Source organism: Rhipicephalus microplus, chromosome 5 (assembly GCF_043290135.1).
Source record: "Rhipicephalus microplus isolate Deutch F79 chromosome 5, USDA_Rmic, whole genome shotgun sequence".
Lineage (NCBI taxonomy): Eukaryota > Metazoa > Arthropoda > Arachnida > Ixodida > Ixodidae > Rhipicephalus > Rhipicephalus microplus.
The window spans coordinates 115290565-115362653 of record NC_134704.1 but is presented as its reverse complement, the minus strand read 5'-3'; the positions used below and the strand labels follow the sequence as shown (position 1 = coordinate 115362653).

The 72089-nt window shown below is 44.8% G+C and overlaps 2 protein-coding genes across 3 annotated transcripts in view; one reads left to right on the top strand and one right to left on the bottom strand.

The window, feature by feature from the left end:
- LOC119174282 (uncharacterized) overlaps positions 1-12849 on the top strand; it is an 18286-nt gene extending 5437 nt beyond the window's left edge. Inside the window, exons 3-5 of one of the 2 annotated variants that reach the window (XM_037425122.2) lie at positions 8594-8661; positions 10063-10146; positions 11457-12849. In XM_037425122.2, the coding sequence (XP_037281019.2) occupies positions 8594-8661; positions 10063-10146; positions 11457-11593 (289 nt within the window). In that variant the 3' untranslated portion in view covers positions 11594-12849. The remainder of the gene's footprint in view (positions 1-8593; positions 8662-10062; positions 10147-11456) is intronic. The other variant, XM_037425123.2, reaches the window with a different exon arrangement.
- An 18763-nt stretch (positions 12850-31612) lies between these two features.
- LOC119174281 (ATP-binding cassette sub-family C member 3) lies at positions 31613-58088 on the bottom strand. Its single transcript, XM_037425121.2, has 7 exons — positions 57761-58088; positions 54788-54892; positions 52209-52400; positions 47178-47336; positions 44641-44807; positions 34713-34907; positions 31613-31801 (listed from the first exon to the last, which is right to left on the bottom strand). Exons 1-7 carry the CDS (start codon positions 58034-58036, stop codon positions 31684-31686), a joined length of 1212 nt encoding a protein of 403 aa, XP_037281018.2. The 5' UTR covers positions 58037-58088; the 3' UTR covers positions 31613-31683.
- Between the last annotated feature and the right edge of the window lie 14001 nt (positions 58089-72089).

Below are 72089 nucleotides of genomic sequence, written 5' to 3'. Positions count from 1 at the left end.
AAAGATTGTGTCTTCCTGCCTTACGCCATTCTTTATTGGGATTCTGTAGCTTCGTTTATGGATAACTATGGTGACTGTGGGTCTGCTGTACATTTCTTTATTATGTTTACATAGGGTTCGTTGACGCCCTGATTCTGTAGTGCCCGCATTATTGCTGATGTCTCGACCACGATGTAAGAGACACCCTGGTCTCTACTGAGTCAAATGCGTTCTAGTGATCTATGAAGGTTATGTATATGGATTGGTTGTATTCCATGCATACCACTAACGCCTGATTGATAGTGTGCTTATGCTCTATTGTACAGTATACTGTGTGAAATCCTGCTTGGTGATTTGGTTAATTAAACTGTCATCTCGCTATATTTTTGCAAATACTTCGTAGAGAACGGCGGACAGTAGGTTGATCGGCTTGTAATTTTCAGTGCTCGACGTTTTATTTCTTATAATAAAGTTGATATTTGCGTTATCACAAGCTTATGGTACATTTCTCGTCAAGAGACACTTTTTATATGAAACGGCCTGTTTACTAACACAATATTTCCGCCATTTTAGGCAGGTCCGTATTTACCCTATCCTCACCGGCGGCTTTGCCTCTTTGCATTCCTTCTAGAGCTTTCATTACTTCCCTCTTCGTGACGGGTAGGATGTGAAATTTGTGTGTGCTAATACTGCTTCATACCATATCATCCTGTTTCTTTGGGCTTCTGTACCGCTCTTTGTAGAACTCCTCCACCACCTCGACTATCGTATCGAAGTTGGTTATGACATTGCCTTTTTTTGTTCCCTAACGCATACATTCTGTTTTTGCCTTTGCACAAATTTGCATTAACAGCTTTTAGGCTTCTGCCGCTCTTTACGGCCTGCTCGATTCTGTTCAAGCTATACCTCATGACGTCGGCTACCTTACGCCTATTGATAAACTTCGAAAGCTCCACTATCTGTATTTTGTCGGTTGCAATTCAAACTTGCATGTTGTGTCGCCTCTTAACGCATCTTTCCTTCTTCTAAGACAGTTTACGAGTGTCCTGTCTAGTGACTGCCCTCAAAATTCTATAGCCCACTCTTTCATGATACTACTAAGATTATCGTTCATTGTGTCCTTGCTAACAACGTTTACAGCTGCGAATATACTCTGAAGCCATACTTTATTTCCTCTACGTTCACTCTCTTCACTAGCTCAATAATTGACTTCTTGCGTATCGGTTTATGCATTTGTTGTTCTAAATCTATGTGAATTCTGGCTTTCATCATTCTATAGTCACTGCATCAGATCTCGCCGACTGTTTCTACATCCTGTACAATGCCTGGCTGTGCACACAGAATGAAGTCTATTGCATTTTTAGTTTCGCCATCAGGACTCCACCACGTCCGCTTAGGGCTAGCCTGTGTTCTGTTGAATGTATTCAAGATTCGTAAATGATTACGTTCTGCGAGCTCTGTTAATAGCTCCCACCCGGAATTTCTCGATCTGAGGCCATATTTTCCCACTGCACAGTCCCCGGCTGGTTTCTTGCCTACTTAAGCATCAACGTCCCCCATCGGAATAGTAATTTGTGTCTTTACTTTATCAACTGTGGACTCTACGTCTTCATAGAAGCGTTTAACCAAATGATCCTCATGGCTCTATGTAGGTGCGTAGGATTGTACCACCTTCGTTTTCTTTCTTTTTTTTAACCCTTTACTGCACCTTGTTGCATTTACACAACATGCCACTCCATACGCAACTTGCCACCCCTTAAGTGATGCTATTGCAGTCCTCTATGTTGCTTACGATATTCTTGTGTATAAGAAACCCTACACCTATATAGTTTTCTTTTTTCAACTAATCAACGATAGCATAGGATGTGTCCGTTATTAAGTGCAGTATATGCTTCGCGTATACTTTAACTTCACTGAGCCCTATTGTATCTCATTAAACCCCCTTATTTCTCGAATAGCACAGCCAGATCACTCTCACTAGATAAAGTTCTAGCATTAAACGTAGGCCAAGTTTAAATTCGATTTGTGACTTGTTCGGACACATAGATACTTAGCGTCCCCCACTGCGTCACAGATCTGACCACAGCCCTGGACAGTTGCTTCACAGCCGCTGGGGAATGAGGGCTGAGGGTTAATTTGTGCGTTCATACTACAGTCAAGTATTGAAGGGTGGTCAATCCTGCTTCAGTGAAAGAATGCATTACTGGCAGTATGTAGGCCTTACCACCAATATTTTTCTTTTGTTATTTTGCTCAACAACTCCCCAATCTCGCGTTTTAAGTAAATATACAATTGAAAATGCTCCGGAATTGACATTAAAATCATATATATATATATATATATATATATTGTTACGAACAAGGAGGACCAGGACGTATACGGCTGAAGGGGGCCGTTTATTTTGCTCGCAAAGAGAAGCGCCGGAGCGGCCCACAGGTTGATGATCGCAGTCTCGTCGTCTTCTTTCTTCCTTCAGCTTGGGGCAGCCAGCATGTTCACCCATCTTCGTTTTCTTCCAAGGCATTCGTAACATTCCTCCCCTCGCAGACGAAGCCCGCCGGGCGAGGTAACCCATTCACCTTGGTGTGTACAACTTTAGTCGAGCGACATGGACTGCTTGGGTTTTAGGGGCTCTTCTACCACTTCTCGTGAGGCGAGCTATTGTGTATATGACTTCCGTGATTTTGTCGAGAACGACAAACGGTCCGTCGTATGTGGCCAAGAACTTTTGGCATAACCCGCGTCTTCGTACCGGAGTCCACAGCCACACTAAGTCGCCTGGGTGGTAAGTTACAGGCCGGTGGCGGACGTCATAGCGTACCTTCGATTTTTCCTGTGATGCCAAAGTGCGTAGACGAGCAATACGACGCGCTTCTTCTGCAAGGCAGAGGATTTCGGTGACTGAGAAGTTCTCGTGCGCCGAGAATGGCAAAACTGTGTCGAGTGTGTGCCGTGGCGGTCGTGCGTACATCAAGAAAAAGGGGCTATAGCCTGTTGTCTCGTGCTTAGCGGTGTTGAACGCGTACGTTATAAATGGTAGCACGTCATCCCAGTTCTTGTGGTCGGATGCCACATACATAGAGATCATATTTACAATTGTTCGGTTGGTGCGCTCCGTGAGCCCATTTGTTTGCGGATGGTATGGCGACGAGTGACGAAGGCGGGACTCACTCAATCGAAGCAGCTCTTCTACTATGTCTGCCGTAAATTGTCGCCCACGATCACTGATGATCACCTGAGGTGGGCCATGTCGGAGGATAACGTGCTGCAGCAGGAACACAGAGACGTCGCTGGCAGTTGCGGTTGGTATGGCCGCCGTCTCGCAGTAGCGCGTGAGGTAATCGACACATACAATTATCCAGCTATTGCCCTTAGCTGACTTTGGAAAAGGGCCCATGAGGTCAATTCCCACCTGTTGGAAAGGTGTGCTTGGAGCTGGCAAGGGCTGTAGAAGACCAGCCGGAGCAGTAGACGGGCGTTTGTGGCGTTGACACTGTGTGCAGCTGGCCACATACGCCTCGACTGACTATCGCATTCCTGGCCAATAAAAGCGTTCCTTAGCACGGTAAAGCGTCCGGGCAGAACCTAAATGTCCGGACGTAGGATCGTCGTGCATCACACCTAAAATCGCTGTCTGAAGGGTTTCTGGCACTACCAGGAGGAAACGTGCGCCAGTGCTGGAAAAGTTCTTCTTATATAGGAGTCCGTTGCGTACACAGAAATGGCATGCCGTTGGAGCTGTGCAAAGCGATGATAGCCTGGTGTCCTTTCGCTGTTCATCTTTGAAAGTACTGAGGTCGGGAAACTTTGGTGACACAGAAGCTACGAGGTGATCGAGGTCATCGGCGTCACACTCTGTAGTGCTCAGTGGCATGCGCGAAAGGCAATCTGCGTCGGCGTGTCGTCGACCACTTTTGTACGAGACTATGAAGTTATACTCTTGGAGCCGAAGTGCCCAGCGCGCTAGACGGCCGCAAGGATCCCGAAGGTTGACGAGCCAACACAATGAGTGGTGGTCGGTGACGACTGTAAAAGGGCGTCCGTATAAGTAAGACCGAAACCGTTGAATCGCAAATACTACCGCGAGGCATTCTTGTTCTGTTACAGTGTAATTCTGCTCGGGCCTACTCAAGGAGCGACTTGCGTATGCAATCACGTGCTCGCGGTTACCATAGCGTTGAACTAGGACGGCACCAATTCCTATGCCGCTGGCATCTGTGTGCAGTTCGGTTGGAGCTGATGGGTTGAAGTGTTGAAGAATAGGCCGCGACGTCAGGAGGAACTTCAGTTGGCGAAAAGAGGAGTCGCACTCCGGAGTCCACTCGAAGGGAGTATTCTTCCGTAGCAAACATGTCAGCGGATACGCGAAATCGGCAAATTTAGGTATAAAGCGGCGAAAATAGAAGCAAAGCCCCAAAAAACTGCGGAGCTCCTTCACAGAGCGCGGCACATTGAATGCTTCAACGGCTGCTGTCTTCTGGGGATCTGGACGGATGCCCTCCTGATCGACTAGGTGCCCGAGAACAAGGGTTTGTCGGTCTCCGAAGTGGCATTTCTTTGAGTTAAGAACAAGGCCAGCTTTTTTTATGCAAGTCAGTACAGTATCCAGACGTGAATTATGTTCGCTGAAGGTGCGGCCAAAGATGACGACGTCGTCGAGATAGCACATGCAAATGCTCCACTTCAAGCCACGAAGAACAGTGTCCATAAATCGCTAGAACGTCGCCGGCGCGTTGCACAGTCCAAATGGCATCACGTTGAATTCAAAAAGGCCGTAAGGTGTTACAAAGGTTGTCTTTTCTTTATCTTCAGGTTGCATGGGAATTTGCCAGTAGCCCGATCTTAAGTCTACAGAGGAAAAGTAAGAGGCCGAATGCAGACAGTCTATGGCATCATCAATACGTGGAAGTGGGTACACGTCTTTTTTTGTTACAGCATTCAATCGGCGATAATCGACGCAAAAATCTCCAGGATCCGTCTTTCTTTTTAACGAGAATTACTGGAGCTGCCCATGGACTTACCGACTCTTGAATGATACCGTTTTCAATCATTTCGTTCACCTGCTCATTAATAATCCGCCGCTTGGATGGCGAAAAACGGTATGGCTTTTGTCTAATCGGATTGGCCAAACCCGTGTTGATAGTGTGACATGTCCGAGAAGCAGAAATTAGGGGCGCTTTGTCTTTCTGCGCAAAGTTGAATGCAGAGACGTGCTTCGAAAGTACATTGACCAATGTTAGGCGTTCATTTGTGCTCAGCGACTCATTCACCATTGACAGAAGAGCCGTTTCAAAAGTGTGACTACGATGCTCTTCCGGCGCATCTCTAAGCTCGGTCACCAGTAAGGCCTCGTGTTGTCCACTCACGACGGCTAATTTTAGACCATCTGGTAACATCACGGGTTCTGTAGGGCAATTGACAGTCCATAAACCAGCGCGTCCACGTCTGATCGACACCACACAATGTGGGATCAACACATTCTTTTTCATGCAGTTGGTGTACACTGGTTCTACGTTGGCATCAAAGTTGGCGGAATAGCTGTCGCTGTAACCAACAGGTACACGAACGGTTGATAACGGTGGTATGATAGTGTCGCCACAGACACACAATGCCGTCTTACCATTCACAGGGTTTTCCAAGAGTGCTGGCGGAACGTGATCACTCAAGACTATTGTCCCTGTGCGGCAGTCGACAGTCGCACCACACTCTCTCAAAAAAACCATACCCAAAATAACATCATGTGTCGCCTGCGGAATAATCACGAACTCCGTTGGGATAACGCGGCCTCCGAGAAATACGTTAGCTTGACACACACCAACTGGATGCAGTGCCTCACCACTCACTCCGCAAAACTTCGCAGCTTGATTCCACCTAAATAATACCTTCCGCCCCAAGGTATCTTTAAAGCACGCACTCATGACCGAAATGGTTGCCCTCGTATACACCAAAGCCATCACAGGCACACCGTCAACAAAAACACGTACTTTGTTCTTGAGCATCAACACAGGAGGTATTTCTGATATTAGCACGTCTCCGGCGACCTCACCTCCATCGGCCGCGCTTGCTAGTTTTCCTGTGGCAAAGGAGACGTGTTGCGGCGCCGTGGTGAAGGAGAACGGGGAACACGAGGCGGTGGAGGCGTCAAGCTCCTGTCAGATGTAGGGGAGTGGTTCCGGAAGCTGTGTGTCCAGTAGTCGTCGCGAGGCAGCAGGTGTGTTGCATTAGGGTCGTCGTACGGTCGATCAGACGATCGTGTGAAGTGTTGTGGTGGGCCATAGTACGTTGCTCGCGGGTCATCGCGAAGTCGTTCGGAAGGCCGTGCAAAGTGTGGTGGGTAGCCATACCGTGGGGCTACACGTCGACGGTTGCAAAATCGCGAAATATGTCCTGGTACACCACAGGAGTAGCAAACTGTGAGAGGTCGAAACTCACTTCGTTCGTCGATGAATCTAACATCGTCTTCTCTGGCGGAGTGGGTTGGTTCGTTCCGTATATCATAGGGATAGACCGGGCGTCGCGAAGAAGGCGGACGCTGGGGGCGTCGGTCATGGCGAGGAGCTGGCAACCGTGGTGCTCTCCTTGGCTGTGGGGGTGCGCTGTACTCAACAGCTGCTGCACTAACCATCGATTGCCAAGGGGTCGTAGAAGGCGGTGGTGCAGTAACAGCCTCACGTGGCACATATACCGAATGTTGGTCGTTTACAGAGTGGTGATCAACTGCTGAATGAGTCTGTTCTCTATAGCGAAAAAGTTCTTCGCGAACAATCTCTCGAATCGTCGAGGACAGGTCTGGGCAGGTGCTCGTGTCGATGCTGGCGACCGTTGTAACATTTGTGAGCCGGCCGAACTTTGGAGCAATCCTGCGCATTTTCAGCTGTTCGAAAGTTTGGCAGTGCCGAATCACGTCGGACACCGAGCTCAGGTGCTCTTTTCCGATTAGAAAATTATATACATCTTCGGCTATGCCTTTCAGCAAATGCCCTACTTTGTCGTCTTCTGACATCTGATCATTGACCACCTTGCTGAGCTTCAGCACATCCTCTATATACGTGGTACATGTCTCACCTGGAAGCTTCGCGCGTTGAGACAATGTCTGCTCTGCCCGCTTCCTTTTGACGCTCGAGTCGCCGAAACACGCTTTCAGCTCTGCAACAAAAACGTCCCACGTCGTCAGTGTGTCCTCGTGGTTTTCGTACCACACGAGCGCAGTATCCGTAAGGCAAAAGACCGCATTGCTGAGCTGAGCGGCGGCATCCCAGCCGTTGGACTTGCTGACTCGCTTGTACTGGACGAGCCACGCGTCGACATCCTCTCCAGATTTTCCTCCAAAGGTTGGCGGGACTCGGTAGTAGGGCACGGAACCCATTGGAGTTGGCCTTGAAGCGTTAGATGGCTGATCTTGGGCCATTACGATCGGCGCAGGCGGGAGTCCGGCAAGGCGGCGGCTGCGGCGTAGTCCAGGTAGTGAAGCTCCCGTCGTTGGGCTTGTCTTACCCAGCAGCCTTCCACCAATCTGTTACGCACAAGGAGGACCAGGACGTATACGGCTGAAGGGGGCCGTTTATTTTGGTCGCAAAGAGAAGCGCCGGAGCGGCCCACAGGTTGATGATCGCAGTCTCGTCGTCTTCTTTCTTCCTTCAGCTTGGGGCAGCCAGCATGTTCACCCATCTTTGTTTTCTTCCAAGGCATGCGTAACAATATATATATATATATATATATATATATTATTGCTTCCTATGCTAATGTGCTATGTCTAAGTAGGGGGTTCTGCTTCCCCTTTTAGCACTGTAGAATACTACCTGACCACCTATCAGCTCTCAACTCCACATTACTCGTAGCTCGCCTGGCCTTCTCCTAACTGCTTAAAACTCCTTATGTGTTTAATAAAAAAAACAGAGTGCGGTCTTGAACTTCTGACTTCGCAGGCTTAGGCAAGCTTTTTGCTCTGGTTTATCCTCCATCTCGTGCATTTATTCTGCCATAATTTATTTCTGTCTTGCTCACTTCTGATATTGCTGGCGTTAAAATTTTAATACCGTCAAAACGCTGCTGATATGAGTTGTATCATTCCCACTGTGACATTTTTTGCACTCTGACGGGTTGTGTGCTCCTTTCTCGCGCAGTAATCAGCTACTTGTCTGTGATTGTTGCGTTGAGTGTTACCTCGAGGGCGGTTCGAGTGCGTGAAAAATAATCGCAAAAGTTTTACACTGCAATAGAATCGACCGGTGCTCCCTTAACGATGTATCATACTGCATTGGCGTTTTGCAGTTGTATTTAAAGCTTAGGTAAGCAGATATAGTAGTCGACAATGATCCTCAGTCGGGAGTCAGATTTACTTACTAGTAATTACATCTACGGCTGGCTAATGAAATAGAAGGGTGAATGAAAAGGAAAGGACAAAATTATTTGTAGTTCTAGAGAGCGTCTAAAGAGAAAAAAAAACTTCATACAAAAGTAACGATGTGTTTGCATCACTCACCGCATAGCGGCAGCTTGAATTGATAGACCCCCGACACCTGCCTTTTTATGCCAAGCAAATCACTATCACATCAAAAAACATACACAACGATAAGTACAAGCGACAATATGGGCAACTTCACTTTTGTTCCAGAAAAAATGTTGCTCTGCATTTATCTGCTGGAGATGCACCGGACAGGGCTGTCTTCACCTTGGACGATGGTGAGTTGAGACACGTACCTGTAGCTAATATTGTCTTAAGCACTACTCTTCTATTAAACTATTGCAGATATGGAAACTTTTGTGACATTGTGAGTTATCGTTGACGGAGATACGTCAGCAATAGCATTACATCACATCAAATCATGCTGTGCTTGGCTCTGAATTTTGTGGAGCAATAAAAAAGCACTGCTATGTGGCTACACGTCTGGCTGATATTCGAGCCTATTCAGTGTTTTCAAACATTTCAAAATTAAATATGACATTCAGGCGAGGTAGCGCAGAAGCGTTTAAAAACGGCCTGAACAGATGCCTTAGAAAGCCTTCCAAATCGAATTTTGGGTATCCCAAAGTTGAAGCATGCGTAAAAAAATTCGGCAGATCCTTCGTACCTGGTGATCAACCTTATGCGAAGCATGCGCAAAGAAGGTAACCGTGTTGCAATTTTTTTATTCAGCGACGCGTAATGAAATGACGCCAAATATATGTACAAATGTTGCAAGCACAGACATTAGTTGAAGAGTTGCAGATGTTCATATAACCAGTTGTTTGAACTTGCACAACGATGCCAAACTGTAACACGCGTATTAGCGACGCCAGAAACTGATATGAAGCGCTGATGCTTGCGAGGACGCTGGCCCTGGATGCTGCCACATAAATCACCTTCAGCGCATGACAACTAACCACAATTGACGTTAACCTGACATGACGGCTCTATCAAAAGGGTACATATGTAATATTTATTAAGTTGGGTAGGCAGCACTGCAACTACCATTGACGTTTCACAAAGATTATCGTCTACTAGAAAAGCAGTCCCGATACTTGGCGTAGCTCAGTGGTACAATGCTTCGATGCCACGCAAAATGCTTGAGTTCGACTTCAGCTGGGACCCTGATATTTATTCTGTGGATTCGTTGGGTCGACGCTACCGATGTCGGGTATTGCTTAACGCTCGCGCGTTAAAATTGCCCATGTGTGTTGTCGTCATTCTTGGGTAGATACTAAGTGGCAATCACCTGTGACAGATACCTGCATACTAGCTTCACATACCCGACCATGGGTATGTGCCACTGTCTGGCGGGAAGTGTATGACGACGTACGCGATGGGATAGTGAAATTATTCATGTCTCAATCAGCCTCCACATTCGTCAAACAATCTCACACTCCCATGCTTATTTTGGTTCACGCCACGTTAAGGGGCCGACCACGAGAGCACCCAAACGTAAGCGGCTAGATAGATAGATAGATAGATAGATAGATAGATAGATAGATAGATAGATAGATATGATCAGAGTCGCCGAAGTTTGCTAAGAAATGCTTTGCATTTAAAATTAAGTTCTACAATATGACACTCTAGTCATTTAACGTAACAAGATTATTCATGCTTCAATGCGTGTTTTGCAGACACCAAAAATACCAAGGTTGCCCACTTTGTGTACACGGACTATAAAGACTGCATCATTGTGGAGATTCCCTACGACGGAGATCGTAAGAGATATTGCATCGCACTTTGACAACCATACAATGTTATCTAACAGGTTTTCTTTCTTAGTACGGGTGTTTTATACTAAATGCGTGACAGTTAATCTGATGCTCTCGTCTGTTACCCCGTGATAGGGAGAGGTATTGAGCTGAATAACATCTAGAAAGATGTGCTAATAGCGAGAATATCTGTAACATATGCAATGTGCTTTTCAGGATGCGTCTATGTGTTGGTGCAATTGCATGGATAGGAAAAATTGTTGCTTCAGACAGACGTCCTCATTGAAAATGCTGAGAGTACCCATGTGACCTGAGTGTCATGACTTGGTGCATGCTGTGGACCATGCTCGCATAAGTGCTAAAGAAATTCGCGACAGTGATTCACCAGAACCACTCCGCGCTATCATGAGTGCTACCGCCAATTTTGGCCTGGGTAGGAGATTAAATCACACCTTATATAGGCTCATGCGCGTCAAAGATAACTGTTGGAAGGAATGCAGCGATAGGCTAAAAGCTGCTGCTTCAACGTGGCACAAAAGAGGCCATCGATGAACGGTGCCCATCGAGCTCTGGTTGGCTGATTTCGATTCTGGTTTCTTCGGCACTGAAGCCCGATTACTTTGGCAATGAATTATAAAATATTTATTGGCACATACTGACGCTAAAGTGGTGGTCGAAGCTTACTGAAAGAATAACAAATAAAATCAGGGGGTGTCCTGAAATAATGCGCATTAGTGTATTTTTTTTAGGCAAACGAGTAAGAAATACAGGTTTTGCGACCTACTGTGCTATACGAATCCGTGTCTATGCAACGTTCAAACTTCGTTACTGATGAGTCAGTGGTACATTGCCCAGATTTGACAATAACTAAATGTTCTTGTTATCGTGTGACAATAAGGCGTGAATAAACAAATGCCAAAACCATATCTCTAGTAAGCAGACATGACTTGACGGCATTTATTGCTGAACACCGTACATGCAAGAACTAAGTGTTTTGCTATGTACCTATGTGTAGCCTTGTGCTTGTTGCCAAATATGCGATGTTGACTTCTATGCAAAAGAACAGAAGTAGCTGGCGTCACGCATTGGTACCGAACTCTCGTTATATACATTTAATATTAAAAGAATAACGATGAAAATAAAAGTATTGGAGAAGGTAGTTTTAATTTTTAATATTGCTCTCTTTGACATCGTTCGGCCTAAAAGTTGTATCTCAAATAAATAAATGAATGACTATCAACTTGTGTTAATGGGTTTTTGTGGCTGACCAATTTATTTACTGTTTTCGCTTGTTTGTGTTGCATTCTTTTTAACAGAATGCCAGCTCTGGGTTTCTAAGGAAGTAGAAGATGACGTTCCCCAGCACTGTTTAGACCATCTCGAGGATATTTGTGACGTCACTGAGGAAGAGTACTCAAAAGAGCTCTGCCAAAATCAAGTGGATGACATCTGAAAAACAAAATCCGGAAGAAAGGCACTTATACCATGCACAGTATTGAAGTTGCTCAAATATACTCTTGATGAACTAAAGTTCGAGATATTAGTGATCGAAATGAACGTCTGTTCTTGCGAAATGGGAAAAGATTGGTGCCGAGTATTTGTTGCTTTTTTTGAAGATAACCTGTCTTTTTTGTTTTGAATTTTGCTTCTTTTGTGTATTGATACTGTCACCAATGCTTTTTTACAGAATAGGTCAAAGGCAGCTTTTCTGTAATTAATAGAAAATGTGAACAATACAACACAACATCCGATTGAACTCAATATAAAACAGAATATATGACAGAGAAATCTCTGTAGAGCAGACTTCATCCACAGAAAATTATTCTTACATGAAAAAAAGAACATCATGGTTGTTTGATATACAGAGTTGAAAAATTCCCCCCCACACACACCACACACACACACACACACGCACACACACCCGCACACACACACGCACGCACGCACGCATGCTCACACACACACACACACACACACACACACACACACACACACACACACACACACACACACACACACACACACACACACACGCACTCACGCACGCACGCACGCACGCTCACACAGGGCGCGTGCCCAACCAACGCCTCCTTTAGAAAGATGCCTTCCGCATGAGAAGAAAAACAACTGCCGCACTCTTTCTCTCCTTCATTTTGAAAATGTTCTCGGTCGCTAGCGTCACCTGTGGCAGACAGTGCAACAACGCAACACTTTGCATAGCCTCCGAAACAATGGTGCACAGTTTCAGGTCTCGAACAACTCTCGACTAACGCGCCCCTGTGGGCCGCAGATGAAAAACGCTTAGCTGGTACCTCCCGCTGCCATGATAATAGTGTCGGTCGCGAGCACCACCGCGTGGGGCTTCTTTAAAAATGAAGGCAGGCCGACTCTGCTGGGAGCGCGAGCCATTCCTCAGGCATCTTTCTAGAGTAGGCGTTGGCCCAACATGTGTGTAGTAGCGTACACGTTTCAATATAGAGCTTTCCTAATATATGCGTTCCCCATTGGTGCTTTGTCGCATTGATGTCGGTGTTCATTTCTATTTCTGATGGTTCATTGGAAAGAAACTTGCGAAGATTGGTGTTTGTTTTTGGGTGTTAGAATGACCTTGTTTGATTTTTCGTAATATTTTACCTTGTTGCACTGTTCACTAGTAACATTCACAAGTATTTAATGTGTTCAATGAAATAAAAAAAAGTCATTGGCCTAGTTGAGCAGTTGCATTCAGTTTACGTGAGAAGCTCCGAAAACAGTCTTTCAAAGACAAAATTTTACGTCAAACACTGTGCTAGAAAGAACTTTACGCTTTAGTAGTTATATCTCAAGTCTATCATTTAGCGCGGATATATAAAAACTTTCAACTATGATGCAAAATTTTAGCCCTGACTCAATGTATTGTTGCGACTGGGGTTTGCTGGCACCGGAGATCCGGCATGAAGATGCCGGGGCAGGAGGAGGTTGAACTTAGTAGAGAGGGTTTATTTACATTATTTACATGGCACGAGCTCTCTGGGCCGAAGCTCTACATTGAGAAGCTCTACATTGAAAGCCTTTTCATAGCACAAACACTTGAACAAGTACACAGCAGCCCACGAGGGTTGTTAAATAGTCTAGTTTTTCCAGATTTATACGTAAAGGATAGGTCTATACTGCACTGTCCTATAAAAGGTCCCACAACGCCCACCAGGAGCATTATTCCGACACTGCCCACAGCATACACACATACACAAACCAAACACGTGTATGGTCGCGACGATGCTGCCTTCTCCGGCGAATCTTGCTTTTAGCTAGTGGAGTGAAACCTGGTTGTCATCTCGCTGCTCGGGTCAACCACCCATGCTTTGTCGAATGCCAGTCGCGGCTAGGTGCCTCCGAGGGACCATACCTGGACATGTGGTGCTGATGTGAGCGTCGGTGGCTCATCAGTAAGACACACACAGTGTGGTGGTCCGATGTCAATCTTCGGTGAAAACTCGGCATTGTGGCTTTTCCTGGGGCACGAAGACGCCACGTGTCGCATTTATGCGCCGGCCTTAACGATAGCAGTGCTCCATCGAGTCAATAGAACCACGCACCGCCCACTACATGAAAACAGCAGGGCATCTTCCTGCTGCTATTCATCTCCACTAAGTGAGCTGGCAACGTTTTTTTTCGTTGCGGTGGCCGTGGCAGAAGGGTGGCCCACGGAATGCAACACTGTGTAGAGGTATGCAAATAAAAATTATATGTGAGACAGCATTGCACTGCATGTTGTGATATGTTTCGTATTCAAGCTAACAATATTCTGATTTCTGGCTGATTACTATTTTGTTGCTGGCATTCCTATCGCCTCACTTCAATGAATGAACAGGAATGACTGATCAGTAACCACTGTAAAAGTGTCCTTATAGTGCCTGTGAATGCCTATTTTGGCATTTATGTCTGACGGTATAAAGTCCCCGTAAATACCTGTTTTCAAACTTGGTACCTATATGAACACTATCGAGCCTCTGATATTGCTTCCTAGTTCACTGTGAGACCATTGTTCTTGTTACTGCGAAACACTGATTCTTCAGAAGTTGTCGAGTTTCAACCAAGCTCACTGCTTCCACCAACTTTCGCAAAACAGCCGCTAGAATCAGCGGGGACGCACCGACCAGCATACGCTGCCACGTTGACATGGCGCGAGTAGTTGACGAATGCGAAGCCACAAAGAGAAAAAAGCAATAGATAACCCTGAAATAAAATCGAGTATTGAAAAAGTAATTCTGCAACACAACAATAACCATTTGCGGTCTAAAACGTCTAACCACTTTCCAGCTCCACTGGCCCGAAACTACTTTGCCAGTTTCAGGCACCGTGAAGAAAAAACAAACTGTGGAAGAAATACTCACACCACGTTTGTTTTAGGGGCGAAGCTCCTTATGGCGTGGCTTGGGCGTCCCTCGTAGTACGTAACCACCAGTGGCACATACCCGAAATAGGTATAACATTTGACCTCCAAGGTGGTACCGGTGAGAGATTTCTTCTGTGCGTTCTTTAACAATAAAAAGTAGGGCTCAATGTACATGCCAATGGCTGCTAATGGGAAATGAGAGACAGGAGCATTCGGCATTTAGTCAACGCGCACGCTGCGATCCCCATTAGCAGCCATTGGCATGTACATTGAGCACTATCGGACAAGAAAGGGTTGCTACATTATACTCGCTGGGTGTAACCTCCTTTGTTTTAGAAAGGTTTGGCGAGCGTTGAGCCGCAGGGCCATGAATACAATGATCTAGTATATACCATGAATGAATTCGAGGTGGTTAAAGGGGGGAAGCAGATACGAAACGCAAGCCGTAAGAAATTAAAAGCTGAATCCTTCTGTCTCTCATTTCACATTAGCAGCCACTGGCATGTACATTGAGCACTATCTGACAGGAAAAGGTTGCTACGTTATACTCGCTGGGCGTAACCTCCTTGGTTTTAGAAAGGTTTAGCGAGCATTGAACCGCAGTGCCATGAATACAGTGAACTAGTATATATCATGAACTCAAGGTGGTTCAAGATGGGAAGTAGACCTGAAGCGCAAGCCGTAAGAAAGTGTGCGTGTGCCACCTCTCGTTTAGTCGTTGGAATGTCCACTGAATGGCGGTGCTTCTATATGGGGAATATATGATAAAAAGATGCGAGATGGTGGGACTTGGAGTGTAGAATAGATGGACGAACGGACACAGAGACAGATGAATGGATGGACGCATGAATGGACGCAGGGGCCGATGCATTAACGAACGCAGGGATGGGCGCACGAACAGACGCATGGACGGTCACGCAGACGGACGCATGGACGGACGAATGCTTTGCCCCACTCTCCATCATTCACTCCGTGGAAATGCTGCCATTTTTTTGCTCCTGCATTCCACAGGAGACTTGGGTAACCGATATTTGGGCAGCATATAGTACCGCTCAAAGTGTTCTGGGTACAGGCCAGAGTTGTTACGGCAGGTGTCTCCACCGCCTTCGTAGTCGCCTCCACCATACATCTGTGTCGAATCACTGTCATCAGTGTCAGGTGGAGACACATTCTTCTCTTCCTCGCTAAACCCATCTCCACATTCACTAAAAGTACCACCGTAAAACGCACGTGGTGAAAACGTGGCCATGATTCTCAGCGAACCGCGCGAATATGGTTATGCTCTAGGCTCCATGCTGAACATGGCGCTGCACCCTAGTGTAAAAAAAATGTAAACACCAACAAGAACTTCGGTGACTTAGAGCGTATCTATCTATCTATCTATCTATCTATCTATCTATCTATCTATCTATCTATCTATCTATCTATCTATCTATCTATCTATCTATCTATCTATCTATCTATCTATCTATCTATCTATCTATCTATCTATCTATCTATCTATCTATCTATCTATCTATCTATCTATCTATCTATCTATCTATCTATCTATCTATCTATCTATCTATCTATCTATCTATCTATCTAGCCACCTACGACTTTTAGCTCTCCTGGCCATTTGGATAATGGTATCAATACCAAACTTGGTATGGCACAACATGACTATATGCCGAGCATATTTGACTAGTCATAACGGTAATATCAAGACATGTATGTCATGAATGTCATGATTTACATTTCATGATCTTGCTGCTCTTGCGGTGGTTTCATTCACATGGCATGTTGCAAAACTGGTGTGGCATGGTATGATTGCATGACGAACCCAAGCGACAGACCCTAATATGAAAATCATGACATGCGTGTAATGTAACAACATGACTACACGCCAAGCTCATGATGCACTCACGGCTGTTCCGCTAGCGTCACATATGCCAAATTTGGTATTGCAGTACGTGAATAATTGACGAAGGTATATGGCTGGTGCAAACATGATAATCTTGAGATGCGTGTCCTGTAACCGCATGATTACATGCCACACTCATAACGCGCTCGTGGCCGTTTCACTAGCGTCACATATATAAATTTGGCATTACGTGAAGCGAATGAACGACATAGGTAAATAGGTAAACGCTCGCTAAACCTTTCTAAAACTAAGGAGGTTACACCCAGTGAGTATAACGCAGCAACCCTTTTTTGTCAAATAGTGCTCAATGTACATGCCAATGGCTGCTAATGGGAAATAAGAGACAGGAGCATTCGGCTTTTAGTAAACGCGCACGCCCCGAACTTTTTATTGTTCAACAAAGCACAGGGGAAATCTCCCACCGGCACCACCTTGAAGGTAAAAATGTAACACTGGTTACACACTACGACTACGACAACGAGGGACGAACGGGTGCCACTTTAAGGAGCTTAGCGTGAAAGTGCAAGCCCCGCGAGAGGTCAAGCGTGCTGACAAGACTTGCACCAGCTCGGACGGCACCCAAGATAGCCGCTCCGAGTTCCAGCAACCGAAGAAACCTCGACCCTCTTCTAGAGGGTCAAATTGTGCTGTGTAGTGTACGTACTTCAGTTCCCCCGGACAGAACCCCGGGGTATACCGAATCGAAAAACACGACCTGGTCAGTCACCCATCTTTTTTCAATAATGCTGACCGCCTGAAAATCTTTTCTTTATATGTTCAAGGGTTCCGTAACCCAGTAAAGCAAGCCGAGGTTATCAGCATAGCCCGCGCAGAACATTGTGATATTCTGTGTTTACAAGAAACGAATTTTTTCACCATTGGCCACGTTCGTGCATTCAAACGCGCATTTAATTTAGACTGTTATTTTTCCTTCGCGACATCTCGCTTCTCTGGAGTTGGAATTATTATTTTTAACCGCGCTCTTCTGTGCAATCATAATGTTTTCCAGGACGGGTTTGCACGGATATTGGCTTTTGACTGCGTCCTATCATCCTTCAAGCTGAGTGTTTTGTGTATTTATGGGCCAGCTCAAGCAGCGATGTCTAACAATTTTTTTCGTGACCTGGACGTGTGTTTTCTGGATGGTCGTCATGTCATACTCACTGGAGACTTTAATTGTGTATTAGACACGCGAGCTGACGTGCAAGGTCCAGGATGGGGTCACTCTGATTGGAACGCGCGAGAGCTGCGTCGCCTAGTGCAACATTTCTCTTTGATAGATACGTACAGACTAGTGCATGGACCACAGTATGCCTGGACTTGGCGGCGTAGCACGTCGTCTAGTCGTTTGGATCGTTTCTACATGCCGAGCGCGCTAGCTGCATACGTATCGCACTCTGATGTAGTAACATTACCATCATCGCCTGTTTATGTATCAGACCACCGACCAGTGACGCTCGAGGCTCACTTTCCCTTTTCATCATCAGTGAAACCTTGGCGTCTTGACATCCGCATTCTGCAAGACGCGCGTACACGCTCCAGTTTATCTAGAAGCTTGCGTGCCTCTCTTTTGGGATGCGGTCCGGAGGTGTGGGACGCGCTCAAGACACAGTGGCGTTTACACTGCTCAGTACCAGGGTGGGCCCTTAGACGCCGTACGTCCGACGAACTAGCGGACACTGCCACAAAGTTGCGTATTGCTCTTCGGATTAATCGGCTAACTCCCTTGATGCGCGCATGGCAGCGAGAGATAAGGGGTCGTTTTCAACGCTTCATTGCAGCTTCGCCATTGACGGCGGCTGCTTTGCGTGGCAGACGTAATCCATGTGCTCACCCTGAGGTTCTACGCTTTGCGAAAAGCTCGCTTCTCAACCCGTCGAGTCGACTAGGAACTCCGGCGGCCAGATTCTTACACACTGCGTTGCCGCCGACACGTGATCAATCAGTTTTCCTAGCTCACTTTGCCAACATGGCTCGTACGACAATGTCATCACATCGCGCTACCACCGAGACAGCCACAATGTTAAGTAGGCTACCTCAAATTTTATCTGTAGTAGCTGAAAAACTGTGCACAAGTCCGTCAGCTGACGAAGTGAAAGAGGCGCTGTCTTCCATGAAGCGTGGCTCGGCCCCCGGGCCGGATGGGTTGCCTGTTGAGTTTTATTTAACGTTTTGGGACGACATTGGTGCTCTTTTCACCTCTGTAATTTGCCGCTGTTTCGAGAACTTTGATTTTTCTGATAGCTTTCGCGATGGTCGAATTGTTTTAATATTTAAACATGACCCATCGTCAGTTCGCCCAGAGGAGTGGCGACCAATAACGCTCCTCAACGTTGATTATAAAACTTTCGCGGCAGTTATCACTCGGCGTTTGAGAAGCCTGATGCCCTATAGGTCATCATCAGGCGTGGTCTATTCCTGGAAGAGAAATCCACAGTCGTTTCTTTGTTACGCGCGATATAGTTGCGTACACGTTAACAAGATCAGCTCGGGGACTCTCGGTTTCACTTGACCAGGAAAAGGCATTCGATCGCCTCGAACATAGATTTATATTTAGCGTAATGGCAGCATTTGGCTTCTCACAAAACTTCGTTGAGCTTCTCAGAAACGCATACCGAAATATACGCAGCACGTTGTTTCTTGATGGTTTAGAGAGTGCGCCATTTCCGGTTACCCGTGGTGTTCTCCAGGGGTGTCCTTTATCCCCTGCACTTTTTGTACTCAGCCTCGAACCATTCCTTCAATCGCTAATCGCTGATCCTTACGTTAAAGGCCTTCCTCTTCCAGGTAGTGGTACCGTGACAGTGACAGCATTTGCTGATGACATCACGTTGTATTTGAAGAATGAGGACAGTTTATCCCGTAGGCTACGACTTTTTACAACGTATGACACGATTTCAAGTGCTGCGTTAAATTTTTCCAAATGTCGATATTTATTCATTGATTCTCCAGACGCATGTCTAAGTTCCTTTTTCGGTCTTCAAAAAAGTGACTCTATTCGCATTCTGGGGCTTGATTATACTTGCTATGGCATATCAGCCTCCTTGTGGAATTCAGTAGTCGAAGATGTAAAACGGCACGTCCGGGAAGCACAAGAGTATGATTTACCGATGCTCGAAAGAAGGTATTTAGCACAGACGGTGTTTTGCGGCCGTGCATGGTACACATCTCATGTCTTACAGCCCCCATTACGAATCACCAGGTCGTTGCAATACCTCATTGACTCCTTTTTCTGGTCGGGTGGAACACAGCTGGTTTGTCGAGCAGCTCTTGGGCAACCGAGAAACTGCGGTGGATTCGCATTCCCATCCGTCTCTGTTCGATGCCAGCTGCTTGCCCTACGATTCTTACTTCGGTTGTTGCATGGTGATCAGTGCCCCGCGCGTGATCTTGCCTGTTATTTCTTAGGCACCAAGTTATGCTATTTACTACCAGATGCACGGCTTAATTCTGCACCACAAACACTTAACGTGCCTGCATTTTACTCAACGGCAGTAGCATTTTATCGACACGCGCAGCAGGTTTGTCCCGATGTGGATATCCTTGAAAGCCGCATTGTAAATACAACAGCGGCTCTTCTGCTTCCTCTGGTTCCTCCAGCCCGTCTAGCACGATTGAGACATGTCTCGTGGAGCGCGATAATGGCATTGTTTATGCCTGGTCACCTCCGTGACTTTATGTGGCGTCTTGGATGGGGAGTACTCCCAACACGGGACAGACTGGAGAGGTGGGGCATGGTCCCATCTTCCACTTGTCCTAAGTGCCCGTTACAGGAGTCTAACCAGCATATGCTGCAGCAATGTGTCATTGCAAAGGTGTTTTGGAAGTCAGTTAACACTAGTTTTCGTGGCCTAGGTGTTAATCGCTTTGTAACATCTGGTCGCTGCTCGCGTAGTCGCTTTGCACGCCTTCTAATAGCTGCGGGAGCTTTTTGTTTATGGCGTAATAGGTGCGAAGCTGTTGCGGCAGGTCATCATCGTCGTGCTCTTTTTCTGATTCTGGAACGCCTCAACTCTGAACTCTTATCGTTTCTGTCGGAGGAATTGTTCTTCCTTGGGGAGGAAGAATTTCTGCGACAATGGTCGTGCCACTTTCTTTCCGTAGTTGACAGACGCGTTCGATTAGTCTTCCACCTGGCCTGGTTCCTATAGCCAGGTCACCTGTCAATGTCTGATTGGTGCATGTAATCAGTATGTGTTTACTATTTTTATGTGTTTGTGTATGTCCCATATGGGTGTGAGCTCTTCTATATATGCACTTCATTCTAACGCTGTAAGTTATGTAACCTTTATGAATATTGATACCTGTTGTACATATTTTCTAACATCTTCACCAAGTCTTGTAAATTCTGCACATATATCATCATGTACATTGTCCATATTGTGATTAGTGCATTTATGTAGTGTATGTATATAGTTATTAGTACAATGGACTATGGACATCCTACGGACTTGGACACTTTTGTTTAAATGTGTAATGAATGTTGTGCTTTGTCTTTGTTTGTTTGTTATTGTGCCTGTTATACAGACGCTTGTCCCTTAGCTTTGTTTCGTCCCATGAGAGAATAAACTTTTTCTAAACATAAAAACTACCAAATTAAAACTACGAACACCGTAGTCGGGTGGGGTCCGACAATAGAACGCTACGGCCGTGTTGGTTGTCGGGCACTGCCTGGCAACGGACCGCCAGGGGATTAGCGTCATCAGACTTGCTCGCATTTTCTTTCTTGAAAATCCAACGCTAGCCGATTTCCTGTCGGGAATGTTACGTCACACTGATAACGCGCGTTCCGTTTACGACCAGGAATCACCGGAACCATGCTGATAGCTTGAAGAAAGTACTCGAAGTATGGTCGATTATTGTTGAGTAAAAGAAACGCTCTTTAAATATTCATTTTTTTGTGAAGCATGCTTTGCACCTTACTTGTGTTTACTTTGAAATTTCTGTTTTAAGATGTTTACCGATATGTAAGAAACTGTGCTTCATGCCGGCCATACGCAGCGTCAATCAATTATCAGATTGAGCAGTGTGGCTATTTTTTCTTATACACGCTGCAGTGAAGTTAGTGTCAGTCTCTCCTTTTTTTCTTCTTTTCCTTCTCTTCATTTTTTTCATCTTTCTTGTCCGCTTCCCTAATCCCCCAGTGTAGGGTAGCCAACCGAATGTCTGTCTGGTTAACCTTCCAGCTGCCCTCTCCCTTTTGTTGCTTCCTTCCTTGCTACACTTGATTGGCCCTTGGAAGCCATGCCTAAAAGAATGAGAAAAAATACTTGTGTTCAATAGTTGGGGGACACTTGACCCACCACTAGGGCTGCACGAATATTGGAATATATCTAATAAAGAGTCCAGTAGAGTTCGAAAAAATTATTACGCAATAGAAATGCCGGCTATTTTCGAGTACTTTTTAGTAACAAGTGACGAAGAGAAAACAAGCAAAAAAAGCAGAGCAACGCTTCAAAAGAGATGGTTAATGTTGCCTACTTCTACTTATGAAATTAGCAACTTGCATGCAGCCCAACGTCTTGCAGGAGTGTGAAAGCCATAGGTCACAGGATTAAGACGTTTTTTATAATAACTTTCAGCGTCACAGAAGTGATAGAGTTATCACTCGAGTAGATTCATCATGATAATAAAGGTGAGCTTGACTTTGTTTAATACCTGTGTACTATTTTCACTTAGAAGCTGTTCACAAACTTCTGCAATGAGTAGAAATGTCACCCCTATATATTGACTTACGCTTACAAGTTATTTTTAAGGAGTTAGTTGCTCCTGTATACCAGATTGGCTCCGTATACAAAACTGACAGTGGTGTTTTGTTCTTTTCAGACAGGAGTAATTGGATGTTTATTAATTCACGTGAGATAATTGTTTTGTTGTTCTTGGACTGTTGCGAAAATGTTTGCAATACCGTTCCAAAGCTGCCTTGTGATCAGTCACCACACTATTCGAGAACTATTTGTATATTGTTTGTTTTGTGTTCGAACTGGTATGATCGATATTCGACTCGCATTCGAATATGTTCTGAAGTTAGCGATTCGCGCTGTTCATTCACCGAGGTACAAGATAAAACTAGCAGATCCCATGTACATGGGGAATCGATGATATGTGAAGCAACAACAATAAAGGTTGATATGTCACCTTAAAATCAGCACAACGTTACGAGGTGGAGGTAAATGATGCCGTACATGACTTCCCTGTCATGATTTTTATGTTTGGATGTGAGGTTTACCTTCGTCTTCTATTCGCGTCACGTGATACCAATTGTATATGTGGAGCTAGCAAAACGGCCACGAGCACGCTATTAGCGTGGTATGTTGTCATGTTCATATATGACACACGTGTCAGGATTATCGTTTTTGCACAAGTCATATATTTAGTCATCCTTTTACGTCACGTAACACCAAATTTGGTATATGTGGAGCAAGCAAAACGGCCGCAAGCGCATTATGAAGGGCCCAATACACTCCAATGTAGCGTTGACGCGCGCGCACGCTAGGCACAGCGATGCTACGTTAGTAAAACGCGAGCACTCTATAGTCTGGTGCCAGGTGCGACTAGCGTTCGTCGGCGCGGCCCAACGGCAATCAGCGCGAAGTTCGGACCAATGAGTTACCCACACCATACTGCGTCTCCCTCTTTTCGTGATGGAGGGACACCGGACGCGCTGAAACACGCATGCGTCAAAGCAAAGCACCGCGGCGCACGCCTGCGATTAAAGACAAAACCAGCGCCTGGCGGTGCATTGCCGGCATGACGCGACAAAATGAACGCCGGCGAGCACGCGCACTGCGTCACGTCGAAATGTATTGTTACGAAGCACACCTCCGACGACGTTACGAAGGGCGTCTCGAAATCTCACCGCTGCAACCACTGTTTCGAAAGACGGCGACGCCAACACGGTCCCGAAGGCGCCACTGCTTCGAACTCCGCCGGGAAGGTCACCAGCCGTTTGGTAGCGTAGGTTTGTCAGCTAGCGACTGCTTCTGCGCAGAGCTGATAGACGAGCGGACGAGACGACGGTGAGTTAAACAAGGTTTATGTACAGCATATATACAGAGGCGTTACAAATTCGGCACTGGGGCCGACAGAGATGCGAAGAGCCGAGCTCTTCTCTCAAATGGGTCTGCTGTCAAAGGGGTCTGCTAACACATAGCTTAACTCTCTATCACATAGCTCTCTTCTCTGACACACAGCTCAACTCTCTAACACATAGCTCTCTTCTCTGACACACAGCTCAACTGCGACACACATGTCGGCTCTCCAACACGTCTGCTCTGACACACATGTCTGCTCTCCAACAGGTCTGCTGCTCCCGACGCGCCGCAGGGCTTCTTTTATATGCACCGAGTCCAACCCAAATGTCCAACCAGAAACGCCACTGGTCGTGAGGCCAGAATGCCCCAATGGGGTCGCCGCTGGGCCGCGTCATTTTTCTCATCGAATCTGGAGAGGCTGCGCTGCAGGTGGCGGCACCCAAGGACGAGCGACGTCGCAAGCATTGCGTCAGACCCACCAGACCGGAAGACGCCGGTTGTTTACTCGACGGGCTCGCGGGCGGAGGTGACTCACTGCACGTGTGCGCCAGAAAGGCGCCGTCGCGTGATGACGCCATTGAGTTGTTGATCGCGTCAGGTGGGCGCGCGTGCTGCCCTTGACACAGATTGCCTTTTTCAGAGGCACGGACGTTCGCTGTGGACTCGCAGGCATAACAGCACCCCCACCGCCAGACAATGTGCCGGAAAGACGAGCTGCTTCCACGTGGCTCGGATGTCAGGCGCGCTCGTTCGCCAGGTCCCTCCAGGTTTGCCTCCAGGGCCTTAGGGAAAATGCAGCTCCAGACTCACTTCCGGGAACACACCCCATTCTTGAGGACGGATCCCAGCTCCACTGGCTTGTCGCCACAACTTGTCGACCAGCTTCGTTCGTCTCTTCTGACGATTCTTGGTTTCAGCACTGGTCGATGGTTCTGCAACCTGTCTAGAACGGATCGACAACAGACAACACACGACACAAGCAAGTGCCCTCGGTCACCCGACAGAACACTAGACAACGTATAGTACAACATATACCTAGCTTTGTGTCTATCGGAATTTCGTTCCCTCTACATCAAGAGGCACATGTGGGACACAAGACTCTTAAAATGACAACTCAAATTTTTTTCACGTACAACAACGCAACGAATTAGAATACCACATAAAGTTGGCCTCTTGAGATCACTCTGAACGAGAGCGCTCAGCCCAGGTCGTGATGAGGACAAAATTTTGCCCCGAATCGCCAGCGAGAAACCGAAAGGTTGAGAAGGTATTAGCTAGAACGCACTGCTCAATGCACCTCCATTAGCGTTTAGCTTTCCTTTTTTTTGTAGCGAACGTCAAAGTTGAGCTGTTGGAGCATCATTCTCCATCTCAGTAACCGGCCACTTTTAGGCGACGATACCTATGCGGTATCAACATCTGCTCATACTTGCGACGTTCCATAGAAGAACAACGATACGGCTTGCTAGGGATTGGCTCCTCACAAGTTAGCTCGGTATTGTGTTCGATCACTGTCGTGTTTCCGTGACAGTTCGAAAACACGTCTTCAAACACCAAAACAATCTTTCTCAGGTCCTCCTTCTGGACTTCACTTAACCTAGGTTCTAGGTTCAACTGCTCCAAGGTTACCTCCGATCCCCTTTCGATTACATCACTAGAACTCAAAACTTCCGCTCCCTTTTCCTCTGAAGCACTTAAAAGTAAATTTACGACCGCTTGACGCTGAACGTATGGTTTCCTCAAGTTACTGTGGTAAATTTTGTTCGGCCGCCTTCCTAGTTTCACTTCATAATTCGTATCGGAAAGCTTCGATATTACTTTGGCGGGCCCTTCCCAATGAACTTCAAGCTTGTTCCTTTTGGACGGCTGCAGCAGCTCTACCTGACTTCCTACTTCAAAAGCACGCTTCTTCGCCGATTTGTCGTAGTACTCTTTCGACAGCACTTGTGAAGCGTTATTGTGGCTTTCCACTAGCGCTTTAAACGAGAGGTCCTCACGCTGCTCTTGAATGAGCGTCTCTCGATCAACCCTCGACAGCTCGCTCCAACTTTCCGCTACAGGCGAGAGCGTTGCAACCCTCTCGCTCTGACTCAATGACGCCATGTCGTCTCCCCCTACGCATACCGCGCCGGTCGCTTCGGCGACGGGCCGCTCGAGTGACTGCTCAAACGACGCCCACGGAGAATTTCGTGTTTGAGGTTCTGTTGAATCGCCACTAAGATCACACAGATATGCTGCTTTTGAACTTGTTTTACCACACAGAACAAGATCAAGCTCCCGCGAAAGCTTCCGCGCTTGCGATCGCGTGAGGGCCATGTACGCTAAGTTGGAGAAGAACGATTTACCCTGCTCTTTGAGAAGCTGCTCTGAGTTGTTAGAGAAAAGATAAGGAGAACTATCGGGAAGCACGGCAGACACGGCCGCTTCGGTGCGAAACTTACCGAACGGGCCTTCAATGACAACCGTAGCGATTGGTAAGCAAGCACTCTGCTCCTCGGCGACTTGCCTAATCCACGCGCATTCTCCTGTAAATTCATCCGGAGACACCAATGAAGGATGGACAACGTCCATGGTTGCCGCTGAGTCACGAAGTACTCGACACTTTTCCCCATTCAGACTAATTTCTTGGATACACGGCTCCAACAACCGCATGTTCTTTTCCGATTCTCGGATTGTTGCAGAAGCAAACTTTTGGTTACAGTTTTTCGCGATGTGCCCTTCCTTTTTGCAGTCGTAGCAGATTAGCAGCTTCCGTTTGTTTTCTGATTCTAGGATAGTTGCAAACTTTTGCTGACAGTTTATCGCGATGTGCCCTTCCTTTTCGCAGTTGTAGCAGATTCGCGGCTTCTGTTTGTTTTCCGATTCTCGGATACTTGCAAACTGTTGCTTACAGTTTATCGCGATGTGCCCTTCCTTTTTGCTTTCATCCTTTTCTAGGCGCGCTGCCCTGCTATGCAACTTTCGGCGAGTATAATACTCCTCAGCTAACTCTGCTGCCTTGTTTAGCTGTACTTCACCAACTTTGTCCTGCAGCCAAAGTTTAACATCCTCCTCGATGCAGCGGTAGAATTGCTCCAATGCAACGCATTACACCACTTTATCGCGGTCGTCATAAACACCTTCGCCCTTGAGCCATTCAATTAAATCGGCTTTAAGACGAAACGCGAAGCCAACGTGTGACTCATTCCCGTTTTTAGCATACCGGAACCTTTGCCTGAAAGCCTCGGGTGACAACTTAAAACGTCTCGAAGAGCACTTCCTTAACCTCGTCATAGCTCTCAAACGCTTCCCTCGACAAGCAAGTTATCGCGTCGGACACTTCACCGGGAAGAAGAGCTAACAGGTTCTGCGCCCAAAGGGACCGCTCCAAAGCATTTCGCTCACAGACGTGTTCAAACTTGACGAGATACTTCGCCATGTCCTCGCCTACTACGAACGGTAGCAATTGGTCGCGAATTCTCTGACCGCTGACCTGAACTGTCGCAGAAGCTACGCTAGGCGCCTGCGAACACTGTAGAATTGCCAATTCTATTCGTTTCAACTCGAGGCGCTCCTGCCTCTCGGCCTCCTCACGGCGTTCTCGCCTTTCAGCTTCTTCACGTTCGCGAACTTCTCGCCTTTCAGCTTCTTCACGTTCGCGAGCTTCTCGCCTTTCAGCTTCTTCATGTTCGCGAGCTTCTCGCCTTTCAGCTTCTTCACGTTCGCGAGCTTCTACTTCTCGCCTTTCAGCCTCTTCGCGGCGTGCATTGATATTCACCCAGGCCTCATCGACTTCCTCAGCCGACACTCCCTCATCCTTCATGATCTCAAGGATCGCTTGCTTTCGTTTCGCACGGCCCGAAGTAATGCCGAGTTCCTCACAAATTTCGATGAGTTCCTTCACTTTTCCGTCGTTCACACTAGCCTCTTGCTGTTTGCCCTTGTTAACAATTTACTTGCCGTACCCACTATAAGTCAACTGGCAAGACGCGCAAGCAATTTTTCACACTCCCGTGTTTACCCCCTCCGCATTAACTTTGGTTTCAAAGCACTTCGACTTTGCTTGAAACGATCCAAGCTCACTTCAATGCTTCACACAGCCCTTCACCGCACTCACCGCATCGATGTCGCTGACGCCGGCCGATCCCGCAGCTGCCAACCACTGTTGCGAAGCACACCTCCGACGAAGTTACGAAGGGCGCCTCGAAATCTCACCGCTGCAACCACTGTTTCGAAAGACGGCGACGCCAACACAGTCCCGAAGGCGCCACTGCTTCGAACTCCGCCGGGAAGGTCACCAGCCGTTTGGTAGCGTAGGTTTGTCAGCTAGCGACGGCTTCTGCACAGAGCTGATAGACGAGCGGACGAGACGACGGTGAGTTAAACAAGGTTTATGTACAGCATATATACAGAGGCGTTACAAATTCGGCACTGGGGCCGACAGAGATGCGAAGAGCCGAGCTCTTCTCTCAAATGGGTCTGCTGTCAAAGGGGTCTGCTAACACATAGCTTAACTCTCTATCACATAGCTCTCTTCTCTGACACACAGCTCAACTCTCTAACACATAGCTCTCTTCTCTGACACACAGCTCAACTGCGACACACATGTCGGCTCTCCAACACGTCTGCTCTGACACACATGTCTGCTCTACAACAGGTCTGCTGCTCGCGACGCGCCGCAGGGCTTCTTTTATATGCACCGGGTCCAACCCAAATTTCCAACGAGAAGCACCGCTGGTCGTGAGGCCAGAATCCTCCAATGGGGTCGCCGCTGGGCCGCGTCATTCTTTCTCGTCGAATCTGGAGAGGCTGCGCTGTAGGTGGCTGCACCCAAGGATGAGCGACCTCGCAAGCATTGCGTCAGACCCGCCAGACATGAAGACGCCGGTTGTTTACTCGAGGGGCTCGCGGGCTAAGGTGACTCACTGCACGTGCGCGCCAGAAAGGCGCCGTCGCGTGATGACGCCGTCGAGTTGTTGATCGCGTCAGGCAGGCTCGCGTGCTGGCCTTGACACAGATTGCCTTTTTCAGAGGCACGGACGTTCGCTGTGGACTCGCAGGCATAACAGTATTGGCGCCATGCCTGTGGCATGTAGTATATATATATATATATATGGGGACCTAATACGTTGATTTGCTGATCTTTTTTTAGTGGTGCCTAAAACGTGCTTTTTTATGGGTTGCAAATCCTGAGTTCCGTCACGCGTTGCAGCTTCGATGTCTGCGGCAGTGGCTGCGGCGTTGTAAGCAAATATTTCGGCGCGGGCAAGTGTACTGATATCTGGCTACAGAATGTGCACTGGTCACACGCACAGCGCATTTCTTCATCGTGGGCTTGTGTGCGATCAAACATTTCTGATATCGCGATCTGATGCGTTATGAGGGGACTTGTATCCCGTTGCTATACTCTAATGTTGATGGGATGCGAATCCATAGCTGAGGTCACTGTCGGTAATAACTGCAGTGTTGCGTTGGTAAACACGTAGACGAGGGGTGGAAACCCGGCATGTAGGAAGAAAACTTGAAGGTGGAGCATAGCGCAATGTGGCACAGACAAATTATAAAATAAAGAGAGAATTAGGGGTCGTGTATCCATTTGGATTGCTTAATTCACAATTTCTGTAGTCGACAAAAAAGGTAGGTCGAAAAAATATGGCAGCATATCCACGGAGTGAATGATGGAGAGTTGGGCGAAGCATTCGTCCGTCCATGCGTCCGTCTGTGTGACCGTCCATGCGTCTGTTCGTGCGCCCGTTCCTGTGTTCGTTCATGCATCCGCCCCTGCGTCCGTTCTTGCGTCCATCCATGCATCTGTCTGTGTGTCCGTTCGTCCATCTATTCAACATTCGGAGTCCCACCATCTCACATCTTTTTATTATATATTTCCCATATAGAAGCACCGCCATTCAATAGACATTCCAAGGACTAAACGAGAGGTGGCACACGCACACTTTCTTACGGCTTGCGCTTCGGGTGTACTTCCCACCTTCAACCACCTTGAGTTCATTGTATATACTAGTTCACTGTTTTCATGGCACTGCTGCCCAATGCTCGCTAAACCTTTCTAAAACAAAGGTTACGCCCAGGGAGTATAACGTAGCAACCTTGTCCTGTGAGATAGTGCTCAATGTACATGCCAGTGGCTGCTAATGTGAAATAAGAGACAAGAGGATTCAGCTTTTAATTTTTTACGACTTGCGCTTCGTATGTGCTTCCCCCCTTTAACCACCTCGAAATAATTCATGGTATATACTTGTTCATTGTATTCATGGCCCTGCGGCTCAACGCTCGCCAAACCTTTCTAAAACTAAGGAGGTTGCACCCAGCGAGTATAATGTAGCAACCCTTTCTTGTCCGATAGTGCTCAATGTACATGCCAATGGCTGCTAATGGGGATCGCAGCGTGCGCGTTGACAAAAAGCCGAATGCTCCTGTCTCTCATTCCCTATAGCAGCCATTGGCATGTACATTGAGCACTATTTTTTATTGTAAAACAACGAACAGAAGAAATCTCTCACTGGCACCACCTTGGAGGTCAAATGTTATACCTATTTCGGGTATGTGCCACTGGTGGTTACGTACTACGAGGGACGCCCAAGCCACGCTATAAGGAGCTTCGCCTCTAAAAAGATAGTCTTTCACCAGACCTAATTCGTGTAATATGGTGCATATTCAGGAGAACTCTAGGAAGTAGTGCAGCGCCTTTAGAACTACGTATGCACTTTCTAGTATAGGAACGCACCCCGTGGTGGGAAAACTGCCGGACGCCCAATGATCCCCCACTGGCATGGCTTTGCTGTGTTGGCTGGCGGCAAACTGTTCATGGGCGTTGCTGTCCCTGAACCATTATGGTTTGAGTATTCGGAAAAAAAAAACAGAAACAAAGCCCCACCGAAAGGCAGAGGCACCAAGTCTACTCACTAACATCAGCACTTAAGTATTGATGTTGTGGCTCAGATATGCGTAATAATTGCTTTTCGATCAACAATGTTCACGAGGATGAACGCAGCCACCATTTCAAGATGGGGGGGAGTTCAGCAGGTGCCAAAATTTTGACCGGGCGGCTGAATCATTTGTCAGACGGACAAAGGGGGAGACAGAACGAAATTTCTGAATTCAAGTTTGGCAAAAAAGACTGCGTGTTAAAACAACGACAAAGAGCGGTGCAAAAAAAAAAAGACAGAGACCACGGTGCCGTTGTCTGCGTCTCTTTCTTGTGCCATATTTCAGCGTCGTTTTTTGCCTAAAAAGAAATTAGTATACGTCAGCCACACATGCGCCAAGCATGGCTCTATCTCATTTTACAAGTAGAGCAAACATGACTGAACTTTTTACAGTGTCCCCCTATTATCTGGCTTGCGACAAAAATGTAGAAGATGTCTTACGAAAAGACCCACGTGGTCGCTCTTATTGTTGGTTTTCCTCATTGAGTGGCTCACTGTTGTTTACGTCACAGAACAAACGCTGCCTTTTGTCGACTTCAGGTTTTTGTAAGGAAATATGGTTAGACTTCGCGTTCCAAATGGTTGTTTCTTAATATGTGAGAGCATCAAATGTTTATAGCGCTTAAGAATTTATTTTAAATAAAACCAGATAATGAAGCCGAGAAAATTATAGGCAACTTTGACTGGCGTGATTTAGGTTTGTTGTAGTAATCGTGGTTTAGAGGTGAAGACAGCTTGCCACCAGCTGGCACCAGGCGTGCAACCTTTGGATTACGAGCCCGATGCACTTATACCAATTGAGATACCGGGGCAGTCTTTTCATCGTGCGCTTTGGGGAGTGGGGGATACTAACGTGCATACAAAAGCCTGGAAGCGTCAGTCTGACAATATCTAGACCAGGACGGGGAATGTGGAACACTATTTCTGACAGCTGGCACCACGTCACGTGATCTTTTTATGAGCAGATACCGGACCAATAAGCCCTCGCACAATGCTTGAAGGCATCAAGCATGCCGGAACGAAAATTCACTGTGAATGCTGTGAATGCTGTTTGTTTTATACCCTATAAAATTTGAGGGTCTTTTTTCGACTCAACGTTGACAAAAGCAGCAGATAATGAAGGCAAAAAAAGTGTGAAGAACGCTCACATTTCAGCCACAGTAGTGCCTGGGCGGATCAGAGGCCTTTAAAAGAAGACGTAAAAAATATCCACGACTTTGTGTAGATGATGAGCTTTAATAAAGTGATATAATACAATTATCCCAAGCACTTGGCAGTATCTGTGTCCTGTAGCGAGATGTAAAGGGCTCATTCTAGCTGTATTCCAGCGCTGAGAGCCATGCTGCGAAACGTGGAGCGTTGATCAGCCAAGAGGTCATAAACAGGCCCGTACTCCAGAACTCGGCCATCTTCCATGACGACGACTCTGTGAATAGATTGTGAAATTGTTATTTTTCTGCTACCAATACGTTAAGCGCTAGAAAGCTGATCTCAGATGTCCGTTTTTCAGCACTTCCGAAGCGAAGCACCCACCCACTGCAAGGTGTGGTGCTGAAGGTCAAGAGTACGGGCTTCATTCCTGGACATGCCGTCTACGTTTTCAAGAGGAAATTCAATAAGCAATCAAATTAATTATATTTTGCTGACCATCAACTATAACCAGAGCAAGTCCAATCTATTTATTCATCAGTCTCCACTCCGCCATGCCAGTGTGTATCATAATCATGTAGTGGTTACCTGCAACTGTGAACAAGGCTCCCGTGTTGGGAGCCGAAACGTGTTTTTATTTTTGTGTATTTTACCTTGGCCAGAGTTTTTCTTATTTTGATTTCATTTATATGTGGGGTTTAATGTTCAAAACCACCGTATGATTATGAGAGACGCCATAGGGGGGGGGGGGGAGGCTCCGGAAATGTTGACCACCTGGGGTTCTTTAACGTGCACCCAAATCAGAGCACGCGGGCCTTCATAGAGAATGCAGCCGCCGCCGGGATAGCATCCTGCGACCTGCGGGTCAGCAGCTGAGTACCTTAGCCACAAGACTATTGCGGTGGGGCGTTTTTGCTATTTTGCATCGTGTAGTGGTTGCGGCATTACAAACACCAGGAAATTTTATTAGCAATAATATTCAGAGGCATTTTTTCCTGTCAATGAAAACAGCCCAAGTTCTATGCGATTAAATACTAAGTATAATATACGGGGCGTACACGGTGCAGCGTTCGAACGCGTACCATTTCTGTGAATTTTTTTGCCGACGAGTATCAACCAAGCCCGCCTTGCTTCACTTTTTTGAGCTGTGCGCCGTATTCCGAAAGATTTCTCGTAAACGCTCGTGTGCCACCGTGTGGCATAATCGGGCTATTCATCTAGCTCTTAACTTCGTCTTTTTTAGAGGTAGAAATGATTACATCAATTTTTTGGGCATTTTTGTTGTGTAGATAGCGCAGCTGATTCTACTACTTTCGGATGGTTGGAACAGGCTCTCTCTGAAGACGCTTCTATACACGAGAACAGGCAACAACACGGTCACAATATTGTCACTATGAGAGCCGCATACCATGTTAACTCGGTTGCACTAGGAAAAAACATGCATAACTTTGCAGATATCACAGTCATATGCAGCAGCCATTGCTTGGAGTCGCTATGAAATTCCCCTGTTCGAATTCAATGTTTCTGTATTCGCAACTCCGTAAAATGGTACGTGTGTTGGCAAAGCTGGTTGAAAAATGAAAAGTAATTGCGCTTAACAGAGTCAACGCAGCACTTTCGCTTGGCGCTATGCGGAAGTTTTGTGATTGTGGCGTTGGATCACATTGCTTCTTCAGCATAAAGAATATCATTGACGAAGCGGCGAAAATATTTACATTGCGCGCGCAAAGATCGAGCCTCTTCAGTGAACGGCTTTATATTTACTTCATGTTAAAGAACCCATCTTGCAAGGCAGAGATCGAAGAAGGCAATGGCTCACGCGTAGCGGCCCTTTCTGAAAGGTGCTTGAATATTTGCGCTGCGTTGTTACACTGCGTTGACAGTTTGTTGAAGTAACTACGCTGCGATTCGTGCTGCTGATTGCATGTATCACGTTGAGCTCCGTTCTGCCGTCAAAAGCTGAATACGCACGCTGTTCACTTGGTTGTATAACGTAGCTATGATTGGGCCAGTGTATCTCGAGATAAGACAAAACGTAGTTTTGACTTTAACATGAGTGCATATTCATTTTCGTTCGCCGGTCCGTGTCTTAGGTTTCTATTGTATAAGGTTGTGTGCTTACAAACGGTTGCTCGTTTATGTATGCAGTAGTTTATGTTCTAAGCAGATCAATGCACGCACATTACGCATGATACAAATGCATGGACGTGATATTGTATAAACGCACCAACATACACGCACGTGCAACCTTCGCGCATTCGTTTGTGTACGTGTACACACGAGAAATTAAAAAAAAATTTGCGGAGTGAAGGATATTACATCGGCTTAGTTTGGGCACGGGTAGCATGACGACTTGCGCAGAAAAAAAGCATATGCAGAAAATACATTCACACACGTCACGCAACAAATTTTATAAAGCTCTTGCTTACATAAACGAAAGTATACTCCGCGCTTAGAAAAGCCCGCATACTGATAAGAATGCACATACGCTGACGCTCCATGAAGGCGTACTCACTGAGGATAAGTAGGTCGTCACGAGTGAATTGATTAGAAAAAAACACCATAGTGTATGCCACCTTATTTTCAATGCATTAGTTTTTCAGGTTCTTTATGTGTGCCGTTTTCAGTCGCGCGTCATCTAAATCCTTCGAGAGATAATAGGATGACACGTTCTCATCTTTCCCCCACGCTCCCACGCATCGCGACACTCTGCAATGGTCTTTGAACATCGCTTTCCTTTTTTGCGGGCTCGCGCGTGCGGCATGACGAAAATAAAGGAACTATGCGGCCGATTCTCAGCGCGCGCAACCTGGCCACACATTTCCTTTCAGAGGTTACCAGGTTAGTGCCTTTCGAGGCGCGGCCACTAGGTGGCGAGCGCTCAGTTGGAGCCACGAATAGCGAAGTGATAGCGGTATATCATAGGAAGATTTTTACAGAAAAAAATACCTTGATACTCATGTCAACCTAAGCTATTCAAGAACGATTGATGTATAAAGCTATGGCTGGCTTATATTTCTCTTATGTACTGCGGTAATTTTTCTTTCAGCTGAAATAACAACATGGCGGCGAAGTTCCTGGAGACTACTGCCCTGGTGTCAACAGGACAATGATATTTAGAGTAACGTTTCCGAGTTATTTTGAATACGTTCTGAATAGAGTTCGGAAGATAGTGCACTCCTAATTACCTGTTATAATCAAGAATGGTGTCGATGCGGTGTGCTACGGTGATCAGTGTGCAGTGCGAGAAGCTTTCACGAAGAGTCCTTTGCACACGGTGGTCTGTATCTTGGTCCATTTGTGAAGTGGCTTCGTCGAGCACCAAAATCCTTGTACCTCGAAGCAGGGCCCGTGCGAAGGACACGAGTTGCCTCTGGCCAGCACTGAAGGAGGTAAAACTCAAGAATAAATAATAAAAGATGCATAACAACATCACAATGACTATAAGAAATTAACACACAAGCATTCAAGCAAGTTGCAAAAAAATAGAGCTTCTGTGATGGCACATACGATCAGTTATAACGTCTACGTCTGTTCGCATCACTGTTGAGCCAATTGCACAACTAAATGAGTCGTAAAATAAAGACTGAGCCTTGGTTTGGTTCCCTCTTTTTAAAGTAAGCTATGTGGACTCTGAATGTTGTATTTATTTGAGGTACTAATTATAGGTCAATAGGCAGTGGTCCCTGCCTTACGGGTATCTAATCGCTTCGAACATGGAACGCCTGAGCGAATGCGAGAGGCATCGAGAGATATGTCAAACGCCGTATAATATGTCAAAGTGAGAGCCCTAAATGTCGCATCAACAGCTAAATATAACCTCCAGCGCCAAAGCATTGTAGTGTTGGGACGCGTGATGCAAAAATAAATATTACGCGACGACTGGCAATATCCCGTCAGTCTAACGTCACCGCAAAAATATGAAGACGTTCTTATGAAATCGACGTGATGTAACCCGACAAAGTTCACAAGATTACGTAATAAAGTGATGTTAAAAGGTGCTAGGACGACGAAGGCAATGCAAAACCAGGTCAAGTGCCTCCAATCTTTGATGCAATGGAAGAAACCCCGTAAGGTGGAGTAAGCGTTCGAATGGTAGCGACGCTATATCTCTGAAACGACTAAGAATAAAACAAAGTAGCTTTTGCCTTAGAGTCATGTGAAGTGAATGCATGAAGGACCTGCTTATTTTTCTGTGTTAAAATGAAAGCGTGCTTAAGAGTCTTTAAGCACAATACTCACGCATGAATATTTTGTGACGAGCGTGTTTTGAGATCCCTGACACTTGCCAGCAAGAAATTCTTGTTAGCCCACGTGGCTCAAAAACTATTTGAAACAACGGGGAATGCCAAGACCTGCTTCAATAACTGTTTGAACGATAAGCAAGAATACGACTTTGGCCTTGTGTACACAAGACAGGGATAACTTTGTTGACGGGAAAAATGAATATCACAAATTTCACATCCGCATATTGTACGGACGGTTGGCCTGTGAAGATGAAGCATTTATACCTCTGTTTATTGTCAACTTAAGACCCTAGATTCATTGATTAGTCCTAAGTTAGTCGTTGAGCCTGTCATAAACCTTAACTGCTGTTGGCCGCCCGTGTATCCCTCCTTCACATATAGTGCACTAGAAACTATAGTGGGGCCTGCATTACTCCTCAGCCTCTTACGTGCTTGGAGACTACGCACACATAAGGCGGACAATTATTTTTAGGGGCGAAGCTCCTTAAGGCGTGGGTCTGTTCATTCGTTATATGTATGTATGTATGTATGTATGTATGTATGTATGTATGTATGTATGTATGTATGTATGTATGTATGTATGTATGTATGTATGTATGTATGTACGTACGTACGTACGCAGCCACCGATGGCACATACCCGCGCTAGAACAGGTATGTGCCACAGAGGATGCGAGAGTGGAAGTGGCGCTACTTGGAGTGTTCACTAGATGGACGCACAGATGGATGGTCATACAGACTAGCAGACGAATAGACGGATGGATAGACGCGCGGACGTATGGATGGTTGGACGCACGAACAGACAGACAGACACATAGATAGACGGACTATCGGACAGACGCACGGACATACAAACGGACGCATGGATGGACGCTCGGATGGTCACGCGGGCGGACTGAATCAAGAACGAACGGATGAACGGAAGCACGGACGGGCTGAGGGACGCTTTGCCCTACTCATCATAATTCACTCCGTGGATATGCTGTGATTTTTTTTGTCTATCGCTATACTGCTTTGCTTCAAAAACGCAAATGCAAGCTCTGATTCTGACTTATTGTGGCCACCTACACAGTAAAAATTTCTACACCCAAAAGGGTGTAAAAAGGGTGCTTTTACGAGAAAGCACTCTTTGCAACACCCTCTAACACCTAGAAATGGTCGATTGAAAAAAAAAGCACCCATTTGTTTGGGTGCCTGCCTCGATAGCACCCTAAAATATGCTCTAAGGGTGCTTTTGTGCCTGAGAAGGGTGTAGGTGACGATTCATCAGATGGAATATGCAGCATAAGAAGAACACATAATTATAATATTTTCAATTTTACGTCTCTAAAACCTCGATATGACTATGAGGGTCGTCGTAGTGGAAAGCTCTAGAGATTTTGACCATTTGGTGTTCTTTAATGGGCGCTGATATCGCACAGTGCACAGGGGTCTACCTTTTCGCCTCCATCTGAATTCGACTGGCACGGCCGGCATCCAACCCGTGACCTTCAGATTGGCGGCCGAGCAGCGTGGCTACTGCATGAATATGTGGACCTTGCGTTAAATGACCGCCTAGACTTAGAATGTGTGAAGGTGCTCTCCGAATACAGCAGAATGCCAGCAGAAGCAAATCGCGTTTCATCTATAATGGCAATTAACGGCAATCCACGTTACGAAAGCTCACCTTAGCGTTGGTTATATGCTACATATTTGCTATGGATTATATACAGGAACATAATGTTCGCCCGAGTATGGGTGTGTGTGCGTGAGCCTGCGCATGTGTTCGCGTGTAAGTGTGATTGTGTGTACACCCGTGCATGTGTGTGTGCGCGTGTATGTGCGAGTCCGTGCTTCTGTTAAGCGTGCCTGTGCACATGTGTACGCCCATGCATGCGTGCGTTTACGGTCGCGCGTGTGTGTTGCCGTATGTGTGTATACGTGTTTGTGTGTGCGCCTGTGAATAAGTATGCGTGGGTATCAGCCCGTGCGCCCTCAAATTTCGTGTGTGTGTGCGGGGGGGGGGGGCACTGCTTCTTAGTGTTTAAGGTCCCACACCTGTTCAGACTGGGAGTCTATATGGGAGATGGCTTAAGAAATGCCGGTGGTCAACGCACTGTACACGGACTATTCAGTATATGGAAAACAGCTGCACATTTTCGTACCTCATCATTGCTTACGAACTTGCTGTGGTAGCTGATTAGGTCCGCTGAGGCGCTTCTACGCTCGAAAACGTGGGTTATGACCAATTCATACGAAAAGCTCTCACTGCACTTATGCACAACCATCGTTTATATTAACAACGTTTAACAAGAACGTGCCCTGCCTTTGCTACAGGTGCTTAGCTTGCTCATTGGGCAACCATATGGAATTATGTGCTGATCATGTGGTCAGCAAAAAGTTTGTTATAACAACCTCGGCACGTTTCGTGGTGCGTGACAAGCCTTCTAAACATCCGCGACTGTGGATTAATTTGTTGCAGCTTCGACTACGCATTCAGTGTTTGCGGCACTATACGCGGAATTGCCAGACACAGACAATGCGAAAAGAAATTCCTCTAGAAAAAGGTGTAGCGATGCTCTCCCGCTAATGCCACCGAGGACGAAATAATTATTGTTTCTGGCCATTCCATGGTGCACTTTGTTTTCCGCAAGTTTTGCTTCACTATTTTTCGCCCACTGCAATCACATTCCGTCAAAATACTCAAAGAACCCGAGGCTGGTAAATAACCTGCGTCGCTGTGCGACTGGCCGGAAGGAGAGTTGCCATTTACAAGGAGTCATTCCGCGTCGAATGGCCGTCCGCCTTATGCGCCATAGCGTTTGCCTTTCGGCGCCGTCTTGGCGAGTTTCCCGCTCCTCTCCCCCCCGCTCACCCCGGCCAGCGTTGCTCCCACAATGGCGGCGTAGATAAGCGAATAGTTGCGTCACCGAACACCTGCGTCGACAGCTGCGGCCGCCGCCAGTGCCTCCTCCTTCTCTCTCTCAACGTTGCTCTCTCTGTCTCATCGTCTTTCAAATGCGTTGCGTCGGTCTGGGGTCTTGGTCACTGTGCGTGTTCTAGCGAACAGGCGCATATTCAATGGTGGTCACGCATGACACCGTGTTCGAAGTGACGCTCGGATTAAGGAATATTCATGGAGTGGCGGACACGGACAACGTGGGCCTGTTAACGGTGAGTGTACTGTTTTCGTAGGTAGGAATCATACAGCGCTAGATGGGCGCCTGCAGCAGCTCTGCCGAAGTAGGCTGCCAGCCATTTACAACAGCATGCGTTCGCGGGCCTGTTGCAGATGCCCGATTAAACGAGTGACTTAACGAGTTCACACTGCTATGCGCGATGTTGTGTAAGTGCCTGCATCACTCATACAGTGAGTGATGCAGGCACTTAACAAGGGCGGGATTAGTTGCTGATCGCACATTGTCTCTACACTGCTAAAATGGATTGATAATGTTTCAAGATGTGCTTTGGGCTACATCGTAATAACATTTCTAATAATACTCAAATGTGCAACGTGCTTCTGTAGGTGTAAGCGTAAAAAAAGAAAAAAAAAGAAAAAATTATGTACAGAGGCGCACTGTACGAAATGGCTTTTTTTTGCTTAAAGACGGTATAGTTGGAGGTGCTGATATGCCGCGATGCTCCCAGCACGTGCGCCTCGGTCTTTTAAGCAATTTAGGACAAGTGTCACCAGCAACAGGGAAAGATCTAGCAGACTTCCAAAGGCGCGTTGTTGTGGTCATCGCCGTGCGTTGTTTTCCCTCGTTTCTGTTTGCTGTTTTCGTGCTTTGCCTTCATCTGCGATAACGTTCGGCGTTATAACAGAATCGAGAGAGTAAACGTGACTGTGGGAGCTATGTGCGGTAGCTCTAGCATAAGCCATGGCTGCTGCAACGTAGACGGAGTCCGCGCGCGTTGGTGTCGTTCGAGCACTCCTACGTGCTTGTGTTTAACTGAGTATTTAGGCACGGGTTACGTTTGTAAATCCCGTGGTCAATAATCGCTAATAGCGTGCCCCTGATTGCCATCAGAGGATGGGCTTGGTTGTCGAAATATGCCAGACGCTTTTTCTGAAAGCAAGCTTTGAAAAAATTTTTTCAAAGAAATACTTTCATACGTGCTAGGCAGTGCCTATTGCAGGCCCGCAACTCTTTAAAAACTGGACGAGCTATCACATCTTTTATCAAATTACAATGAATTAAGATGATTGAAATATAGATGACGAATTTCTGTGCTAGATTAGGTGCACAAAACACATGTTCGCAGCCCTACGTCTAGAAAGCAGGCAAATAGGAAGCACAGCGTCAAATTTGGATTAGATTCCATTGCATCTTGTGAGGGTAGAAAGAACGAGAAAATTGTTCATTTTTGATGCCCTTATAGAGGCAGTCAGAATTGCACTGATTGGTGACTTGTAACAATTCCTCAGATTGTTAGAGGCGTGATTAAAGTCAGTAAATCTTTTACTTTTTTTGCAGACCTCTTCGCTAGTGCCACGCCCAAGATCATTTGTTCTCATGTAAAAGAGAAAGCAGAGATGTCTTCACTGTTTGTACATGAAGAGGTAAGTTTCTTGTGCGTTTTGATTATTGCTACATGTTCTGAACGTTGTACTTTAAGAATTGTTTTTCACACTGGCTCACTACCCTAGAAGGAATTTTATTCTTAGGTGAGTTCAGGCTTTCGTAAGTGCCATTTTTGAGCTGTAGTCTTACACTTCACCTCATTTCGGGAATCGCTGTATGCTGGAAAACTCTTATCTTTATCATACGAAATTATTGGAATGTATGGGTTGTATGCTTCGAGTTCAGTGTAATGTCAATTACACGCCATTTCGAAGGATACACACTACACATTCTTTATATATGGTGCTGCCAGAACAACACGAACATCCTTTTATGAGAAGTCATATTTGCTCTTATTACAAGATGAGAGAATGCCGCTGACGTCCTGCGTAGTCTACCCCGGCCCCAGCCTAGAGCAAGCCTACTTCCTGAACCTCCACATGGATAACCGAAAAATCTTCCGTGTCAGTAATGACGAAGAAGGAGTGGCAGCACTGATGAGTTGATTTTTTTTACTTTCAATATTGTCTACGGCTGCAAAGCCTTTAACAACCACCGTGATTGAGCGGCTTTTTCTCGGCGTGAGGTTGGAGTTTATCAAAAAAGTTGTTCAGGCAGTACGACGCTGAAAATTTTAGTGTCACAATGCCTGAACAACTTTTTCTAGTGTGGTCATGGTAGATGAACAAATATTGTTCTTTTTGTAAGTTATTTTGCTTAATTATAGCTGGACCATTCCATGCCAAACGTCCCAGCCACTTTGGCGACCATTTGAATTGTATTTGAAAAAAAAATGTGCTGACTTACTGCGTTGAAAACAGTGAACTGCTAGAATATTTCAGCGAAAAAAAAAGTTTTGTTCATGTGGCTGGCTTATAGCTTCCTGGCATAATGCCGTCTGTGTGCTGTTTGTGGAAAATTACGTTTTAAAACTACCGCTTATTTTTTCTAAAGCAAATTCGGTCTACCTGTTAAGTAAATGTGCTTCTGTAAGGTATTTGAAGCTCAATAATAATAGTGCAATTTTTTTGCCACATTCGCTTCCAAGAATAAAGCAAAAATGTGTTATGTTTGCATTTTTTATTGCAATATTGCACTTTGTATGAATATCTGAGCAGTGAATGCTTACTCCGCAGAAGGTATATTTTGAGGAAAAAATATCTTTATACCTCTCAAGCTGCTGAAATATACGAGAAAATATCCCGAATTTCACAAAATCGCGATTTTCGTCCGTATTGAGATGTAATTTGCTCCATGTTGTGATACAATGAAAACTCATCATTATACCTAAACTGTAAGGAAATGAAACTCTTTCTGTAATAAAAATCTTATCGCGAAAAGGACGGGAAAGATCGCTGTCAACTGAATTTTATTGAAGGTGCTACGAGCGTTTTTATACTGAGCACAAGACCAGGGCTCATCTGCAACAACACACGTGTGACCATGACAAAATATATTTAACCGAGAAAAGAATACTCTTTTTCGGAAAAGATAACTGAAGGTGTACTGATGCATTGATCCTTGGCCTTCCTGATAAAGAGTTCTAAAATCTCTCATTTTTCTGCTTGCTTTTTTTTCAAAAACCGTGTTATATGAAACCTAGGACTACACTTACATTCTTTACGGTGTCCAGCCATGAGACTACTATAACCCTTCTTAACATTTAAAGCATGCTGTCTTGCTTGATCATTGAAGCATTGCCCAGTTTGTCCTATGTTTACTTTTCCACGTGTTAGCGGTATCTCATACACATTAGATTGGCATTCAGTAAACCTATTCTAGTGACGAATGGTGCAAGATTGACTATTCCTGTTGCTGTAAGTACATGCTCTTTTGAAAGCTTGCAAGGGGAGGAAAACAACAATGTCATATCTGCTGGCTCTTTTCCTAAAATTGTGAGACACCTTATGCACGTAGTACCGTGTGACATGCAAAGGTGATTGTTCATTCTATTTTTCTTTTGGTCCTGTTTCCTTTAACTTTACTTTCTGCAGGAGGGTTTCGCAAACAAGTGTGATGATGCTGTTGGGGTATTGGCTGGTGCTATCAGCCCAGGAGTGCTAAGAATGCTCTGCCTTTTGATAGTGGGCATTCAAAATTAGTAGAAAGAGGAATCGATACCACATGTATTCAGGCCACCCTTCAGAAGGCATGTTAGCACAAGGGTGAGGTCAGGCTTAAAAACCAGATTAAAAGACTAAAAGAGGCTGGGTATCCCAACAGAATCATCACACCTGTTTTCAAAACCCTTCAGCAGAAAGTAAAGTTAAAGAAGACAGGACCAACAAAAAACAATGACCAAAACCTTTGCATGTTATACCACATCACATGTCTCACAATTAAAAAAATAGTCAGCAGATATATTAGCGTGTTGTTTTCCACCCCTTGCAAGCTTTCAAAAGAGTGTGTACTAAACAGCAACAGGAATAGTCAATCTTGCCCCATTCGTCACGAGAATAGGTTTACTTAATGCCAATTTAACGTTTGTAGAAGTATTTTTTATCAGGTAAATCAATGATCAGTGCATCACTACACGTTCACTTATCCTTTCCGAGAGGGAGTATTCTTTTCACAGTTAAGATTATTTTGTAGTGCTCACACATGTCGCCGTGCATGACCACGGTTCTTGTACTCCGTATAAAAGCGCTCGTAGCACATTCATTAAATTCAGTTGACAGTCGGTGCTCTTTCCTGTCCTTTCTCTCTCTTCCTAAAGTTGCCGTGCTGTGACTAGAACACAACCACGATGAACCAACTCTCCCAAATTAAGCTTTTGTTACGTACCACTAGACCGAGTTTTGTATGGAAAAAAGGAGCGGTGCTTTTAAAATAAAATTTTTCACATGCAACACCTAGACGGCATTCCAGGAAGTTCAGAAGGCAGCCACGTGACAAAATATTTTTCCTCTCCTAAATATTCCAGAAGTTCACTATTTTCAAAGCAGCACGAGTTTTTCGAATACATTTGAGATGGTTGCCAAAATGGCTGGGACATTTGGCATAAAGTGACCCAGCTGTGTCATTAGCCATAATTATGCATTACCTCTTTTGTTTTTTGTGTGTCCTGACTCAGTTTTGTGTTTGTTGTTAGCTTATTGTGTTTCTGATCATTGTATTGGTTTCTTAAGTATTTGCTAAAGTTATATGTGCGAAAACCCGCATATGTTTTCATGTACATCATTTCTCATAACTAACTGTTATACATCCAGGAATACAAAGCTTAAACCACTGTGATTGTATACATTTGAAAACACTATCCATATGTATTTTTGTGTGCATCACTTCTTGGGAACGATTGTGTACATGAAGGCGTATATAGTGAAATCATGGTGATTGTGTATATTTGAAAGAATCATAAGTGTATATTTGCCTGTATTTCGTTCCTATTAACCAATTGTGTACATGAAGGAGTATTAAACTTGAAACCACTGGGATTGTAGATACTTGAAAGAATTATAGGGATATATTAGCGTGTATTTCATTTGTAGTCTCTATGTACTTGAGGCAGTATACTAAACTGAAACCAGTGTAATTGTATGTTGTGAAGAATTGCCAATAAAGTGAAACTGAAAAAATATAATAAACATTCGAGGTGTTGCATGTGTAGTGTACGTATACGTGAACGTATTTCTGGTGAAAAAGTTGTGTGGCAGAAGAAAAGTTTGTTTTATTTGCCTATTAAATAAACGCAATATGCAAGGGCAGCAAGGCTTCATTTTCTGTAACGCGCATTATGCATATACTGTGAAGTATATATATAGATCCAGCACAAGTTCATACACGATTGTACGCGTTTATATTTTGGCTCACACGCAATGAATGGAGCTCGACAGATGGCGCACCATCGATAATCAGGACCACTTTCTTCAAGTAGTGTGTAATCAGTGCATGCCGATATCTATTAGTGCAGTCTAAAAGAATACTGCCACCCCTGCCATGGGCACTCAACACCCTTGTGCACCCTTCTCGCACCCTCTTCAGAGGGTGCTAAAAAGTGATGGACATCGAAGGCACCCTTCCTTAAGGGTGTTTTTGTAACACCCTACAGTTTTTTTACATGTACACCCTATTCTAAGGGTGCATGGTAAAGCACCCTTTTTGGAAGGTGCTGAATTAACACTCTTAGGGTGTCGTCCACGGGACAAGCTCATTTACACCCTTCTGGGTGTAAAATTTTTTACTGTGTATGCGTTAATGATGATCAGAGTCATGAGTTGACTTGAGTAACGCCTCAACTTAGCGTTGAAGGCGTTGCAGAGATGAAGTAAATACGCGATTACCAGTATAGCTACAAAATAAGCGAAGCCTCTTTCCCGCCCCACTCACCTTAGGTTTTCACCTTTTTCAGCTAATAAAAGGGAGAGACCACCCTGATTGCTTTTCGTGAATTTTTCAAGCCCGACCTTCCGCAAGGCACACCAGAGCTCCGTGTCAGACTTGCTACCTTGCGGATCTAGATTCTCACGCAGGGTGCCGCAGAAGAGCGATGGATCCTGCGGAAAAGAAAAGCAAGTCGTTTGCCATGTCACCTTTATGAAAAGTTTATGACAATGATGCATGTACATGAATACGTTCTACACCTAATGAGGCATGTGGCCAGAAGTGTACGATGAGCTATGTCGATGTCTTGATCTCCGACCGTGTTAACCGGATGGCATGAATCGACCTATCTTCCCAAGGGCTCACACACGCAAAAAAGAAATCAACAAATGCAAAGCCGGGCCAGTGGACCACCTTTTAACTGCTGGGTTGCATTCTCAGCTAAATCAGAACCGGCTCTGAAGTGCCGTCAGTTTTCACTTCAATGACACGTTGCAGCTCATCGGTACATCACAATCGACATTGATCCTGTCGGTATTGATCCTGGCAAAGCAGAGAGTATCTAAAAGTGGCACGGCGTGGGTCCATGGCCTTCCAGTGACACGGTGTACCAGTGTGGTGTGTCCGTTGTGCAACCCAGTGGCGGAACGGTCGTCTTCAGGTCATGTTTCTTCCTCAAGCTCACCATTTTATTTCTTCAGTGCGCATCTTTCGGGAGCAATGGCTGCGCAACCGGAACACATTGTACACCATCTTACAAGAATAGATAGCACTGTAATATTGTTTTGTTGGTGATAAGGGTTGCGTGGCTTATAGTTGCAAACCATTTGTGATCACAATAATTTCTATGGCATCCCTCGTTCAATGCCTTGGTGCTAAATCACTTTCTATCAGCAGGGAACGACACAATTATTAGCACCAACGCGCGGCTACAAAGATCAGAAAACGTCGACTGTAAGTGCAGCTGGCAGTGTGTCCTCGAAGGTTGTGTAAGAAATAACGCGGACATCGCGCATTTTCGCGGCATGTACTGGGACTCTCATCTTAGATTATCAGTAAAAATGAATTGCACTGTACTGTAAGAAAGCGATGTCAAACGCTGTTCAGGAGGCTATATCAGCTCTCTTGAGAATTATAATTGTCTTCTTGCTCAAACGGTAGTTCCAGTGAGCTTTTGTGCTCTTGTCACCTACTCAACGCTTATGGCTGAAGGCTCTTTATAGGGAATGTTTTTAAACGCCCACAAAACGCCATTTTCATTCGTCCCCTCCTGTGTTCTATGATTTCGCTGTGAGTGGTACCACCAGTTCATTTTTTTACTATCAATGTTCAAAGAAGAGAAAGAAAATAAGAAAGATGGAGAGGTTAACTAGATTACGCCTTGTTTGCTACCCTACATAGAATAAGAGAGTAAAAGAGAGAAATGGAGAAAAGGAGATGGGCGCGTATAAATTGTACACCACGCACACAGTGCAGGCTTTTACAGGCAGTAGCTCAGTGACACTGCCTTCCACTATTGTTGAAGGGCTCGTGTGGCTTTGTGCGCTTATGTGGTGTAAACCCTGAACCAATGATTGTTTCCCAAGTGAAGAAACAATTATCCAGTCGTATCAAAGCACACTAAAAAAGTCCGATGATCTTGGTAAAAGTCAGGACAGTGACACAATGAAGGAAGGGAAAGATGCAAGAAAAGGCAATGATGCTAACTAGACTTGCGTCTGGTTTGCTACCCAGCACTGAGAGAAAGCACTAAAGGGGGGAAAGAGCTAGAAGAGAGAGATGAAAAATACACATAATCACAAGTATGCTTGAGGAAGTGCACACAGTCTACAGAGTTGTTAAGTTCAGGTACTTCAGCACTTTAGTTGCGAAAGATACTAAAGTTGTGAAAGCACTGTCGAAGCAGACGTCCAAAGTCCTTGAATATCCTGTACTGAAAATGGTCGGCAGTCGAGTTGTTTAAAAACTATCTGGAACGATCATCGCTAGACGTCAAAGCGAGCGCAGCTACACAGGGCATGCTCAATGGTATTTTCAACTCCATAATGAGTCGCATGCGGAGATGTCCACCATACCGATGCGAAACGAGTGCGAATTAGTGAATGTAACACCCAACAAAAGGTGGCATAACAGTGCCGCATCAGAGCGTGAAAGTTGCGAAGGTAGCTGTTCAAGAGGGTTCAAGAGTTCATTAAAGCTATCCGACTGGAAGATCATGTGAAGTGTGAGTCCAACTAATCAAACTCTCTATACCGAACGAATTGATGCTTCGATAATAATAATGGCTGATTGCTGTGATCAGTCTTCTGAATTTTCTTTCTTAAATCGGTCTCTTTTTGGCTAGTCAAAGTAGCCAGTTTTTTAGTCGGAGAGCAAAGTCAGAAGACCACATCGAACAATATGTGTGTAGTGTCGATTTTTAAATGAGCGGTTACGATTTTTTTCCATACAAGTCTAATCAGTCACATCACTAGCATGTTGCAAAGTGTCCCTCCCCCCCCCCCCCCCCGAAAAAAAGCATGTGCGTCAATTTGTCGGCTCACCTGTGGTATCACTGCTACGGCTGAGCGCAGCCTCTTCAGTGGCACATTGCCGATATCGATACCGTCAATAGTAATAGATCCAGACGTCCGCTGAATTATTCGCAAGAGTGCTAGAACAAGCGTCGACTTTCCAGCCCCTGTTCTGCCCACGACAGCTACCTGGAAATGAGAGACATGTGCATTTGTTCCGAATACCAGCTACGTGATGCGAGTGCATGTCAGTAGTTTGATGGCATGCTTAATAGCTAACTATTAGAACTGCCACACTTATACTTGTAACAAATATGGTTGAATTGTGAATACATTCTAAAGCTTTATTGTTTGAGTACAAGTTAAAAGCTCATATTGAAAGGTGCATTCATGTGTTTCAATGCGAAGCAAGCAACAGTACAATCGCTTTAAGTTAGTTGAATGGCACTGATACATTTTTCTGCTCAGAGACGACACTACTGAACTATCATTGCGTGCTTTCATGCTTCAGCATGTTTTTAAAGGCAAGCGTCACCAATAACCGCGGGTATACTACACATATCATCCCGATGAAAAGGACATCGAGGCAGCAAATGTCTTAGTTGTACTAGTTGGCTGTTTTCGGCCGCCAGTGTAGCGAGCTTGCTCGTTTAGTCTGGATTAATGAATTAAATTGTAAAGCCTATGTTTACACGCCTAGCTCTTACGTCTGATTCTACTTATATAGAACGGTACTGACTCAAATTTTGCACTTATCGTTTTTCTGCGTCAAATTATGGGCCAAGCTACTGAGAGTGTAGTGAACGTACCGGTGAGCATGAGTGAGCCCTGAAAAATTATCTGCAATGCGCTTTTAAAAGATGGTTTTGTTCCTTCCTGTACTCTGACGTCACGACTTGGTATGAGCAGCGCCAGCAGGTGGTATGTGCACGCGTATGTTTCACGACGTATCCATGTCCGCGCATCGCTTGTTGGATCGGCTGCTTCGTCTCCTGCGCGCAGCACGTATGGCGACTGTCTCGGCCGGGGGCCACAACATTGGGAGAGCATCACAATTGAGGCGAATATTTTTTATTTAAAATCAGAGGTCGGTCAGCAACTGCATGTAGAGAGTGTACGCGTCCGGAGTGAAATGCAGCGAACAGACCTAACTCCACTTGCTTAGCGTCCAGTCTCTGTCTCACCCTCTGCAGCGCACGAAGTCTACCCCCGCTTGTCTCAGCGCCGGATCAGACGGGAATCAGTGGAACTTGCACCTATTGTCCACCGTTGACTGGCACGAGACTTCACACAGCAAAATAAAGGCGCCATCACAAGAAGCTTAAAATCAAACAATATGCTTTGCCCTCACCTCGCCCTCGTTATCTAGGGACTAAGGTACTCGGCTGCTAACCCGCAGGTCGCGGGATCAAATCCCGGTTGCGGCTGCTGCATTTTCTATGGAGACGAAAACGCTGAAGGCCCATGTGCTCTGATTTAGGCGCACGTTAAAGAACCACAAGTAGTTAAAATTTTCGTAGTCAAATTTATAGCTTTTTTTTCGCTGAAACAGAATAGTACTACTAGGTAGTTTTAATTTGAAACGTGAAAAGAAAAAGCAATTTCATTTTCCTTTAAATAATAAGTTTGTATAACGCTTCTTGAGATAAATAAACAGAAGAAACATGCTTGGGCCATTGTTGAAGAGCCTGCTTGTAATGTAATGCCTTTTTGCATACGCCCACAAGAAACGCTGCAGCATTTTGTTCCTTCGCCTGTCATCTGCACTCTGAGCCCCAAAATTGCGCTCTTGCTCAGTACATGATTCCTCAGGTTTGTCACATGACTTGAGGCACACAGTATTACTGAACTTACGAAGGGTGCGAAAAACATCGGATAAGTACTGATTTCAGTGGTATTCGGGCAATAGCGGTGATCGAGGGGACAACTCTTGCAGCGTGGAAAGGCAAACGAATTATACAGTGCGCAAAAAAAGGACCTGTACTGTGCAAGAGTGTGTGGATTTTCGTAAGTACTGAGCTATTGATTGCTTGGATCAATTTCGATTGCTTTCTCACTTCACTCTAGAAAGCCGAAAAAACAAATGGTCTCTCCCGCAGAAACAAGTAGAAATGCATGGCTTCGCAAAATTTATTCCCGTGGAGAGGTTCGCGTGAATGAATGTTTTCTGCACTCCTCAATAAGTGTGCAATGCAGGCTTTCTGTGCGCCTCGGTGCTACAGTGCTAATGGCGCTGGGATGCTGACCCAAAAGTCGCAGGTTCAATCTTGGCCGAAGCTTTCGCATACTGATGGAGACTAAAGGCCAGTCTACAGCACGATGTCACTACAGGTTAAGGAAGCCGAGGTTGCCCCGCCACGGTGGTCTAGGAGATAGGGTACTCGGCTGCTGATCCGCAGTTCACGGGCTCGAATCCCGGCTGCAGCGGCTGCATTTATGATGGAGGCGGAAACCTTGTAGGCCCGTTGCTCAGATTTGGGTGCACGTTAAGGAACCTCAAGTGGTCGAATTTTCCGAAGCCCTCCACTACGGCGTCTCTCATAATCATATGGTGGTTTTGGGACGTTAAACCCCACATATCAATCAATCAAGGAAACCGAGGTTGCCAAAATTTTATCAAACATGCGCCGCTATCCGGTGCTCCCTTATCATATCGTAGTTTTCGCTCGTGAAGGCCATGCACAACAACCTCAGTGGTTCAAAATAGGAATGTCTTTTTCCTGAAAAATGGTAATAGGAACTGTATTGACCGGAACATGCCTTCACCTTCTGCATTATTCTAAATTTTGTCGGCGTGGCTCTCAATGAAACTTCAGACACGTCTCTGGTGATGGTGGATTTTGGCTGCTTGCAATTTCCTGTATTTTAATTGATAACAAAAAAGACACTGTAAATTTCTAAACATTTCTATTTCGTTTTCAAACAGCTTAATATTCGTTGTTTTAGTTATTGTTTGATATTTATTAACAAATACTGCTTGCCTAGATGAACGAGATGTAGCAGAAGTGCGCACATGAGTTAGTAAATTAAGCAGCAATCATACGATTAAGAGTATCACACAAGGTTATTTGGCCATTCGGCCACGAACTTTTCAGGGTGTTTTTTTCACGCAAGGAACCATATAGGCTGTTCCATATGCCAAAAATGCCTGAAAAACAGAACGCCTAAAACAATCCACAAATGGCTGAAAAGGAACAATACTGAGTGGGTGCAATCGGCACGTGGCACATCTAGTGAAATGACTGAAACAAATCGGAGCCTGAATAAACCTATAGCAGTGTAACACTTATGAAGGAAAGTGACACGGCGTGAACGAGCCAGGGGCTCTTACAACAAAGTGCATGCGTGAGAATAAAGACAAGCTTTGCGATTACATCGGCGAAAATTGAACCATATTGCTTTCCTTTGTATGACCTCAAGCTTATTTATGTTAAGTGCAGTGTAGGGGGACCATACCACTTGGGCGTACTTTATTAAAGGCATGACGAGGATAATGTAAGCGGTTTTTTTACAGTCTTTGGTTGAGGGCTCGTGGGTTCGTTTTAAGTATCTAAATTACCTAAAGGTCCTAGCGCAAATTGTTTCAGTGTGAAGGTTGGGCTTTAGATTTTCAGTAAAGGTAATGCCAAGATATTTCGAAATATTCACAGAATTGAGGTAGTGCTCATTGTAAATTTAACTAAAATCTAGTGGCTATTTTTATTACTAAAGATACTTGTACAGTATTTTGGTAATTGATACTTCTTTACCATGCAGTGCCCAAGCCACATAAAGGACGCCAATACGTTGCTAAGACCCTCTTGATGCCGTTTGTTGGTTACAGTGACAGCACGTAGTCATTGTTACTCTGATGTTCAGTTCACGTAAGTTTGTTCTTTATCGCAGATTGATACTTTTTAATACGTACAATTCAGAATCATGTCATCTTGTGAAGGATGCGTTTCTTCTTTTCGTTGTTGAAAAACGTCACCCTTATGCGGAAGTTTCAAAAAACGAACCAAACAAACCAACCCGAACAAAAAAAAAAAAACACATACATGCTTTACGTCACTGATCTTTCTTTTTGAAAGGATATTCGTTACTTCTGCCTAATGTTTGCTTAAGCTATAAGGCTGTAGACTATTTTACGTAAGACACATGGGCGCCGCCCTCTTGGGCTGCGGAACGAATGTTTTCTTTGCCTTTGTTCCTCGAGACATGATCTGATCAGATTAAAAAAGCCGAGTTCACCAAATGAACCATTGCCATCCGTATATGTCCACTGTGGCAGTGCTCTTTTTGTTGTTCATTATAAAAAAATGGCAAGGATAACACACCAATATGGGGGACTTAAAACTCGTGTGTGAAACAGTCTGCCTTGAGCGGTAAAATTCAAAGTACCAACCATTCTATCATGACATTATTCCTTGTTGAATATGAGGAAGTATACCTGTGATCTAAATATTTCCAAGTATTGCTATGGAGAAAGTTTGTGCCGTCATAATCATTTTTAGTAAGAATCAGCGTGTACAGTTTTGCACGCTGCTTAGAAAAGTACGTGCAGGTACATCGTTGAAACAGCAGTTCACTGTATTGCTACGATGCTCTGTCGGCTGTGGGTCGGTGTAGCTTTTACTAAGTCATTCAGTTACCGCATTGGTACGACTGACTTATCCTATTGTTAAAACTTTTGACCGCGTCTAAGCCACTGCCCCAACTTTCAACAAAATCACTGATCTCTCCAGTGTTATAAAAAGGGTTAATGATCTAGAGTACTTCGCATCCTACTGCCAAATGATTAAATTCGTTCTCAGGAGAAGATCTTAGGTGCGTGGTCTTCAATTACATCAGCCCAGAAAGCTACCCGAGCCCTTCTAGAATTCTTGATGACAAGGTCAATGAGCGACTGCCTGTGAAACAATGTGGAATGTGCGTCTCTTTTTCTTTTTCTCTCTCTTGTTGTCTCTTATTCTCCTTTCTCCACACTTAGCATAGCAAACTGGTCGTAGTGTAGTATACTTCCCAATTTTTCTTACATTCTTTCTTCCTATCTGCTTAAACTATAGAGTCGAAAATCCTTACCTTTTCTCCTGTGTACGCCTCGAAGCAGATGTCTTTGAGAACGTCTTCTTGAATGCCAGGTCGATAGGATGCACTAAAATGCTGAAATTTCACGACACCCCGGCTGGGCCAGAGGCCGTCGTATGGTTCCAAAAAAAGGCGAGGATTCAGGATCTTAAGTTCACAAGAAGTGCTTAGGCCACATGATGTGTCCTGAGTGAGAAAAATAGAAATGTGTGTGCAATATCAAACATTCCATCGGAATGCGTAACCAAACATGTTAAAGATTTCATTGCGTGGGCAGGACAGGGTGCAAGACAGTGAGTGGGCTTAAAAAATAAATTATGTAAATTCGCCAGGGTCATGCTTAAGAATGCACATCTTTCATAGAAAAATTGTCTTCTGTTTCGAAGGGATAGATAGAAGCTGCAACTTTCGAGAGCTAAAGCCTGTTCAAGAGGAGCAGACGACCGCCGTTCTGTTTTCCACAAAAACAAAACTCTTGCGATTTAGAGTGAAGAGAACGCATTTGCAGCTATAACGAATGGCGAATCTTCTCATAAGACTTTTTGCTTCCAGCGTTAGCCATTATACTTTCCACTCGCTTCAGTTCTTTTTAAAAACTTGCATAAGTAAAAACAAAACAGAACACCAAACCAAGTCTTAAAAAACCTGTTACGAAGCAATTACATGTTCTTACAATTCTCTTTTGAATGAGGAAAACTAACGTAACTTCATTCAAAGGCAATTACCTAAGGTATGCGTAGCCTTTCTTGCTGTTATTTCTGATTCTCATAAAGGTGTTTCGAGCACGTCCTTCACGGCACGTGTTTGCGCATGCGTATGTTATTCCACGAAACGTGTTTTAATTTCACATTCTACATGCGTCCCATGTCTGCGCCACGTTGCTCCATAAGCGTCCATCCTTGTCTTTTCTTTTACATTTTGGCGGTGGGTGGCTGCAACATTAAGACCAAGTTGCCAAATGTTTTACATTGACATAGCTACAAAAGCAATTGCTGTGCTGGACGAATTCATGTGCTGCATGCTATATGAAATAAACTGCAGCAGAACAGTTATTTTCCGCACTTCATTTAACACTTATTGTATTGATTACTTCTTGGAAAGAGAGGAACGCAGGGACAAGCGCATGAGGTGCTAAACTTGTTCATGAGCGCTGCCATTACCTAGCTTGAAGAAGAAATGAAATAGAGGAAACGCAAGTATCTTAACCATTGAAATACTATGCGTATCCACAATGAGGATAGACACAGGGAAGTCCAAAAGTATGCAGAAACAGAGAGGGAAATAAAGTGAGGGAGGGCGTGGCAGCAAAACCTGTGTTGCACCTTGGTATTCATCGAAATGAAAACGAAGGGGCTCGTAAACACTTGTGAGCACCAAAAAAAAAGCTGTGACATACTTTCTTTACCGTCGAAAACCCCACATAAGCAATTCTCGAACACATCAAGATAAAACGTAAAAGTTGTTACTTTCAACAAGTTTATATTTCTGAGGCGCACTGCTTCTGGCACTCACCTCGCTGTGATCAGAGACAGCGTTCACAGCAATTGCTTGTAGAAATAGATTTACGATTTCGCGCATAAATTTAGCTCGAAGTTTCAAGTTCATTCTTGCATGGCCATGTAGATTGCACCCAGTTGTGGCATGTGCACAAATGCTTAGCACAAACGCTATTGTGTATTTGTTTATTCTGCTCAATCATCTATGGCCGATCAGCTTAAGAAAACCTTACGTCCACTTTAGATCCGTAGTTTATTATGCACGCGTACAGCACTTCATGCGCTATAAACCTAACCACGTGGATCGCATGTGTTTGGGTAATAGCCGAACTGCGTCCTGTTACAGCCGATAACAAAAATTTATCCCGAAATAAATACATTTCCTGATAAAATTTTTTTCATGAGAAAAAAACTCAGGAGTTTTGACAGATAACAAAGAGCTGCAGTCGACATTAGAGACCGATGAATAACGTCTTCACGATCGTGGAAAAAGTTGTCTTTTTGCTTTTTAAATAAATTTCTTGCAGTCTATTCTGATAAAGCACAAAACACCACAGCATATTCACGGAGGGAATGATGGTGAGTGGTTCAAGGCATCGGTCAGTCAGTCCGCGCTTCCGTCAGTCTGTTTGTTCTTGCTTCCATCCGTGCGTCCGTCCATGTGTTTGCACGTTAAACGTACAGACAACGGACGGACGCAGCCAGTGGATGAATCATGGTTTGCCAATAAAACCCTCCATAGCTTCACCCCACTCATCATCATCCATTCCGCGGATATGTTGTGAGGTGGTTACTACTTACATGCACACAAACAGGTGAAGACCGACCCACTTCTTAGGAATCTTCGTCCTTAAAAGGTTACAGAACTTCCTTGCTAGCAATTGTAAACTGCTATGCGTTCGCGGTAACCTATTCAATTGAAGAAGCGTGTAGATAACAAATAGTCCACGTGTATTGCGTACTCCACTATGAAAGAGCTGAAATCAGATGTCCCTCGGCAAAGTTCATAAACGCAGTAATGCTAAGACGGCTATTAATTTGGCATTTATGAGATTCATCGTGGTTGACTCGTCATACCTCTTCGACTGGTAGTTCCGTGTATTCCAGGGCTCGTTCTAGTGCCACAAATGATAAGACGCCCCAAAATATGACCAAAGATACACCAGTCATTGCAAATGGTACCTTTAACAAACAAAAATTGCAAGTTAGAAAATGAACACCGTGATTACACACGCGCTATACATATTATTCTACAGCGATGTATGCCACAGGCACTAACAGAGTTACGAAATGCCACCGAGCAAACAAGGGAATGCTCATAACAAAAGAAGTCAAAAGAAGCAGATGGCAATTTCTCACTTCTGAAAATATTTTTAACTCGTAAAAATGTTCCTCAACTACGAGAGAGAGAGAGCTTAAACAACCACCTAATTGTTTTCTGCAGCGAAAGTATGCGCAACTATGCCCGAAAGCACATAGCGTTTTTAAGAACTGTCTTCAGTATAGCCTTCATTTGGTAGAAGACAACCAATCATAATTAACGTTACTAGTTGATTCCCTCATTGTATGTTTCGACGCAACAGGCATCCGTAGGCGTGCGTACAGGGCTCCGAAGCAGTCTGGTCCCAATGGGAAAGGATTGACTTCTGCTTCTGACACATGGCCCGACCTCGGGCAAGTCAAATCAAAGTCCATGTAGAGTGTACTGGTAGGCTGTCATAGCGGAGCCTCTAACACTAGTGAGTGCATTGGGCTGATACACGTTGTGATGGGGACACTGTGTCAAACTTTTGAGGAAGGTTACAAACGTGAGTGATTGAGCTGTGTTGAATGCCTTGATACTGCTTTTCTTTTCTCAGAATATATGTGGACTCGAATGCCTGACAAAGCTGTCAGTTGTGATTAATTACTGTTAAATAAATTTCAGTCAACAAGCTTTGTTTGTTTTGTCACCTCTCTGTTGATTGATACAGTATATGTACACGAGACCTCGCCGCTGTTTTTTTCGTATGTATTGAAATATCATGAAAAGAAGTAGATCCTAAGTAGTATCACTGCCCACAGTACCGAACCGGCCACGCAATCGTTGTTCTGAAAAGATACTGAAAAAGTCCTGAAGTGTTGTTTTGAGGATGTGCTCAGGTTGTTATGTGTATGGACAAGGGGACAGGATTAGTGCCACTCTAGTACCATAAGAGGACATTCTGAGGGCGTCACGGAGGCATACTTAGGACGTCCTGAGGTTGTGTTTGTGTTGTCTGAAAAAAGTGTCTTCAGCCTCTAGAAAGTTTTGTTGACGACAAAAAGCGGCAGTATCATCACCATGGTGATATCCGTGTTCGAATAAAGAACTCTACCTCATTTCTTGTAATAGATTCTCTGCCTTACGCAAAAACACTTTAGGTGACGTTTGCCACCTTCTTGGAATCAATTTAAATGCGCAAAATGTGCTTTCTTTTGGGGCCAAAGTGACGGGAAGATTGTTGACGCATTGCGGGAGATCGTGAAAAGTTCAAAGAGTTTGAAGTGTTGAAATCATTCTTCGGTCAATATTACTTTTCCAAATTGAGTTTAAATCAAATGCGCCGCTTGATTTCGTTACAGTACAGATTATTTACTATTATACTATCAAATTCGTCCTGTTGCATCTTTTTTTCCTCGTAAATAGATTCATCTTGACTTGTTATCAAGAAAGTAATTCATGATAACTATCTTGTCCTTGGCCAATCTCCCAGCGTGGATGTGCGCCACATCGTCAAGGATATTGACTTGACTTGAAGAGGTTGACTGTGGGCTTTGCCCTGCGGTCAGCGGCTTGTACTTTCCCCAGACGGCCTACCCCGTACTGTCAATAGCTTGCGGAGCAAGCAACACGCGCACCTCTTAAATCCGAATATGCATGATGCAAGATTGTCCGGCATGGCGCTGTATATCTCTTTATTGGCAATGCCGCAGAGACTACATGCAAAACGCTCATCTATATTTTTGATACGACGTCTTTTGAGCTAATGAAACCCGTGTGTTGTGTTTCGTTGACAATAATTTGGGACTTTGAAGATGGTTTAATAGCGTGAGAAAGGTTGTACATATTCTCTAGAGCTGGGCAAAGTGGGCTTACGCTCGTTGTTGGAATACGTACCACCGAAAAATTGTTAGAAGTGCTCACGCCATCTAACTGAACCTACGCTTGACATTTGTTTAGGAATTATGGACATTGAATCACAAATGACGCAACAACACGCATAGTGCAATACTTTGTGGCCCATTACAATGATGTTTTACCCTTTGTACGCAGCATGTGCGAATGATGCAGCGTAATATTGTTTTGGCAATGTAATTAGTGTTGCGTGTTGCGCATTCAGAAACAATTCAGCTGCTTGTCTTCGGGAGCCGTGGAGTCAATCCAAACCCCTGGTGACAACGGGACTGTATGAGTTTGAGGGTCAGTATAATGCAAATACTCTACACGAATGTAGACGCTGTATCACAAGGACAAATATAAACCATAAATAGCAACAACCTCATGTTCACTTAGTCGTTATGGGCGTATTATAATTTTACGCAATTTAAACGGCAGCGTGCATGGAATAGGGAACTATGAAACTGTTCATCTTATTTCTGTTGTTTCGAAAGACGTTTGTATGACAGTCTGCGTGACGTTCAAACGTCTACGACTTTTGTATAGGAAAACATTTTCAACCTTTGTTGTTTCATATATTCACGGGGTCCATGACTTGCATTTTTACATTACGAAGGTGTAGTAGTGACTATCGCAGTTCTGTAGCGGCAGCAAAATTCCGCACAAACGTCAACACGAACGGCTGATTTTGCAAATTGTAAGCATTGTTCAAATAGCTCAGCGAGCAATTAGGGCCGACGAAGCTACAGCCAACTTTCGCATAATATTAGAATACTCATTTGAGCGCTAAGCATCTGCTATCTAAATACTAAAACACCACATAGCTCAGCATAAAGCTGTCTACGAAAATATCTTTAATACTGACAGACAAGGCTGTTGTCTCTTTCACAAGAAGTATTTGCAGAACGTACCGTCAAGGCCGAAAGAAAAGACAGACCAACCGAAGCTGCAGCTTCCTCGTTGCCTCGGCTTGGCACCACCACAATGACTATAGTGAGAAGAATGACAAGCACACCGAAGATGGTCACAATGAGTCGGGTGAAGGAGTAGGAAAGAATGAAGGTGTTGAAGGCTTCGAAGTAGTCGTTCATGAGTCGCCTGTACCGGGCACAAAACTTTTCCATGACTCGATAGCATCGAATCATTCCAACAGAGTCGAGTGTCTCCGTCAGCTGCTGCAGCACCATCGATAATCTTGTGCTCTCGTACTGCCTGCTGATTGTTGTCGCCCTGATGACGTAGCGCTGCAATCGTGCAAATGGAAATACCTTTATATTGTGGCAAAATTGCTGAAAATCACTCCTTGTGCAATGGCTACCGCTTGTTTACGCTAATATTATAAGAGTAGGCACTGAAACAAACCTGTGGTTGCAAGGTAGCTTCAAATGTACACATTGTTGCTGATGGCTGCGCAGCTTGCCTAACGATTAGTTATATATCTGGCCACACAAGACTTCCAGAACATCCTAAATTCGTTTTTGAATAGTATAATGTTGGCAAACTGCAGCAAGTGCTAACCTAGGCACTAACAGTTGCAAATGCAAAGCTCATCAGTATAGACTTTATTTTCTTTACAATTTATTTACCAAGCCGCCATAACATGTAACAACTCGAACGGGTGGTAATATCATTATATCAAATAATATGCCTTAGAACACATACATTAGATGTTAACATCACGCTATCAGCATCCAAAACATTGAGTTGATAGATACGAGTTGCTCGTAACGCTGCGTGATGTGTAAAAGTGCTTGCCTACTGTCATCTATAAAAAATTCTTATCCCCTATCTCAAACCGGCGGGAAACGGGGCTTACAAAAATATTTCCGAGGGTATTGAGATTACCACTACACATATTGATTTTTAGGATTCACACGTCAAAAGCTTATCCCTCGAAGCCAAGTGTAACTCGTTGCCTTGGCTTTTTCATGTGTACACAGTGACAGATTCCCTTGCATAATGTTTAAGGCTTTGCACATTATCTCATTACTTACGGTATAAGTTCATCTAACATATCTGATTGCACAGGCTGTGTACAAACACTCGCTGAACTTGGCGTGATGAAGTATATTTTCTTCTCCCGTTTTCGTCGGACCAGCTACTCATTGTAAGGCTCTTGTCGGTGTACTGCCTCCGACACCAGTCATAAAGTACACTTGCCTAACGCGCCCATTCAGTTGAATTGTTATATTGCGTCACGATAACCACAAGCCCACAATTTGTCTAATAACCCCATGGGATCCTTCAAAGAAATAAAATAGAATGAAACATAGTCGTTTGTGGCTGTGTTCTTTCGAAAGCTCATACATATGGCCCGCCAAGAAGGCAGCCTTATTTGAAAGGGCACTGTAGCATTTTGCTTTTGTTCTGATGCCTCAAAATGCTGATATAATTTTCATACATTACTTCATTTTATACTTGCTTTCTACTGTTTTCTGCCTTTGTTTAAAAATATTTGCGCCATATTATATTTACTCCGTTCGTAGAGCTTGTTCGCTGTCGAATCGCGTAGCAACTTGATCATGCATTTCCTCCTGACTCAGCAGGAGCGCCATGTCTTCAACTATTGAAGCACAACAAAGATTGACTACAGGAATATGGGAAGACAAATTACGAAGGGCTCGATACTCAGCATGTATATGTCGCAATAAGGTGCGAATGAAGTAAAGTGAACTTACCATAATGAAAATGAGTACAAATTCAACACCGCAGGCCAGAATGCAAACTGTGAGCGCCTGCGTTCCAATTACGGCAAGGCGCGCTACCACTGCAAGTAGCGTCTGGCAAAGCTGTTTCATTGCGACGAATGTCCGGCTGTCGTTCATTTCCAGGTCCACCGAAAAACGGTTCATTATTCTACCTCGCGGGGTGGCGTCGAAAAACGACAGCGGGCTGTTGGCTACGTGCCGTATCATCTTGTCGTGAAGGCTGAGGGAGAGCTGTCGCGTGCCACGAGCGAGCGAAATTCCTGCGACCAATCGGAAGAGCACTGCGTAGCATAAGGAGACGTTATGACGCATTGAATCGCAGGTAAAAATGCAACAACTTGAAACGCAATAATTTTAATGTTGATCATAAATTGTGTGCCTAAAACAAATTGATGAAAAACCACTTACTTCTAAGAATTCATTAGAAAGTATCCGTAATTCTAATAGTACGTTTCGTGAAATCGAACCGTGTATACGAAATGTAACATGTAATGCCGTAAACTTCAGCCTGAGTCATTACATCTGAATTGGCAAAACGCATGAATTGATAAAACGCATGGGTAATTTGATCGTACCACGCGCCTTGTGAGCGGCGTACTGCGGACATTCATGCTGAATTGACATTAGTAGACCTTGAGATATGGAGTAGGAGTAAGAAGGACAGGCAATGAGGTCAACTAGAAGTACATTTGGTTTGCTACCCTATACCTATAGAAAGGAATGAAGCAGCGAATAGCGAGAAAGTTGCCCGGGCACATGTGCGCCATCAAACGGTTACAAGCAATCAAATTACACGCAGTCAATATTAAAGCAATATCAATATGTTTTGCTTCGAACCTACTGATAAGGCGTAGCCGAGGCAATATGGACTTCAGCTTCTCCACAGAAAAACAGTTGGGAGAGAACAGAACAGTATCAATGCCCACGTCGCTTTGTTGACTTGCAAAGCGTGAAGCCAGGATGTGAGGATCTCTTCTTCGGAGAGCAGTCTGTCGTCTACTTTGTTCAGCGTGTTGTGCGGAACGTGGCGTCCGCTCAATCACAGAACACACTGGTTGCGAGATATGAATCTTGCCTGCACTTACCATCTCCAGTGCAGGTCAACGCAAGCCACATTATTATGTCTTGGCTGGAATAGCTCGAGTCACTTTTACGTATTTTGAGTGCTACCCAAGCTTTGACGCAAAGAAGTTGCCCGGCTGTCATTGCGGCGCTAAGTGCGAAGCAGGAGAATGCCAGGACCGTGCAGAGGCCCGAATACTTTATGTACGCCATTGCAATAGTGAGAAGCCCCTGCAGAGTTAAAAAAGAAAAAAAAGCACACTGTGGTGAAGTACATGACATGCAAACAAATTTAGGAAATTTGTAAAGAATGTAGGAAATTGCATAACGTAAACTAAATGTGAAGATTGTAGGAAATCTGCATAACGTAAACTATATTCTAGAAAAAAACTGCCGTAACTCAGAAAATTGACTCTCAAACAATAAATCCCTGCAGCTTCTACACGTATCAGGTGATAGACGTAATAAAGTAAGTTTAGAAGAGCATGTTTCAGTGATTTTACTCCTGCAGATGTAATTTAGACAGATGTTTTCGTTTAATAGGCAAAGGTGACACGTCCAATGATTATGCAGCTGCTCTTGCTTACGACTTGTAGATCTCTTGTTACCATGCTTTATTTATTTATGAAGCCTCTAAAGCAGCAAATTATTGAGAATTTTATTCTTGCAATTACGAAACCTTTTTTTTTGCGGCTGTGTTATTCTGCGGGTGAGAGTAAGAGGCGCGGTGGGCTGGCGCCAAGCATGTGTGACTTCTGGACGTACCTTCCAACTCTTTACTTTTGTCAACCACTTAATTTATGGCTTGTTTCAAAGCATATGCAGTGCACCAATCAATTACTTATTAAAAAATTTTTCTCGCTTTTAACCAAGTAGTTTTAAATGAACGGAGACATTACCTAATGACTTATTAAAGAATTTTCCTCGCTTTTAAATAAGTAGTCTTAAAGAAACGAAGACATTACTTTGTTGGCTGATAGCCCCTCTTTTTTAACAACCGCACTCAACTCCAATGTATTGTCCGTCTTCTTATCCTTCTTTCTGTGGAAAAAAAAAAACGTAGCATGAATGCTCCCGCTAGCTCAGGATGGAAGTTCAGGTAGTGATCTTGGATATAAGATGAAAAGCATTCCTTCAATGCAGCCTGTTGGTGAGTACAAAATGGTAATTTTTCACGCAGCGCTTTGGTGTTTGGCATTAAGTGATCGATTGATTGATATCTGGGGTTTAACGTCCCAAAACTACCACATCATTATAAGAGACGCATTAGCGGAGGCCTCCGGTGATTTCGACCACCTGGGGTTCTTTAACATGCACCAGAATCTTAGCACATGGGCCTACAACATTTCCGCCTCCGTCGGAAATGCAGCCGCCTCAGCCGGGGTTCGATCCCGCGACCTGCGGGTCAGCAGCCGTGTGCCTTAGCCACCAGACCACCACGGCGGGGCATTGGCATTATGTGAATACAGTACGTCAGACTTTCGCACCATAGATTGAAATATTTGGTTCAGCTCATGTATTTATTGGTATTCAAGTTTTTAGCGCCCTCTTGCTTTTTGAAAGGACTGAGAAGTCCTCGTGGTTTCACTATAATGGGAAGGCTCATGTCTGTTTTGAGAACGGCATGACATTCTTATGTTCGCAGTCAATATTTTAAAAGTGACTACACTTCGAGATAGATGTACTCCCTACATTTATTTGTATATCACCTAATGACATCATTTTCTGGGCTATCATAAAACCTTCGAAGGTACGTGTTAAGTCTAATAGCCTGCAATGCAATTATTCCTGCGTCTTTACAAATGCAGCTGAAAACGCGGTCGGGTCTTAGATGAGTATATATTAAAAGCTTTATTGATACCCTCGAAGCGTTCGCGTTGCATGCTTCAAGTAGTATAAAAAAACAATTTAATTTTACTGCGTCCCCGCAGTAAACACGGAAGTCGTGTTCCCGAATAGGCGTGAAGACAAGCAAAAAAGGTTGCATTACTTGAGAATTTAGAGCATCACCAATAGGGAAAAAATCACAGCATAGTAATGAACTGAATGATGATGAGTGGCGCGAAGCGTCCATCAGCCCATCCGTGCTTCCGTCTGTCTGTTCGTTTTTGCTTCCGTCCGTCCGCGCAACCATCCGTGCGTCCATGCATCCGTCCGACCATTTGTCCATGCGTCCGCCCTTGAGTTCATTCATGCGTCCATGCGTCTGTCCGTCCGTTTGTGCGACCATACGTCTGCGCGTCCGTCCATCTGTCCATCCACCTTCTGTATGTCTGTCCGTCCGTCCGTTTGTCCATATAGTGAAAATTAAAAGTACCGCCATCTCGCATTCCTTGTGGCACGTACCCACTCCGCGCGTTCATCCATCCATCCGTCCATCTGTGAGCTAGTCGGTTGGTCTATCCGTTCATGCATCCGTCCGTGTGTTCATCTAGTGAGCCCTCCAAGTACCGCCATCTCCCATCTCGTATTCTCTGTGCACATACCCGCTCTAAAGCGAGTATGTGCCACCGGTGGCTACCTACACCAACAGAGCATAGACAGACCCACACGCTAAAGAGCTTCGCCCCTAAAACACAATTACAGTATATCGTTCAATCTCCCTGGTGTCAAAACAGTACACAAACGCAGGTTTCTACTGGATGACTGACTAGCTGCAATGTTGCGCAGCAAGATATTTGATATACATAGAATAGTAGGGGGGGATGAACAGCAAGAGAGAAGGCAGGGAGGTTAACCAGGCACATGCCCGGTTTGCTACCCTACGCTGGGGGAATGGGAAAGGGGCATAGAAATGAGAGAGAGGGGAAAGAGAAGAGAAAGAGAAAAAAAGAGGATTGTTTGTCAATCGGCTGGCGCGCATGCAGCGGTGGCACTAAACAAATGTTAAAGGTTGTCACGTAGGTCTGTAGCCCTCAAAAAGCACAAGACAGCTTTGACTACTTTCTGAGCCGACGAAAGGCGAGGACAGTGTTATACAAGCATTTGCATAGAGAGTGGCCGATCGTCCAATTGTCGCAATGCGTCCGAAAGCTTCTGTCTTTCGGAGGCAAATCGAGGGCAATGGCATATCTGATGGTCCATGTCTTCTTTGGCGCAGCAGACATCACATTCCGCATTGTAGGTCAATCCGATTAGGGTTCTATATGCTTTTGTGAAGGCAACCCCCAACCAAAGGCGACAAAGAAGCGGAGCTTCACGTCGACGAAGTCCGGATGGAGGTCGAAGTTCAAGTCGAGGGTTTATTTGGTAGAGCCTCGTATGTCTAATGCTTGGGGTGTTCCACTCCTGCAGAGACAGACTACGTGCCAGGTGACGAAGTTGCTTTACAGCATCAGTCCTTGACAAAAGATTCGGAAGCATGTGCTCTTCTTGGTGCGATGTGCGAGCGGCGTTGTCCGCAGAATCATTGCCACTGATACCACAATGGTCAGGAAGCCACTGAAACTTGACCTCGTGGCCTGTTTCTGTGACGTGGTGAAGAAGCTTGACAACTTTGTAAGTTAACTGTTCATGGACACCTCGTCGAAGGACTGACTGCATGTTCTGTAGGGCCGGTTTCGAGTCGGAAAACACAGCCCATTTACTCGGTCTTTAAGATTTGATGTACTCTAAGGCGCCACGCAAAGCCGCTACTTCTGCCGCCATTGACGTAGTGGAGTGTGACAGCTTGATTCACAGAGTGATTCCTCTAGCTGGAATCACCACCGCACCGCCAGAACCAGACGCTGCGGTGGAGCCATCGGTGTATATGTGCACGTGGTTGTTGTACCTTTCGTGCAGAAGGTTCAAGCTCGATTGTTTTTAGGGCTGATGAAGGCAAATGTGATTTTTTCTGTATTCCTGGAATTGAAACACGTACTTGCAGAAGTGTCAGGCACCACGGAGGATACACCAGTTTCTCAGCACCCGTAAAACCTGACGTAAACGACGCACGATGTGCACAGACAATCGCACTGAATGTCGTGTGGAGCCTCTCAGTAGCGAGGGTTTCCAGGGGTTGGGAAGGATTCCTAGCATGTTGCCTGAGGTACGTACGCATCGTTTCAATGTTTTTTTTATCTGCTGCTCTGTTTTTAGACGTTAAAGGGGCATACGACAATGTCACCCACGAAGCCATTCTCAGCGCACTAGAAGGAGTGGAGCTCGGTGGCAGGATATAGGGGAGACCCGCTCAGGTTTGCCCGGTGACGCCAGCGCTTGCCTTTCCCTTGCCAGAAAAAGCCCACAATGGTAGCGTGTAGCAACCCTTCCGCTCCCTTTGGCTTCCACGCATTTGCGAAGCACGCGCTGCACGCGAAACGTCCCTCGTTCCACGATGTCACTCCAACAGAAATGGGGGAACTATTGCTGCGTCGTCAACTGTCACAATAGCCATGCAAACATGAAGGGGTCGACACCACCAGTGAAATTCTACCGATTCCCAAACCGATGGTACGAAACAAGCAGACGACAGGAAGGTATCAGTGCGCCGAAAAAAGTAAGAAAACTATTTTTTCATAACAATTAGCAGGCGCACAATGCATTCAAAATAACGGGGGTTAATTCCTGCGCCACCGTTCTTTTAATATTTCGAGTTACGGGGAAATCCACATCCCCATCTTAAAAGTATAAATTTTCAACCTCCCTCTTTAGAGCACTGTTAAAAACTGCGAAGAAATATTTTATGCTGCTACTATTATTCAATACTGTTAGGGACGTAGTAGTTGAAGTTGTGTACACATGTGGTATTGGTGATGTGTTGTTATATATTTTTGTATCTACGCGGCGCTGACGGAAGTGTGTGGTTGCCAAAAGCTTGGGCAATGATTTGTAGCAGGCATTTTGTAGGAAACTGCTAAAATGACTCAAGTCTGCACCCGTCGTTTGTGCACACAGTGTTTCCAGCGACTTACAAGAAACGAGCACCTCACGCATAAATGGCGCAGATGTATGTTAGGCAGTGAAGCGCTTAACTATCTATGCATTTGAAAGCATTTTCAGAGGACTCTTGATTCTTGATTTCAAGCTCAGCGAGAATTCGTTCCGCGTATGTGCAATTATCAAGTAAAGCTGAAATAGAAGGGTTTTGATCAAACATGGCACTTTCACACCGCCACATTTCAGGGATAAGATTAGAACGCGGTTGGTGACAAGCGTATAAAATATTTCTGTGCACACAGATAGACACAAGTGCTAGTTTCTTTAATGAGGAATTTCGCCATCGTACATGTTTTCATAGAGTTTGATTTCATATGCAGTACTTGTTTTATATTGGGATTGTAAGGCGTTATTAACAGGATCACAGAAAACCCTTAAACCTATACTTATTTTCAGACTACTTGTACATTTTATTCTTGAAGATGATAAAAAATTATTATGATCTGGCGCACTACATATATGCTCAATGTTGATCACCGTAAAATATGTGAATAAAAAAACTCCAACGTATGAACGTTCTTGTGAACGGCCTGATCTAATCTCTGCCACAACCTCATTTGGTTTAGGTGAAAGCGTCATTTTGTGAGGGCAGCCAGATCAGCACAAAATTCCGTGGAGCAGGCTGTGCCGCAAGGTATTGCTCGAGACAACCCAGCAATGCAAAATGAAGAGAACTCTGTTTTCCTCGAAGTCTATGACACGCTTTCAAGTGATTTAGAATCGCTAGAGACGCCTGCGATGCAATTACATTTGCCACTGGAGATGCGAAGCTCCCGTTTGAGTGGACATCACAAGTACGAAAAAAAGAAAAAAAATACATTAGCCGTTGTTGCACGTCAATTGGCAGACACAGTGACTATAGTTGGTACTGAGTAAGCAGGGGCAGCCCGAACAACAATGTGCATTTTGTGTCCAAGATAAAATGCCTTTACAGCAATGTGCTCTTCCCCTGCAGATTAGGCACACAAAAAAAGTTTCTCTGAAAGCTGGGTGCTCATCATGATGGTACGCATGCTGTTCGTGAACTCGAAGTATCCGCGATGAGAACGGTGATAATGCAAGTTAGGACACGCGAGATAGATGTAAACTTTCGTTGTGGGTAGAAAAGAAGCCCCAAATGGACGATTTATTTTTGAAGTGCTGTGTATATACCCCACGATAACTTGGGTGGGTGCTAGTAAAATAAGGTGTCCCAACTAATAGCAGTCACAGCGCAAGAACCGCTTAACCTAAAGCACGAGAAGCGGCCTGACCCATGCATCCAGTAACGAACAAAGTGCATAGTACACACAGCAAACCAAATAAAAGAGGTATATAAGTATGAACGTACAGAAAGTTGCATTCACCTCTAACTCCACGTCGTAAACAGCGTCGTCTGCTACAACTTGTTTCGCATCGGCTACATGGCTAGGCAGACGCTGCTTTTTTACCAAATTGCTGCCACAAAAAAATCCTCCATTGCGGTGATCCTATTTAACACGGACAGAAGCGTATACATCATAACCGTGCGTGGCGCGAAACTCTCAAAAACACGTGCAGAACGCGTGCAGCGTGCGAGAAAAGCAACGCGTTTTCAAGGCGGGTTGATAGGGACAGCGGAAGGGTCAACACTAGGGTAACCAGTTTTCACCCCGCATTGATTGACAGCGCCAGGCTCTGCAGCGCCTCCCTCGCTGTGGGTCTTCCCTATATGCGGGGGTTCAAAGCTACCTACAGAATAGATCATTTCACGTGCAGACAGAGAATGGCCTGACACCCGAGTATTACTGCAGCCGAGGAGTCCCGCAGGGCGGAGTGCCAATCCTGACGCTGTTCAATCTAACACTCATTGGACTAGTTGGCAAGCAACCAAGGAGTGTACGACCTTTCATTTATGCTGATGACATCTGTGTGTGGACATTAGGTGTGACTCGACTTCAACTTCGCGCTCGACTTCAGAAGGCAGCATCAGCGACATCGCACCACCTACGCAAACAAGGGCTCGAAATCGCAAGTGGAAAATGTGCAGTCGTGGCTTTCACCAGAAAACCAATGTCCGCTTATGGCATATCCATTAACGGGCAGTTGGTGTCATGCAGCCGGAGTCACAGGTTCTTGGGAGTCGTAATCGACAGAAACCTGTCTTCGACACCCGACGTAAACTACGTGAAAAAGCGGCTGACCGCCATATGTCACTTATTCAGGTTTCTTCCGGGAAAAGTTGGGAAATGTCGGTCGAGTCTATGTTACAGCTGTACAAGGTATTATTTATTGGATTCCTGCGGCATAGCCTAACTGTTATATCTACCCCGTGCAAAACTAACCTGCGCACAATCCAAAAAATATTCAAGCCCAGGCGCTTAGGATACGCCCTGGTTTACCCCGCTGCGCATCGACAGCTGAAACAACTGCCATTGCACAGGACTACTCGATCATGACTCACATCACCATAGAATAGTAACCACCGCGTTAAAATGTAGAGCATAAACTGAGTAGGCTTTTGTTATACCAAAATATTCCTATGATTATACAAATTTGTAATGGAACCCAGCTAGCAGCGAGAATGTTGGGAACATTACTGTTGTTTACCTGGCTTGCAACGCTACAGCAAAAAAAAATCATTTTTTGATCCACGGTAATTAAAATATATGAACAGATAGTTGCTTATGTATTGCTACAACTCTTTGAGCAATCCGAAACACCATTAAGGTTTTTATAAAGTGACGAACGTTTCATTATACCTTCCATCAAACGGTTGTTATTCCTACTCAAGCGCAAAATTTTCTTCCAAAATTGGAGATGAAATCTGAAATTATACGATTTGCTTGACATACCTCTTGTATATTGTAGTGAGCCCCATTCGAAAAGTCAGTACTGTAATACGAGAAACGTAGCAGAACGTAGTACTCCATACATATTGCTCTTAAATAATTTCGTTAAAACTTTCACAGGTTCATTCATGTGTGAAATATTTTCATTCCAACTTTTTCATTTTACGCACTTTTATAGCGTTGCATGAGACTTTTCAGTAATAGTGAAATACATTGATGTAATGTTAGTTTAAATTTGACGTACGTGCACCTATTAAGGAGTCCTTGTTTTCGTCATGGCGTATGACTTAGAATGGTCAGTGTTTGGAATGCAAAGCAAAAGCAAGATACGTATGAGCTGTCAATATGGCATATATTTTTAAACCTATCAGTGAGAATTACAGAAACAAAGGCCCAAGTAATAAAGAAGAAAATAAATACTGTTATCCCTCAGTGCCCTTCCACACAGTTAATGTCGTGAAACATCATCTTTTTAATTTTCGTCATGTTGTGTACAGCGCAAGTCTAGTGTGACAAGCCACTCTTAGCAGAAGCGAAAAGACTCATCGAAGCAGATGTCAGACGTTAGCCAGGTTTAAAGACGGTACACTTCAATTGAAAAAAAGCAAAATAACTGCTTTCAGCAACTAGATGTTAGCTACCCACATCACAAGAATGTTCATGGGTTTGTTTTTGCGCATTTTCATGTTTTTCTCGATTTCACGTAAGAGAAAACAAATGAAGTCAAAGAGGAGGAGCTAGTGCCTTTTATAATTGCCGATATCCTAGGCACCTTCATTGAAACGACGGAGATCCTGTCAATTGTGTGATGGCAGAATATGCATTTCAGTATTCATTTCAAGCCTGATCTGATAATAACTTTAACATCCTTAAGTTGCAACTTTTGCCACATCTGCGCAACCGAGAAAGTCTACGCACATGACGAGCAAGGCACTATGGAAATGTATAAGTGACCAGCACTACCGGCGACGTTATGAGGGTTTTGTGGGTGTGCTAAGAATGACTAAAACGTCAAAATGCATAGCTAGTTGGCAAGTACCCCTCAGAAGAGTGAAAAGCACTCCAAAACACATACAGAAAAAGAGATAAGGTCAACACGGGCACCGGAACTTGTGTTGTTCTGATGTCGTATAGTGGCTAAGGTACTCGGCTGCTGACCCACAGGTCACGGGTTCGATTCCCGGCTGCGGTGGCTGCAATAAAAATGGAGGCGGAAATGTTGTAGGCCCGTGTTCTAAGATTTAGGTGCACGTTAGAGAACCCCAGGTGGTCGAAATTTCCAGAGCCCTCCACTACGACGTTTCTCATAATCATATGGCAGTTTTGGGATGTTAAACCCCACAAATTAAATCACCATTGTTCTGATGCGATTTTTTTGTCTTGTTTTCATGCCTTGACGTCTTTAATGTAGCAACAACGCAATCTTACGTGCACATGACGTGTCAATCTTCCCTGCCTTACATTCACATTTTATCATAAGCGTAATATAGGCAAGTGGGCAGGAATTATTTGCTTGCTTAGCTTTTCCGGGTGTGAACATTACCTCACTTATAATCTGGATAGTTACGTTTGGCAGAATTTGTTTGAATGGTGTTGTAGAGTATCTGTTTTTGTCTTATATCTGTTTTTTGAGAGGTCCTAGTCATTTTTTTTTAAGTAAAATGCCACAAGAAAATTAACAAACCCACAAAAACTAAACATTGTGTAGGTGCCGATCAAGTTTTCAACATATATAAAATCAAGTCGTGAGTTTCGGATAATGCAGGGATTCACACTGCCCAAAAAGACGAGACATGTCGTCGAAACGTTCATTTCTGCAACAGCACCTGCTGTACAACTTTTTATCAAGAATGGAATAATGAATAGTCAAATGCTTAGGTAATTTCACGGAGCATCTTCTCGTTTATTGCACGAAGGCGTTCGTAGGAATTTATGTAAAATCATAACTCAGTGTTGCATTTATAGCTGTATATACGTAATTGTGGAATCAAACTGGTTTGCTTTAGACCAATATCGCACAAAAAATTTGCAGGTGCCGTTGCGGTCTTCCCAAACAAGTAATAAGTATGCGTGTTCGCAATGCCCACGGCCTATGGGTAGCACGCCATGCAATCAAAGATGGCTGCGCAAGAATGAGCAACCCGTGATGTCGCATAATATAGGACGCATGAGCATACTCCCTGTGCCGCTTCCGCAGGATGAACTTTTTATCATCAAATTAATGTATATCGAACCAAAGTACTTTCCCAACCGATAGGAACTCCTGAATGTTGCCACACATTACGCCGTCATCATTACTTACGATGTAAGAATCATGCAGCTGCTTCTTCAACGGAACACAACTATTTAATTTCCCATTAAGTAGAGCTTTTGTCCCAGCCATGATCAGGCTAACAGTGCACAACTCCCAGCACTCGGATGTTGCAGTTTTCATCAGCGCGATCTAAACAACGATATCAACACGCGTACGCTTTTCGCAACGTACACTGCGACCATTTGTGGAAAAAGAACGTTGTTCGGACAACACCGTTGAAGTGAAGGAGAAGTTAGCGTGAACTGTAGTCATAACTGATCATTTCATTGCTCTAACTATTTCACTTCGCTGGTCAAGCTCGAGCTTGTGGACGGCTTGCGGCGCTTTGTATAATCCACTATATTTGGAATACATTTAATGCACAAAAAATTATGCTTTTATTTTCAGCTTGCTCAAGGGTAATATACAATTAATATAATAAAGTTGACATGAGCGTAGAAAAAAACAATAACGAGAGACGGGACGTGAAGTGCAAATCTCTGTTAGTGAGCTAGCAGCTGATCGTTCATCACCGCTGTAACTCTCACCGCGTCGACAACCACCTACGCCCAGTGAAATTTTTTCGACGTCAAGACGGTTTATTTGGACGTCACTGCTGAAAGTAATCTGAGAAATTCTTTTCGCCAAACGACTTTGATAGCACCAACAGCGCGTCATTCACCACGCACAAAACCCACACCGAGTAACTGAAGGTGCGATCATTTCGCTCCTATACCCAGCAAGAAAGAGAGAGCATAAAACATTTATTTGCGACTAAGGAAGGAATGTCAGTGAGTGGGATCTTTTGTCCGGGATCCCATTGGCACGGGCCGCTGTCTTCGCTCGTCTCACGAGGGCCTCTTTGGTCTTCGAATCCGAGCTGGACAGAGCTGCCTCTCACCCTGCAGTGTTGTGTTGTACTCTGGGTAGTAGAGAAGAATTGTGTGGGCATTCGCATACCATGTGGTACAGGGTGGCTGTTTTAGGGACGCAGAACCTGCATTGTGGTGCGTATGTGTCTGGATCAATCATGGACAGTATGTATGGATTGGGGTATGACAAGGATTGAAGTAACTAGAAGAACAAGAATGTGGTGGAGCACATTTGGCAAGCGCTCTCAAATTATGACAGGTAGATTGCAACTATCCCTCATGAAGAAGATATATAACAGCTGTATCTTGCCGGTACTTAGCTATAGAGCAGAAACCTGGAGACTTACAAAGAGTGTTCAGCTTAAGTTGCAGACGACGCAGCGAGCAATGGAAAGAAAAATGGTAGGTGTAACATTAAGAGACAAGAAGAGAGCAGAGTGGATTAGGGGAAACAGAGGGTTAAGGATATCATAGCTGAAATCTGGATGAGGAAATAAACATGGGCCGGGCATGTAGCACGTAGACAGGATAACCGCTGGTCATTAAGGGTAACTGACTGGATTCCCAGAGAAGGC

Excerpts from the sequence above, each read along its gene's own strand:
- LOC119174281 (XM_037425121.2), bottom strand. The coding sequence starts at position 58,036 with ATGGTGCTGCAGCAGCTGACGGAGACACTCGACTCTGTTGGAATGATT. Across the intron at positions 44,808-47,177 it reads CCGTAGCAGTGATACCACAG|GATCCATCGCTCTTCTGCGG; the intron begins GTGAGCCGACAA and ends TCTTTTCCGCAG. Across the intron at positions 34,908-44,640 it reads GAAAAAGGTGAAAACCTAAG|TGCTGGCCAGAGGCAACTCG; the intron begins GTGAGTGGGGCG and ends TACCTCCTTCAG.